Source organism: Amphiura filiformis, chromosome 18 (genome assembly GCF_039555335.1).
Source record: "Amphiura filiformis chromosome 18, Afil_fr2py, whole genome shotgun sequence".
Taxonomy (NCBI): domain Eukaryota; kingdom Metazoa; phylum Echinodermata; class Ophiuroidea; order Amphilepidida; family Amphiuridae; genus Amphiura; species Amphiura filiformis.
This window is the reverse complement of record NC_092645.1, coordinates 21,460,985-21,533,073: the sequence shown is the minus strand read 5'-3', so window position 1 is coordinate 21,533,073 and position 72,089 is coordinate 21,460,985. Positions and strand designations below refer to the sequence as shown.

The following is a 72,089-nucleotide window of genomic DNA, read 5'->3' as shown; positions in this document are numbered from 1 at the left end:
AATCTTCCACAGGGGGAGTATTTATTTCAAATGGAATAGGTCATTACCATGATTAAATGTAAAAAGAAGTTCACATAATCATAAAATGTATAAAACATGTTAATATGTGTATGCATACATTTTTACAAGATTAGTTTAAATTTTGTTTTATTTCGTTTTTACATAATTGGACACCGCAAGGTTGTACGTCAACGGCCATTCAGGGGGAGGGATCGGTGTCAAAAAATTGCCAACAATTTGGTCAAACTCACTTTAAACAAAATCCCTTCGTTTTTAAGGAGGCGGGGGGTATTGTCTCAAAACATGGTAAGCGATTTACATTTCACATGTATTTCAATCGGAAGTTTATTTACGTGTTAGCTCTCTTACCATTGAATAATGTACACGTAAGATTAAGTGTATCCTTGGTGTAAGAGATTCATGAGTTTGACTACAGGTTGTAACAAAAATAATACTGTTAGGCAAACATATCCCTTATTGGATTGTGTTGAATTATTTAGTCGTCAAGGTAATGTCTTAAGCTACTACATAAGCCTTGTTTCAATAAAATCGGTAGTTTACAAGCAAAGATTTAGGTTATTGTGTAAAGTAGTCCTAAAACAGCTTGGACCACTATGGTGTCTTTGTGTAGGCAATGTGACTGAATTGAGTTGAATTATGAACCATCTGGTTTGGTGCTCTTAAGACGGATAATTAAAAAGCAATATTACATTAGAAGTGGTATTTAAATTTATATATTTCAAATAATTATCATATTATTTATTTACCAATGTCAATTAAGTGAAAGAAAAGTATGAGAAACCTTTGCTATTGCTCTGAAATCTGAAATCTCTGAAGGATTACTTCAATACTCTACACATGTCAGTAACCAAGCAGTTGTCCCACTGACACAACAGTAAATTGCACTGACACGGAACAGCTTCCGGGACCACATTCACAGGTGAAAATTTAGAACACAGCAAAGGAAATATGTGAGAATGTGTTCAAGATCCTTACACAGGTGATTATTTCAAAAGAGTAAGTGAAATAGTGTCGAACGGGGCTGCTTCTGCTTTTCACACACTTTCTTCAAGAAACAGGTCTTGTTCCACACTATTCCATTTACTCACAGATCTCTTGTGTTGGGTGCCAATTATTAGGCTGTGGATGTGGTCCAGGAAGCTGTTCTATGTCAGTGCATTTTGCTACTGTGTCAGTTGGACAACTGTTTGGTTACTGATCAGTGTTTAGAGTAGAGCATTGAAGTAATCCTGTGTGCAATTTTTGTTAAATATTTTGGACAGGATTTTAAGATATGACCTTGCGAAAAATTATAAGTTTCTTTTTGAGGCCAGTTTATGTTTCCTCATCAAAATATATTATATCTCGTCGTCAAATAAGACACTACATACACGTGTTCGTATTAGGTCGACTTTGGGTTATAATTTAGTATTTTTGCCGAATATTGGAACTAGTGCACCAAGTGGAAGTTATATAATCTAAATGAAAAATAAATATCTGCCGTGTAAACATTTGGAAAACATGCACCACCTGTGCTTCAAATTTAAAGAGGGGCAAGTGTAATTAGAAACCCAACATTTATCATGAAATCAATATTTTTTTCATTATTAGACACACTGATGTTATGCAAAAATAATAGGATATAACAAGCTTTTACAGCATCATGTCTTTACCATTTTCTTTTTTTTTTCCTTTCTTAACGCGTTTTTACACGTTTCATTTTTTTTTACTAAATGTCGACTTAAGAAAAAATGCAGCTCCATAAATATATACCCCCTATAGGCCTCAAACTTATTATTGTCTTTAGACTATTTCCCAGTGCATGGACCTACAATCAAATTGATCTGGGACATTTATATAAATTGGTCAAATCACAGATATTGCAAATTTTGGTGCACACATTATTACAAAAAAAAAAAAAACATATGGTATACCCAATACACCCCTGATGTTAGCAGAAATTTTGTCCATGCTCTTGATATTTGCAAGAGCTCTAATTTGACTCCTCCTTATTATTTTGTTTTAAGGTATTAGACCTGGGATTGACTTATTTTGGTAACTAAACATCACATCATTGATACATATATGATGATCGTATGGAGAAATACATTTGTGCATAGTTTTATGAATATTAATTAGCTAATTTGCATAATTAATTAGCTGGAAAACCGAGAGCAAGAACTAAACATCCTATGAAGGGCATCACATTAAAGCTCTCAACAAGATCTGTGCAATGGACCTATTTGTACAGACTTAGGGGGTAAGGCTATCAACTGTGTCCAAGAATCATGTCATGTGAAATTTTCGTCATGGGCAACTTTCGTATGGCAGACATTTCACATTGAAGTATATAGTTAACATTTTCAAAAGTAGGCTCAATGCACAGATCAGGGATTGAAGCATATTCAATCCAAATTTCAGGCCAGTAGGGGGTGTAGTTTTGCTTCCACATTTTTTTTGCAATTCCAATATTGGTGAAAATATGAAATACGAGAAAATTGACTTTAAAGTTTACAAACTCAAAATGAATATCAATTAGCTAATTAACATAATTTTGATAATTATAATGGTTATTGTTGTAATTACGTTTTGATATTCAATGCAACAATATGTTTGGTTAACTGGTGCATTTTGGATCCGTAATTAATTTGTATTCAATGATTTCTAAAATGTCACTGCTTGAAAACAATACAATACATAAGAAATAGAATGCATGTATTAATGTAAAGTATTTTCGCATTTTCTGTTGACAGTTTTTCATTTGTAAAATTTGAACGGAACGTTCAATTTTGATCAAATAAAAATTAAAAGAAATCTGAAGTGTGGGGAATGTCATACAAAAACCTCACAAATGACATTTTTATCACCCAATCCCAGGTCTAATACATTATTTTCGCTAATTACAAATGCAAATTTGCTAATTAATATGCATATAATTTGAGTTGAAGCAGTTTTTGTGTATTTCAGTATTAACCTTTTACTTTGTAACAAGTTAGGAATTGTTATAATCTTCGCACAAAAAATGTCAATCAGCCCCTCTCTAAAAGTAAAAAACAGTATTGAACAGTTGCCTTTTCTTGAGAAGTAAAATGTGAATTTTTTTTAAAAAATGTAACATTTGCTCAATTAAAATGGTAATGAAAAACGCATTTATCGGGGTATGGTTTGAATGGTAACGTAATTGTATTTTATTTCAGCGGGTAAAGTAATTTAAAACTCTAATCATAATAGAAATGGAAAATGCATTTATCATGGTACAATTATGAGAATATTAAATTCTCAGAAATCATGTTAATAAGATGATGAGAGATGCAAAGAGAGAATATTCACCATGACATCAAAAGCTCAGCTTGAGATACAATGTGAAAACACTTAAGAATTGCTTCCAAGTTAGAATAGTGTAGTAGTCCTAAAACAGGTTGGACCACCTTTGTGCCTTTGTGTAGCAAAAGTGACTGAATTGAGGTTAATCATGAACTATCTGGGTGGTGCTCTTAAGACGGGTAGTTTTAAACAATGGGCCATTAAAAGTGGTATTATAATTTGAAATAAGTATCATATTATTTATTTCTAATGTCAATTAGGTGAAAGAAAATCATAAAAAAACCCTTTGCTTTTGTTCTGAAATCTTTGAAAATAAGCTCGAAAGTTAATTTACGCGGTACAAACTTGATACGTTTGAAAATGTCAAAAGGTGGTCCAACTGGAGCGATTAAGTAACATCAGGCATATCGTTTGAACCTGCACTAGGAAAGAAAGCGAGTAAAGGTTTTCTTTTAGCTAATTATTAGAGTTAGACATATTTGGTCACATTTACAAAATTTGGTACACACATTACTACAATAAACCCATGTGGTATACCCCTACACCCCAGATGTTAGCAGATATATGTCCATGCTCTTGATATTTGCAAGAGCTCTAATTTGACTCCGCTTAGTGTCTTGATAGGACATTGTATAGCGGAGTCCGTCCAATTTTCTTATTAAATATGCTAATTTGCTAATTGAAATATACATACAATTTGAGTTGAAGCAGTTGTTGTGTATTTCAGTATAAACCTATTACTTTGTACAACGTTAGGAATTGTTAGGATCTTCTCACCAAATTAGCCCAACCTTAATTGGAAAAACAGTATTGAGCACCTGCCTCTTTTGGGATAAGGTTATTGTCTTATTTAATGTGAAAGTTTTTAAAATGTAACATTTGTTTGAGTTCAATTAAAATGGTAATGAAAAACGTATTTATCAGGGTAGGTTTTGTATGGTAACATAATTGTATCTTATTTCAGCGGGTAAAGTAGTTTTAAATTCAAATTATAATAGAAATGGAAAATGCATTTATCAGGGTATATGTTTATGCAGCTGCTACGAGTGAAATGTTTTCAATATGTTTATACTAGCTTAGTATGTTGAAAGGTAAAGTAATTCAGCGGATAACGTATATGTGTAAATGTAGGAGGCTTTAATTACATCGCACACTAGAATACGAGAGTCATTCAATAAGTACCACTCTTATACGTTAGTTTTATAAATGGTAGCTTTTTCAAAATTGACATTTTTACATTGGAATGTTAAAATGTGAAATATTTTGGTTATTACAAATTTTAAGAAAGAACCAGGTGTACAGTTAAGATTGTGTCAATTCTTCGAACTATTTCCAAAGTGGCTGTCATTTAACATTACTGTATTATTTCGACAGATTAAAATAAATGCTTCATATAAATATAAAGTTAGATTTTGTATCTCGTCGCAGGATGAGGATTCGTGGGTAACAGCGTCTGGAAAATAGCAATTCCTATTAATTTTTTTAAATTAAAATAAGAAATACTTTTCCGTATGTCAATAATTCAGGCTGCAATGGCACTAAAATGAATTTTAATCAAAATACAAACTACATGGAATATTTAGAATGGATCATTATGGCATTTTGGGTATAAAAAAATTGAGAATAATGAAGTTGCCAAATTCAAATAGACAGAGCAAACAGTTTTATATTATTATTTTAGTAAAATCATTCCATATTTTCATGCAGCAATATTCTATTAAATCGTGTTTGACAGTTCCTATGTACTAAAACACTATCCATACATTGTTAACTATAATTTAAGTAGATATTCGTGGGTAACAAAAATGTTCGTGGGTAACATATATTTGAAGGTATGTATTGGTAAGCGGCAAAATAGAAAATATTACAGAAGGTTGGAAACCATCATGCGGTTATCTTCCATTGTGTTTCAATGATTCCCGTTTCTCTAACCAATTGCATTGACCCAAAAAATGGTAATTTAGGATAATCAATCAAAACTTTATGATACAGCTTCAGTATACCTCAAGAGGACGCTATTAAACAGGACTGTTTTGGAACCTATTTCCATGTATGTACGTCATGTTAAGATGCATAAGAAACATATAATTTACGAGTAAATCCTTGGATTCGTGGGTAACGCCGAATTCGTGGGTAAAGCTATAAGTACTAATAGTACCGTTTGGGGTTTGCGTTTCTTAGGTGCATAAACTGTAAGTACTGTAAAAATTATAGCATACCCATGGCTTGAATATGTGCTGATTTAAACTTAAAATAAACAATCTCCTTGTTTGTCAAGGTTAGCATCTATTCGGGATTCGTGGGTAACAAAAGTTTAAACCGTCGTAGATTCTTTTTTAAAGCGGTGAACGTATTTTTACGATTTACAATTTTAAGCGCTTGTTAAACTAAATTCAGTGTCCAAAGTCATTAAATGTTAATTTAAGTTATGGAAATTATATTTGCTGGACTCGTGGGTAACAGTTGATACGTGGGTAACGTCAATTTTTTCGATTTTATGGAATTTTATGGGTAAAACGTATTTGCATCAAATAATCACTTGGACCTCAGAATTATAAAACGAAACTTCGTTTCATGATATAGTCATTTATGGCATATTCACTTAACATTTTCAGATCATTTTATTTTTGATACGCTGGTAACAAAATTATTAGCCAAATTGACTTAATGGCCTCTAGAGTCCACACACTTGATGAGAGATCATGCAAACGTCTTTCTAACGGTAATAATTTCATTTTGATTGAAGGACATTCAATGACATATATGGTGCTTTATCTTTGGATTCGTGGGTAAGGCCAATTCATTTAAGCCATCATAACTTGTCCTCTGGTATAACTTGCTAGTAAAGGCCTATATGCACAAAGAGAGCACATTGGACGTGACATGATATGCTCCATCAATAACGTGATTTCCTTTATTAATGACATTTTAAAGTGGAAAGTTAACATAGAGAGAATTTTGTCCCGCTTTCGCTGGAATTGACCATTTCCATATCTGAAGAGCATTGCATCGACCGTTCTTGTTTAATTGTTGGTAGGATTATAATGTGATGTTGATTTTTTTTATTGAGGGATAAAAAATTTGAAGGATATATGGAAGAGCTTGTTATGGATAGTTAATAATAATGAAGCTACATAGGCATTCAATTTATTTTTCTTACTGAGAAAGTAAATTCCACGCAACAAAAATAAAAATATTGAAAGAAAATTATCAAGAGTTCTCATTTAATAACCAGTGATTTTAATAATGATCTTTATTTCGTAAATAAAAATATCAAATATAATATGGGCCTAAAAGTATTTTGATTTTTTTTTGCCCAAATTTCAAATATTTTGGGAAGTTGGTCAAAATTAAAAAACCGCTCCTATATATTTGTATCAAGTTTTTAGAAATTAACAAATATGGTACAACATTAGCAATTTTAGTGTAGAGCAAATTAGATTATGTGTTCTTGAACACACGATGTCAAAATGCGGTCAGCAGTCGGATGTAAACATGACAGACATGACAATGACAGAAAAAGTACCTATCTGACAAGAAATGAAAGAGGAGGACAAAGGAAAAGAAAAGGGGCAAAGAGCCCATTTTCTACCAAAAGTCAGCCCGATATTGGGCCAAAATAGTGTAAAATACTAAAATACAAAATTCTGTAAAGATAAGCCCTTTCCATCCTGATAATTGGCGAAAGTAGTGTGAAATACCATTTTTGCGCGGTACGCTCGCACATTGTAAAGATAAAGCCCTTTTAATCCTGATAATTAGCAAAAATAGTGTAAAATACCCTTTTTTGCGCGCTACGCGGGCTCATCGTCCCGATAAAGCCTAAGTTTTTTGAAACTCGAAGACATACAGTCTCTATGTATTGTATGATGCAACTGCAATTTTTTTTTGCGTGTGTGCCCTGAAACTTTGCCCCCCCTCCCGACCAAAAAAAGCTGGCTATGTTATGCAGAATTCAGCTGTTCTGCTTAATTTGATGGAAATCTATGCTGTGGTATGAACCCTCAATGGCTGCCATGTTGAGAAATGGTGAAAAGCTTACGGGTTATAGGTTGCTAATGTTGTTTTCTAAATACGCGATTCAAGGGGAGAGTAACTACATTTTGTTATTCTAGTATGACCATTTGAGTACATGTTACATTAATATTTATCATTTTGGGGCAGCTATCTTGAAAAAGTATGCCCCACTTTGATTTTGAATTGTGTAACATTATATTTTCTTCTGTTACATATCACCTAAAATGAGTGTCAGTTCTGTTACGGCTAAATATTGCATAATTTCAGATCTCGGGTTGGATTGGTCCAGCAATGTTTGTTATAATTACTGCAGGTAATCGTGAAATTTTATCTAATTATATTCTCCTAAAATTTCCTAGATATCTGCGCAGAGACACAAACAAATCGAGTTTATACCAAGTAGTGTTTTGTGCTATATCTCTCTTACTATATAAAGAACATTTCACTTGAAGAGCCTGGTGCTTTGACATTTTAAAAAGACGATATTTGCATAACCTTTTATTGTCACAAAACAGGGTATTTTGAAGCTGTGTGGTCTTTCCAAGGGGGGGGTCAGTATATGTTCTGTCGATGGTAGCTTCTTCAAACTTGACAAGATTTTAAAATATATTTCCGTAGAGAAGTCCTGTTCAGAGGGCTGAGCTTTCGGAACTCTAGCGAGTGCCATCTTCAGAGCAACTAAATAAATAAGATGATGCACCTTATATACACTAAGGGAACTGTCAATAGGACATGTCAAAGTGATTGACATAAAGTGTCAAAATGTATGGAAATGCTAGTGGTGTATACATCCGCGAAGTCAAAGCTCGGCATATCACAATGTTTGACAAACTTGTTGAGAAGAAGGAATCGATCCTTCACGCAATTCCAGTTATGACCAATTGACTAATGACAGGTGTATACTTAATTTATCTGATCGTGACCTGTCCAATGCAGAAACTCAACTTCTGCAACGTGGCTTGAACTTTATCATTCGCCCTAAGGACATACCGCAACTTCAGATCGTTGCTGCTGGTGAATGGAAATTACAGTATTAAGGTAAAGTGCGTATAATGCTGTCACTTCCATCTTGAAGAATGCTAAGCCCCCTCATCCAATCTAACATTACCTTCGACGAATAACGCGCCCTGTAAGACTTGAAGAAAGATGAATCTGTTCAGATTCTCCCTGCCGACAAGGGACACGCTACCGTGATTCTGACTAAATCTCACACCTCTCAAGCGCAATCCTACAGCTAAACTAGAACGTGAGATCGGACAGTTTCTTAGACGACTTCGCGATTATGACAAGACTATCGATAGTCAAGACTACTGGAGGTTGTTACCCTCCTCTAGTCAAGCTAATCGGTTATATGGGTTACCCAAAATTCACAAACCTGACATACCTTTATGACCCATTGTTTCAGCCGTAGCCAAGGATCTGACTCGCATACTTCGTGGGTAAAGCTATAAGTACTAATAGTACCGTTTGGGGTTTGCGTTTCTTAGGTGCATAAACTGTAAGTACTGTAAAAATTATAGCATACCCATGGCTTGAATATGTGCTGATTTAAACTTAAAATAAACAATCTCCTTGTTTGTCAAGGTTAGCATCTATTCGGGATTCGTGGGTAACAAAAGTTTAAACCGTCGTAGATTCTTTTTAAAGCGGTGAACGTATTTTTACGATTTACAATTTTAAGCGCTTGTTAAACTAAATTCAGTGTCCAAAGTCATTAAATGTTAATTTAAGTTATGGAAATTATATTTGCTGGACTCGTGGGTAACAGTTGATACGTGGGTAACGTCAAATTTGATTTTATGGAATTTTATGGGTAAAACGTATTTGCATCAAATAATCACTTGGACCTCAGAATTATAAAACGAAACTTCGTTTCATGATATAGTCATTTATGGCATATTCACTTAACATTTTTCAGATCATTTTATTTTTGATACGCTGGTAACAAAATTATTAGCCAAATTGACTTAATGACCTCTAGAGTCCACACACTTTGGTGGAATTCAATCGTTTTACATTTGATGAGAGATCATGCAAACGTCTTTCTAACGGTAATAATTTCATTTTGATTGAAGGACATTCAATGACATATATGGTGCTTTATCTTTGGATTCGTGGGTAAGGCCAATTCATTTAAGCCATCATAACTTGTCCTCTGGTATAACTTGCTAGTAAAGGCCTATATGCACAAAGAGAGTACATTGGACGTGACATGATATGCTCCATGAATAACGTGATTTCCTTTATTAATGACATTTTAAAGTGGAAAGTTATCATAGAGAGAATTTTGTCCCGCTTTCGCTGGAATTGACCATTTCCATATCTGAAGAGCATTGCATCGACCGTTCTTGTTTAATTGTTGGTAGGATTATAATGTGATGTTGATTTTTTTTATTGAGGGATAAAAAGGTTGAAGGATATATGGAAGAGCTTGTTATGGATAGTTAATAATAATGAAGCTACATAGGCATTCAATTTATTTTTCTTACTGAGAAAGTAAATTCCACGCAACAAAAATAAAAATATTGAAAGAAAATTATCAAGAGTTCTCATTTAATAACCAGTGATTTTAATAATGATCTTTATTTCGTAAATAAAAATATCAAATATAATATGGGCCTAAAAGTATTTTGATTTTTTTTTTTGCCCAAATTTCAAATATTTTGGGGAAGTTGGTCAAAATTAAAAAAACCGCTCCTATATATTTGTATCAAGTTTTTAGAAATTAACAAATATGGTACAACATTAGCAATTTTAGTGTAGAGCAAATTAGATTATGTGTTCTTGAACACACGATGTCAAAATGCGGTCAGCAGTCGGATGTAAACATGACAGACATGACAATGACAGAAAAAGTACCTATCTGACAAGAAATGAAAGAGGAGGACAAAGGAAAAGAAAAGGGCAAAGAGCCCATTTTCTACCAAAAGTCAGCCCGATATTGGGCCAAAATAGTGTAAAATACTAAAATACAAAATTCTGTAAAGATAAGCCCTTTCCATCCTGATAATTGGCGAAAGTAGTGTGAAATACCATTTTTGCGCGGTACGCTCGCACATTGTAAAGATAAAGCCCTTTTCATCCTGATAATTAGCAAAAATAGTGTAAAATACCCTTTTTTGCGCGCTACGCGGGCTCATCGTCCCGATAAAGCCTAAGTTTTTTGAAACTCGAAGACATACAGTCTCTATGTATTGTATGATGCAACTGCAATTTTTTTGCGTGTGTGCCCCGAAACTTTGCCCCCCCCCCCTCCCGACCAAAAAAAGCTGGCTATGTTATGCAGAATTCAGCTGTTCTGCTTAATTTGATGGAAATCTATGCTGTGGTATGAACCCTCAATGGCTGCCATGTTGAGAAATGGTGAAAAGCTTACGGGTTATAGGTTGCTAATGTTGTTTTCTAAATACGCGATTCAAGGGGAGAGTAACTACATTTTGTTATTCTAGTATGACCATTTGAGTACATGTTACATTAATATTTATCATTTTGGGGCAGCTATCTTGAAAAAGTATGCCCCACTTTGATTTTGAATTGTGTAACATTATATTTTCTTCTGTTACATATGACCTAAAATGAGTGTCAGTTCTGTTACGGCTAAATATTGCATAATTTCAGATCTCGGGTTGGATTGGTCCAGCAATGTTTGTTATAATTACTGCAGGTAATCGTGAAATTTTATCTAATTATATTCTCCTAAAATTTCCTAGATATCTGCGCAGAGACACAAACAAATCGAGTTTATACCAAGTAGTGTTTTGTGCTATATCTCTCTTACTATATAAAGAACATTTCACTTGAAGAGCCTGGTGCTTTGACATTTTAAAAAGACGATATTTGCATAACCTTTTATTGTCACAAAACAGGGTATTTTGAAGCTGTGTGGTCTTTCCAAGGGGGGGGGGGGTCAGTATATGTTCTGTCGATGGTAGCTTCTTCAAACTTGACAAGATTTTAAAATATATTTCCGTAGAGAAGTCCTGTTCAGAGGGCTGAGCTTTCGGAACTCTAGCGAGTGCCATCTTCAGAGCAACTAAATAAATAAGATGATGCACCTTATATACACTAAGGGAACTGTCAATAGGACATGTCAAAGTGATTGACATAAAGTGTCAAAATGTATGGAAATGCTAGTGGTGTATACATCCGCGAAGTCAAAGCTCGGCATATCACAATGTTTGACAAACTTGTTGAGAAGAAGGAATCGATCCTTCACGCAATTCCAGTTATGACCAATTGACTAATGACAGGTGTATACTTAATTTATCTGATCGTGACCTGTCCAATGCAGAAAATCAACTTCTGCAACGTGGCTTGAACTTTATCATTCGCCCTAAGGACATACCGCAACTTCAGATCGTTGCTGCTGGTGAATGGAAATTACAGTATTAAGGTAAAGTGCGTATAATGCTGTCACTTCCATCTTGAAGAATGCTAAGCCCCCTCATCCAATCTAACATTACCTTCGACGAATAACGCGCCCTGTAAGACTTGAAGAAAGATGAATCTGTTCAGATTCTCCCTGCCGACAAGGGACACGCTACCGTGATTCTGACTAAATCTCACACCTCTCAAGCGCAATCCTACAGCTAAACTAGAACGTGAGATCGGACAGTTTCTTAGACGACTTCGCGATTATGACAAGACTATCGATAGTCAAGACTACTGGAGGTTGTTACCCTCCTCTAGTCAAGCTAATCGGTTATATGGGTTACCCAAAATTCACAAACCTGACATACCTTTATGACCCATTGTTTCAGCCGTAGCCAAGGATCTGACTCGCATACTTCAACCTCTGACTGGCAAGACTAGACATCATGTTAAAGACTCGCGATATTTTGATTGTTTTATTTCGACTGTGACCCTCAAAGACACTGAGATGCTTGTATCTTTTGATATAGAATCCCATACTGCAGTTACTGTCCGTTTTCCTATACACAATACACAGTGCTCTCACCATTGACGCGTGACCCCTACAAATGATGTATGTTGGGAGAATGGACACTTGCCTAGTTAACATCACTGTGTGAAAAATAACCAGCCAATATTTTATTTATTCTCCAAAACTTCTAGCAAATATATTTCTCTAACATGACCTAAAATTACAGCTAGGTTAGATGTTCAGAAATGGTCGCACTTTTGTAAAATATGAGTGAGGGCAAGGCATAGCTAGCCAACTCCCCGTGTTATTTGAATGGAGATTTGACCGAAAATATTGGTATCGGACCGCTCACTTCTGAAGGATGCCACAAAAAAACCGGTAAAAGCTACATTTAAATTATTCTAAATAGGTTCTAGAAAATAAAGTTTTGTAACATGTCCTAAATTTTTAGCTAATTTAGGTGTTTGGAGAGGGTCGTACTTTTGTGTTTTAGGAAGGACATGTAAACGACAGATAACACCAAAAATATGAAGAAATTATTTCTAAACCGTGTTAAGTCAAAAATCATTATGTTGCTCATTTTCAAGAATGCTGGTTTACAAAAAGAACGACATTGTCTGATTTCGTGAACAAAGCCACACATAACATTGTTTCCTTTCGTTTCCTTTATAATCGGTTACCCAACTGAAGCTATGAATACCAGCTTTATTGCGATATCGCACATGAAAACAGTCACTTGTGCACAACCAGAGAAGATCCGATTTAATCAGTTGAGCTGTTTCAATGAGTGTTATCTTGGTTTAATAGCTTTTAATGGGGTTAAGTCCTGCAAAGGTCGAGATGAATTCTACTGTAGACATGACTGCATCATGCTTATTCACGTCAATTCCTGTGAATGAAGCTATTAGAGTATCACCATGGACCGACTAAAAGATGACCAGCTTTAGTTGACAGGACATCACTCCACGTTCCTGACATTATGTTGGAGTTTTGTTTGAACAATGCTTACTTCAAGTTTGAAGAAGACCTATACCTTTAAACTGATGGCCTGACGATGGAATCCCCCATCTCCCCACCGATGGCTGACCTGTTTATGGAGTCTTTTGAACGGGAAGCTCTTCTGACCGCTCCTAATTTACCTCGGATTTGGAAACGCTTTGTTGATGACATATTCTGTGTTATCGAACGTGAACATTTAGTGTCCTTTCTGATCCACCTCAACAATCTTCGTAAGGATGTTATCAAATTCCCTTATGAGGAGTAGACCAATGACCAGTTTGCTTTCCTTGACATCTTCGTTAAGAGAAAGCCTGACCTTTCACTTCATACTACAGTCTACAGGAAGAAAATTCACACTGACCAGTATATTAACTTTGACTCGCACCATCCATAATCAGCCAAACGTTCAGTGCTGCGAATACTGTTCAAAAGAGCTGACAATGTTTCGTCAAACATTGAGTAGAAATTACACGAGAAGACTATAGGGATTACCTGACCCGCAGTTATTCTCCACATATACGAAGTTGTAATATCAAAGGCCGTTATATCATTGATCTGAACCCATTCTGCGTTGTTTCCTATGTAACGGCTCATCCAACACAATGCAAACTCAAACATAATGATTGTTAGGAACTTTTTAGACCATTTTGATTAAAATTAACATTTAACCTTTTTGCCTATAACATGAGAACTGTACATGGGAGATAGGTCAACACTTTACTTGTTCTGAAAGCTGTGAGACCGTCTGGTGAGAAGAATGCATTGATATTTTAACCATATACAAAAAGTGTGTGATTCATGGAATATATTTGACTGGGCATTTAATTACGTGACGCATGTAAAGCGTTGGCGTCATCAAATGGATGCCTTGTGGTGTTACGTGGCTTAGATTCTTTAGCTATTGTTGCATTTTTTTTGCCAATTAAAACGACCAACGGTTCATTCATGATAAGCTCAACGTGCCTGCCTGCCTTTTGGTGTATTTTTGAGGGCAAAGTATCGCTCCAGTCGCCCTCAGTGTCGAGAGTGAGGTATTTCGCATACTTAGCTTTGTGATAGCCTACTTACGCCATGTATAACGCACGTTGAAAAGTCTCAAATAGCAGCTATTAGTGTTATGTGCTTTGCGCATGAGTAGCGTTCGTAGCAACGAATCATCTTGTCATAATCGTCATTTTAGTTGTATTAAATTACACTTGGCGATTGAAAACCTCCTTTACGTCTGAATTTTAGGATTTTAACCAATTCACCCGGAATAGCTTAAGGAAATTGTAAGTTTATCGTGAGTTATAATAATTGCATCCATTGTATGTACACGTTAGAATCCAGAGAAACAGTTACAGTAATTATTGTTTATCTATAGATTTGGAATTTGTTCTAGACATTGTACTTAGTTACCAATAATGAAAATGTTGTAAAGACACGAGCGTTGAAGTTAATTTAATTTTTCTGATAACATTTATGTCGTTTAAATTTTATTTTCTTGTTTTATTTGTACCATACTTAAAATGTTGTCCAATCAACATTCTCATCCGCACTTTTTCGCCATGAAACTAGACTGTGAGAAATTGGTATTAGTCGATTCCGCAATCATATTTCTCATTTAAACTGTGTTTTGTTTAGATTTGGGAAGCCAGGTTTGTCGGAAGTGTGTGCTATAGGTTTTAGGATAGCATGAAACCAATAAGGTTAGGAGATGGGGTATAGGGCATACATAACTTTTTAATATAGTCATGTGAGTAGATCCTGATATAATTATTCCAATTTATCATATGTTGGCAAATAAGAAGCAGTCTCGGTACGGAATATAAATCGTTTTAAAGATGACATTGTATTTGAGTTACAAAGAATACCTTTTACATACTAATATTTTACATTTTAACAACGTTTTTACATTTTTAACAACGTCATAATTGGTTATACTTAAATAAAGTATATAAGACATTAAATACAACTAATTACATGTAGAAAAATAAATCATGAGCTATGTGTCGGTGTGTTTCAATGTATAAGACGAGTTCGTGACTTGTATGATTAATCTCATATTAATGTGGTGCCATTGTTGGCGATGTTACTATCTTGTTGCCCTAAATCAAAACCTGACACAAAATCTCAAACCTAAAATTGTATGTTAACCGAACCCTTAAATATAGGGTGCGGATATTTTGATGTGCTTTGATGTTTCTATTTGATTGCAAAACGCAACATATCAACAGTAATGAAAGGAGCAACCAACATAGCTGTTTATTCTACTTGTTATTGTCGGCTTGTTTGTGTTCGTTATTTTCACAAATGCTACTGTTACCACTCTTGTTTGTCTTGTTGTTATTAAATTATTGCCAATTTTGTTTGAGAATGTTGGCCTGAATTATTATCAGCATTTTTTTTTATGATTGTTGACCTCTTCAATTCATTTGATCAAGTTACTAAAATAATTAATCACATTTTATATTTCAGTCTAACATCATGTGGGTGTCCCACATGGTGAACCAGTATAACTTGGTACTGATGCTACAGATCCTGTGTATTCTGCCAGGTATGTAGATCTACACCTTACAAACACACCCCGCAATCACCAACGAAAACGAAACCCACATATATTCACACGTCCGTAAAATACACCCACACATATACGAATACACGAAATAGCCATACCAACAAACAAACACATACACCACAAGCTATCTGTCGTTTTTGCACCAGGGTTAATCAACAAACATTGCAGAAAAGTATCGGGAAAATTTAACATTATTTTACTTTTTGCAACAAAATATTTCTCATTTTAAAAAACAAAGCGTTTTTAACAAAGCCTTTTGACTTATTTTGTGCATTGATAACTGTCACTACGGAAGAATTTTATGCTTTGGGGTCTTTGGAGTGATGCGCTGTTTTTATTTTATTAATGAGTTTGTTTCTATGCATGTTTAGTGTTTTAGAACATATGAAAATATACAATTTGGTCTTTGGGAGATGAGGTTAGTTAATTAAAAATGTAGAAACTTGAGGTTGATATGCATGAGCAAAATATGCATTAAGAAGTATATGCTAAAATAGAATTTCATTAGCCTTAAAAGCTTTTTTAAATTTTTATTGCTTCAGTCAGTGCAACGGTTGCTATATCAACTGGCTTTCAGCGTGTATTATTTTTAAAGGGACCCTTAAACAAGATAAATATTACGAGTGGATATTCATACGTAGTGGTAGATAAAATGATTAAAGAGTTTAACTAGTGAAAACGTTCCAGGTGAGCGAAAAATCTTTTCCAGTATGTTTTAAAGCTAACTTAATTCTTTTGTCGTAACTGACGAGCGATAAATCTACTCCTCAAAGTAATGAATCGTTCTCTTCAAACTATTCAAATACCTCTCCCCTATTTCCTCCAATCACTTGTTGGATAACGCATAAGGGTGCACACCAGTAAATAGCCTCCATTGCCTTTCTGTACAAACAGGGTCTGGGAAAACGTCTTGACTTCAGAGCGACTCAGCTCTTAAAGCTTACACTTTCTGCAAGTTGAAGGTCAGCTGAAGTCCAGAGAAATCATACGGAGTCCAGCGTTTTTTTGTTGTTGAAAATTGCCGACTAGATCACCCTATATAATAAACAACTTACGGCGACTCACAAATAGCTTGTTGTTTCTGAAATGTAATACATTTTGAAAGCTTAGCCAAATCTTCATACAAGGTCGGATCCTGCTCATTTTTCACAGGCAATCTATTCTCCAGGTACTAATAATAATAACACATCTTCTAATCCTACGATCATTTTTTTATTGTCGTTTCTAGAAAGCATGATTCATGTCCGATCCCAAAACATTTGTGAAGTTGGTCATCAAGAGAAGGACGGCAAACGTTGGCGATGGGTTCTTTCATACAAAGATCCGTGCCGATGTACCAAGATCAGGTTAGGAGGTTCGAATGCATACACACCTAAACGGCCGATTGATCCGGTATACATTGATGGTGATAATGTGAAAAAGATTAGGGAACATTATGGTTTTGATTGCACTGGTAAGTTTAGGTCATAGACCCAGACAATGAGTCTGGGAAAGACCCTAAAAGTAGCTCAATTTGTCATTTTTGAAATCTTATCTTACCTGACTCGAGAAATTCGACTGCTCAGTACCAGAATTGGGTAAATGCAATAGCTGCCATGTGTAGCTGACATGTGTAGATGAGTACAATATACTGTGTGTAAATTGGCAAGTGTTCACGGGACATCTATTTCACTTACCCACTTCTGGCACTGAGCCGTCGAATTGTGCGAAGTAACAAAATACGCATTTCCCCATACATGATTTTTCATTATTTTGTTGGTTCAATATTAAGAAATAGCCCTCTCATATAGGTGTAACAATAAATTTTGCGTATTATAATATTTTCATTGCAGTATAGTTTGATTGCATTGTTAAAATCCTTAGCAACATGAACATGATTTATGCGTTCGTTTTGGCAAAATTTATTTGAATAGAGTGGAACCCGTGAAGCAGATTATGAAAGACGTGATATAAACATTTTTAAACAAAAACAAAGATGCTTTTCAATGCTTTAATGATGTCTTGGATCAAGAAACTAAACAATTTTAGTATTGCTTGCTGGCAAAACATTCCACTTTACTATGTCAACAAGTTTTGTATGAGACAAACAGCGAGTACCATAGTTTTAGGCTCAATGACATTTCATGTTTTACGGACTGCGACGTGGGTATGCTGCTATCGCTACCAATATCATTTGTTTTATATCCCGTATTTATATTCACCAATATTCTGGCAAGAAATGCAGTTTCTTGAGTCCATTAAAAACACAAACAAAAACAACAACTGAACTTCACACATTTTTGTATAGATAATGATGAATGTACTGCGACTGCTGATAATTGTGGCCCAAATGCTGAATGCACCAATACCGCTGGTCCCTTTTCATGTGCATGCAATACCGGTTACAGTGGAGATGGATCAACATGTACAGGTTAGTGTATTCTGTATCATATCTAATAATGTGTTTACAATAAGGCAATAGTTTGGAATTATGTGATTTGATCTGTGACAATCCTTCTATTATGGTGACACTTTAAATTTTTGAGTTTTGAAAACATGTCATTATTTTGTACCTGTGATTTCAACATAAAAAAAATGGAAAAAAGGCTTGAAAAATAGTTAAGCGTTTGCCTTTATTATCTTTATAAAACAAAATAGGACAAGTGAAGGGTTTTCACAGATCGCATCACACATAAGTCGCATGTTTGCAATGACATTGCTCAATAATAACTCTCATAAACATGTCAAATTTATCTGGAGAAGGAAATGAGTTGATGATTAATTATACAAGAAAGTACCTGGATGTTTAAAAAACAAAAATGTAACAAAACACCTTGTACTATTTTTACAATAAATGTCATTTAAGGCCTCGATCACCTTTGTGCAGTATTTTTTGTGGGACCTGGGAGCACATAATTTGCCACACAGTTTGTATTATATCGCGAATTTAGAAAAAAAAAACAATTGTGCAAAGGTGGGTGAAAGAGCCGTTAAGAAATTGCTGTCATCCCAGTACCCATATGTCTTAATAGACGATTACCAACTTTAAACAAATTTATAAAAATATAGTTGCTCCTATCTTTAAATATGGTCATAACGATATTATGAACATGGCAGTTTTACTATACACAACATTTGATTGCTTACTGAGAGGGGAAGCTCTCATCCAGCCCCAATATCTGACACGTCGGGACACTGTTTAGCTATTCCGAACCATTAGACGGTGACAGTCAATTCAGAAGTAACTTCTATCGTTGGCAGAAACTACCCTGATTAATGTAGCGCATGAACACACATTACTGACAATGTTTCAAAATATATCCCATGATACGTCATTTATGAAGAAATGCAATTTTCGTAGTCACATATGTGAAAAAAATCTTAACTCTAACATTGATGTACAGTCATTAATTGATGAATGCACTGCGATATACCTGCTCGAAACTTAAATATAATATCATTTGAGTACACATAAGTTGGATGTGATCATCAGAAATGATACATTTTGTAATTTGTTGGTGAATTGGGCATATTGTATGTTTGAGCGATCAATTATACATATATCTTGCTGGACATTCGCTATATCCATATTGGACATAAACTTGAATTATTTTGATGTGTACACTAAGGTTCTTCTAAAGTAATTTAATAGATGAAATAAGACTATAATTCTTTTTTAAACGAATAATTATCCATAATTTTATACATATTTTGCAGATGTTGATGAATGTACCATGAATACAAATAATTGTGACCCAAACGCCGAATGCACCAATACGGCTGGTTCCTTCACATGTGCATGCAATACCGGTTATAGTAAAGATGGAACGACGTGCACAGGTTAGTATATGTTACATCATATACACGAGTCAAACGACTTCCTTTGTTTAGATACGCATTCCTATATTTCAACTATGACATTTCCTACTATCAGCTATAAAATTTCAGAACAAATTCGTTTGAATACCAATATTGTTAAGTGACCATTAAAATGTTAAACATACATGATGCAGTCATGTCTACAGTAGAATTCATTTCGACCTTTGCAGGACTTAAACCCCACTAAAAGCTATTAAACCAAGATAACACTCATTGAAGCAGCTCAACTGATTAAATCGGATCTTCTCTGGTTGTGCACAAGTGTCTGTTTTCAATGTGCGACATCACAATAAAGCTGGTATTATAGCTTCAGTTTGGTAACCGATTATAAAGGAAACGAAAGGAAACAATGGTATGTGTACTTTTGTTCACGAAATGAGACAAAGACCTGCTTTTTTGTTAACCAGCATTCTTCAAAATGAGCAACATAATGATTGTTGACTTAACACGGTTTGGAAATAATTTCTTCATATTTTGGTGTTATCTGTCGTTTACATATCCTTCCTAAAACACAAAAGTGCGACCCTCTCCAAACATCTAAATTAGCTAAAAATTAGGGACATGTTACAAAACTATATTTTCTAGAACCTATTTAGAATAGTTAGAATGTAGCTTATACCCTTTTTTAGTGGCATCCTTCAGAAGTGAGCGGTCCGATACTAATATTTTCGGTCAAATCTCCATTCAATTAACACGGGGAGTTGGCTAGCTATGCCTTGCCCTCACTCATATTTTACAAAAGTGCGACTATTTCTGAACATCTAACCTCGCTGTAATTTTAGGTCATGTTAGAGAAATATATTTGCTAGAAGTTTGGAGAATAGCTAAAATATTGGCTGGTTATTTTTTACACAGTGATGTTAACTAGGCATGTTCCCATTCTTTCAACGTACATCATTTGTAGAGTTCACGCGTCAATGGTGAGAGCACTGTGTATTGTGTATAGGAAAACGGATAGTAACTGCAGTATGATACGTTGTCATTTGTAGGGCAATGGGTGTGTAAGTTGCGGGATTGAACAGACAGTTATATCGTAAACTCAACAGCGTCTTCCAAAAAACACCGGTTTTTTTTCATTATTTTGGTCTAACATTGTTCCAGCCTTGACAATAAACGCCCGTTGTCTTATATATGTACACAGAATGTTTACCAAAAGGGCCAATAAAGCCAACAAAAATAAAATGAATAAAATAAAATGAACCAAAACAAAATGGAATTAAGGGGGTTTTCATGTTTTAAATTTTTTAATTTTTAACCATGCATCTCATACATTTTTGTACAGATATTAATGAATGTACCACAAATCATGATAACTGTGACTCAAATGCTGCTTGCACAAATACCGTTGGTTCCTTCACATGTGAATGTAATACAGGTTATAGTGGAGATGGAATAATATGCACAGGTTGGTATAATTGTGTATAATATCGCCATTTTATTATATATTATGCAATCCTATTGTAAACGTGTACACAAAATATGTAACAAAAATGGCAATAAAGCCAACAAATAATAAATGAATAAAATAAATTAAACCAAAACAAAATGGAAATAAAGGGGTTGTCATATTATTCGGAACGGGGTGGGGGTGGTGGTGGGTTGCCATGAATATACTGGGGGAGGGGGTCATGGAATTTTTAGATCAGAAATAGGGAGTCATAAATATTTGCGCGATCCGCATGCCTTCTTTACACTCCGCGCATTTTCTTTTGTACGTGCTGCGCGTCTTAGTTCCGGCAGTGAATACGTTGTCTTCAGTCTGTTAAGGCGGAAAGGGGGGGCAATAAGGGGGATCATAAAACATGACTCCGGTCACCGACATATTCATGACCCCTTCCGCTTCCGAAGAAAATGACATCCCCCTAAGACTGTCAAAGGTTAGTTGATAAGCGAATTTTTAACCATGCATTTCATACATTTTTGTACAGATATTAATGAATGTACTACAAATCCTGGTAACTGTGACCCAAATGCTGATTGCACAAATACCGCTGGTTCCTTCACATGTGAATGTAATACAGGTTATAGTGGAGATGGAACAATATGCACAGGTTGGTATAATTGTGTATGATATCACCATTTTATTATATTTCAATTAATGACACGTTTTTGGATATTGTGCAATCCTATTGGATTTTTCCACGATGATGTTTTCAAAACAAATTCGCTTCAATACCAATATTTGTGATGTGATCATCAAAATAAGTGATGTTGTTATTCATAGGTGCGTGAATTTGATATCGGGGTCCTGACTGTTTATGTGATTATGTGAAGTCATTTACATGAACCGGTTTAATTACGCAGAAGAGCGTTCGACACCGTAAATCATGATATTTTGCTAAGAAAGCTCCACGATATTGGAGCATCTGAAGATACAGTTAAATGGTTTGCTTCGTATGTGTCATGTAGAAAGCAAAGAGTTACTTTTAAGGGTGTTCCCGAAGGCAGTATATTAGGCCAATTATTATTTCTCATTTTTATCAATGATATGCCAAATGTAGTATCACATGGGAAACTATCCATGTACGCAGATGATACCTGTAAATGGTACTGATACTGAAATTATTTCTAAAAAGCTCACTGAAGATCTTTCTGCAATTAAGGCGTGGTTAAATGTTAACAGGTTGTTTTTTAATACTGAAGCGCATAATTGGTCTGGAATTTCCAAAATGGAGACCATTTCCCAGTCAGGTACATGCAATGACTTCTGGGAGCTATTTCGAATAAGTTAACTGAAAAGTGGATCCGAGATGGGTTCATGCCATGAACATGTGAAGACATTCCGATTCTTTTGTTTTGTAAGTGGCACGGGCATGCCAAAAAACCATCTATCAAGGATTCATGGGCATATTAACTTATTATAGGTGAATTTGTTAACCCGTGCAAAATATAACTGACGCCTTCGAATAAGGAATTCATGGGCATGAAAGTTGAGAGAATTTAACATTGACCACGATTCATTACCTTAGGTTATCCATGATAAAGGAATACATGGGCATGGAAGTGGAAAGAATTTGACATCGACCGCGATTCATGCCCATGATGAACATACCCTGAACATGTCAAGGTTTTGACAAAACGCAGAGCACAAAAAACCATGTAAATGCATGAATATTCACGTGTGAGCTTGAACAACCCTTCAAAAATTCCCAAAGTCATGAAAATTCATGCCAGTTGCTAACGAAATTTGGGGGGGGGGCGTGGCTACGTACCTGTTTACTAGTTTGTAAGTGTCATTGTCAACTCCTTCCCTATATCGCCAAGATTACCAATTGTGGATAACGCTTTCCTTAACAATTATGAAAGCAGCCAACGTACCTTTTCTTTTCCAGCACTTCAAGATTGTTATGAGATCATGACCACAAATGGAAAAAATGTGAGTGGTATTAATTTGATTTCTCCCATTGTAATTGGTACCTCTACGCCAACACAAATGCAAGTATGGTGTGACATGGAGACAGATGGGGGAGGCTGGACGGTGAGTAAATGTTCTTGATTTTGTTTCTACTTTATTAACCAAAATGGCGTTTCAATTGGTTATGGTTCTGGTTGGGTACGATTCAACACTCCTAGTGGAGATAGACGAATCGGGGTATGGTGTGCGCAAGTTCTGCTTAAATTGTGAAGTGGTATTTTAGCTGGTTCTTGAATGCTTTTGGTTCTTCGACGTTGGTTATTTCTTGGGGTAGATTATTCCAGTCTATGACGGTTCTTGGGATGAATGAGTATTTGTAGCAGTCTTTTGTGGGTTGAAGTTCTATGAATAAGTGTGAGTGTGATCTACTAGTGGAGCTCTGTACCAGGCGCAGTAGTGTTCGTACTGGTATGGAAAGGTAACCCTGAAGTGACTTTTGAAATAAGGCTAGACGGGTGATGTTCCTCCTCCTGGCAAGTGTTCCCCATTGAAGGTCTTGAATCATGGTGGTAACACTGCTGTATCTGCCATAGTCGTTCTTAACAAATCGGGCTGCTCTTCTTTGTACTGCTTCGACCTGATGTATGTGTTCTGTGGTGTACGGGTCCCAGACCGCTGCCCAATATTCCAATGATGGTCTAACTAGCGAGCGGTCAATACTATGCCCACCATGACAAATTGGCATAACTGAATATTAATATTTTCGAGATAATTGATTAAAACTGTGCTAGCCTTGCATTGACTTGTACATGGCAACTCGTCATAATTTGTTTATTTATAAGAGTTAGTGGGTTAGAATAGAAGTGTTTTAAATTTTTCAATGGTAGATGGCATACCCATTGAACTGACATTTTTTGAGAACTTTTTGAGAACAGTTATACCCGTTTGTCATGGTAAGGCAGTATATTTCTCTGAAAGAAAGAAAGAAAGAAAGAAAGAAAGCAGAAAGAAAGAAAGAAAGAAAGAAAGAAAGAAAGAAAGAAAGAAAGAAAGAAAGAAAGAAAGAAAGAAAGAAAGAAAGAAAGAAAGAAAGAAAGGAAGGAAGGAAGAAAGAAAGAAAGAAAGAAAGAAAGAAAGAAAGAAAGAAAGAAAGAAAGAAAGAAAGAAAGAAAGAAAGAAAGAAAGAAAGAAAGAAAGAAAGAAAGAAAGAAGAAAGAAAGAAAGAAAGAAAGAAAGAAAGAAAGAAAGAAAGAAAGAAAGAAAGAAAGAAAGAAAGAAAGAAAGAAAGAAAGAAAGAAAGAAAGAAAGAAAAAGAAAGAAAGAAAGAAAGAAAGAAAGAAAGAAAGAAAGAAAGAAAGAAGAAAGAAAGAAAGAAAGAAAGAAAACGTAATTACATAAACTTGCAGGTTATTGCAGAGCGTTGTTGATTAGCCACTGTTTTGACTTTACATTTAACCACAATGGCTTCGGAATGCATCTATTCTTATTCAGGTTCAAACAGCACGTCTTGACCATAGAACATTTGTTCAACATAATAAGGCAGGGGCCACACTAGTGACACAGGCCCCCAAATCCCCCACTTCACTGAAAGTCCTCCTAATTTCGTCGCATTAATACGACCGTATAATTATAATGTAATTTGTTTTGGGTATAGTGGGTGGAGGTGTGTGTTCCTGTATCATGCAGAAGTTATGCTATCTTAACAGATGCGACTACGTGTGTGCATGTGAGATTTTAAAACGGATGGTAGCACCCCAGCAAACACAAAAACGTTATAAAAACGTTTAAAATAAGTTATATTTTGGCTTTTGGTTTAGGGAAAAACGTTTTAATAACATTAAAATGTTGGGTTATATAAAGGTCATGATAACGTTTTGTATGAAAACACACTACAACAATATTTTTAAATGTTTTCAAAAAATGTTATTGCAAACTATTTTTACAAACATTTTGCCAAATATTGTGTCAATACTTAAATAACATTATGTTAAAATGTTTGAACCCAGCAAACACAGAAATGTTCTTAAAATGTTCTTTTCAAAACCTTTTAATAATATGTAAATGTCGGGTTATATAAAGGTAATGAAAACGTTTTTAAAACGACATTGAGAATATTTTGGGCAAACAAAATAACATTATGTTTAGAATGTTTTGTATCAAGTTTTCAAGAATGTTTTTGGAATGTTATTAAAACGTTTTATACCTTTATATAACCCGACATTCAAACGTTTTCTGTGAAACATTTTTGTTTGCTGAGCAGTAGATCATCAAAAAATGTTTTTTAAGGTTATGAAAACGTTTTATACTCTTTAATATACCCTTTATATAACCCGACATTTAAACGTTTTCTGACAACCTTTTTTAACCTTTTGCGAATGATGTCGAAAACGTTTTGTGTTTGCTGGGCATTTGACCAAACTTAATGACTGTAAAAAGGTGCAAATAACGAACCAACAAACTTTCATACCTCAAATACTATTATTATAACAACATGCAAATTTGCCGTTATTCATCTGCAGTTGTAGTTAGTCACGTTAATATTTATGTTTATTATCCACAGCGGGCGATTCATTAACTTATCATAATAACCAGGCATTCACAACACGTGACGCAGATAATGATAAATGGGATGATGACGGAAATTATGATGAGTGGGATTTCAATTGTGCCACTAAATACAAAAGTGGTTGGTGGTACAATAACTGTCATCACTCCAATTTGAATGGACCCTACCTTAATGGACCTCATTCTACTTATGCCGATGGTATTAACTATTGGTCATGGAAGGGTTATTATTATTCATTAGCTGCAACGGAGATGAAGGTGCGCCCGCATCATCCTTAATCATATGACTTAAATGGCATATATATTGCTCGGACAACATCATATCATTGGCAAGCTAATATTATGAGGACAATGAATATGACTCCTTTTTTGAGAAAATAAGACGTTTAAATTTGATATTCCGCAAAAACCAACTGTAAGCGGTGAGTTTCTTCGAACGAGACAGATTAAACCTAGAAAAAGGTTTGACGTCATGAAATGAAATGTGCCCGCTTTGAAAGAATGGACTGTAAACACTCTCAATGCACATAAGGTATAATGTTAGTGTTCTCAGAAAAAACTCTGAAATTTAATGGTTTTTAAACATATGTAAAATTAGTAAATTGTGATATTACAACTCATATGTATATCAACATCATGAGAAATATTTGGACTAAAAAAATAAAAACTATTTTGAGCTTAGAATTTGAGCGTGATCAATATTGTATTTATTATGAAAATAAACAATTTCAATGGGCCGGTAGCTAACCTTTTGTGGACCATTAAAGGCCGCGCATTTATACATGAATGAACATGTAAAGAGCTCTTGGCTCATGCTTTATCGTGAACATAGGGGGACGGCGGGTAATCCCATTCTTGATATTGGTATGGTTTATTTTATCTTACGTTGTTTTAATGTGTAGTAATAGGCTTAAATGAAAAGATGTTCGGGATTACCCTACTCTCCCCTATAGTGTCCGCTTCATTTATTTACGTCATTCAGCCCTCTGCCTTGAAAATTAATTTCGCTTCGAACGGGAGAAGGACCTGTACTGTACGAGCCCGAACTTTACCAACATAATTTCTCTTTTTTCAGGAGAAATACGCATTAAAAAATTGCAACGAGTGTCCACTTGTAATGTAATAAATTATTCTCTTCGAATGGAGTTAAACTTGTTTTTGCAATAGATATGCCCTTTAACGACCATAAATGGAATAACGGTAATGTAGTTCTAATATTAGGTCCCAAGATAGTATGTCTCAAAGCAGCCGCGCGCATTTGCTTTGCTGCGCGCATTTGACTATTTGTCACCCCCCCAGTCTGTTTACCAAAATATCGAAAAAGATCAATAGAAAATGTTTAAAAGCATTTGTTGGTAGAAGAGTGGAAATGTTTCATTTTGTGTATACGAATGTGACTTTAAAAATAGGGTTGAGGCTAACAATAAAGGGAAAACGAATTCCGCATTGCATTTTAAAACCTTTATGATAGTCCGATTTGCCCAAAGCAGCAGATCGATGGTCAAGATTAATTCAAGTCAACTCAGGAGCGGCGCTGCGCTGACGTATGAGAACAGGAAACGATTTTGGGGTGCTGAGCGGCAACATTGGCTTTCATAGTTGTGACCACGGAGCTATCATATTCGTGGAGGCGCATTAGATTACATAATGCATTATAACTTTGTGCGGATTTCAATTTCCGCCAAGCTATTCATCGAGAGGTACCTTTTGTTCAGGACAAAGGAGCTCCGCCATTAAATCGGTAACTAACCTGACAGCGTATTAACGCTTTACCAGGCAGGCTACTGTCAATAAGTGATCAAAAGAATGTCATGTGAAAGCGCCCACTTGAGTGAGAGGTACCTATTGTGTTCATTCAACCCAAGGGTGTGACTGAGTGTTCGCCAGCACACAAAATCACACTTTACCGTCGAAGTACAATTATTTACCACCCACCTTTATTTAGGCGCCTCGTTTAAGGGATCTAAAATGAGCGTTTATTGTGTTTCGACAGTATTTTTTGTGGGACATGAGAGCACCTCAGACCTATCGAATTGCATTCTGAATACGAAGCATGTCTTTCTGATATCAAATAATTTTCATTTTTTGAAAATTACAATATAATACAAATTTTATGACAAATTATAAAAATTTGATATTTTTCAAATTTTTGATATATAACAGTCCTCGAAGTAAATTATATAAATCTAATGATATATTCTTAAAGTGTATGTAGCAGGAAGGAAAAGCCGACGGTCAATTGAAAATTTTGACCTTTCATATTGAAGATATGGATTTTTTCCCAAAAGACCTCATTTTTTTTTGTGTTTGGGAAAAAAATCCATATCTTCAATACGAAAGGTCAAAATTTTCAATTGATCGTCGGATTTTATCCCACCTACATACACTTTAAGTATAAATCATCAGATTTATAAAGTTTACTTCAAATACTGTTAAATATCAAAATATCAATTTTAATGATTTGCCATAAAATGTGTATTAAATTGCGAATTTCAAAAAATCAAAATTATTTGATATCAGAATGACATTCTTCATATTCAGAATGCAATTCGATATGTCTGATGTGCTCTAATGTCCCAAAATAAATACTGTCCAAACGTTCATACCCCAGCCCTTAAATCAATTCAATAGAGTTGCTGATCGATTACCCGTAACACCGTGCCATGGCTGCTGTGTATATAGGTCTATATGTGTTACTTTCTATAATTAACTCCTTCGCAGTAGGCCTATATGTTGTTATCATGGTTATAGGCCTGTCCAATAAAATCAAACGGCTTTCTTAATATCACGAATATCCATTTTAAAACCCAGTAAAGGGTGAAACCCAGAGGGGTGAAAAGAGGAGAAGCGGATGGGTGATCGGGATTGTAGGGAGGGGAGGAAGACAAAAAGAAAAAGAAAGGAAGAGGGGGAGGAGGAGAGAGAGAGAGAGGGAGAAGGAGAGCGATGGGGTGACAGGTCCCTAAAGTAGGCTTATAGATCCGGGGGGATAAATCCCCCAATACTTTGCGAGGGGGATGGTCCATACAATCACCCCCCCATGTTGACGCCTGTGTATGGTTTCTATTGAAATCAACCTCATATTTGACCATGTTAGCCACAAAAATGTCAATTTCTTAGTGTTTCGCGCGAATTTATTCCACTTTTGTCCCATATTTCACCAGTTAAGTTTCAATAGGCCTATGGTAAAATTTTTCGCGCGCATTAATTTGTACCATAAGTTACAGGTACTGGATTCACTATACCGGGTAGGCCTACAAAAAAATCCCACCCCATGTCAAAAAGAAATCTACGCCACTGCTAAATAAATGATGCCAAAACCTTTATGCGTAAATGTAATTGAAACACCCAGTCAGATGTATTTCACACCTGCCAAACACAAGTCACCCAATTTCGATAACTGGACGTTGAATGTACACTCTCATGAATATTGATTGGCAACATTTTCCAATAATGTCAGCGCTCTAATCGGAAACAATAGAACAATAGACCCTGCAGAGCGTTGGTCGTGATACTGCCGTACAAGTACAAAAGTACAAGCGATATGATGATGTATCACGTCGCTCGGAAGCAAAGCATGAAACCAACATAAGTGCATGGCACATTGTCGCCGCGAGAATTTGAACCCACGACCTGGAGCTATCACGCAATAATTAGTCAAAGTCTGAGACCACTGTGCTTACGGCTGTTTCTTAAAAAACATTACACAATTTTTAAATCTAGATCTTTACAATACCAACAGCTATCACACTATGATACATATATATTTTTGGCTATTCTTAACTTAGATTTTCTTCTTTTATGTGATCAAATTTTTTATCCTTTTCTGCCTTTTGTGGTATTTGTGTGTAACAGTTGGTCAAATCTGCTTATAAATTAAACCATACCAATGTTTTACACTCATCCACTACCTAGACCTACAATATGGGAACTTTTGAGGGATTTATTAACCCAGTGTTTTTCGTAACTTCGTAACTTTACTGTATTTCACGGGCCGTGCGGGCCCACAGGATGTTGTGTCAGCAGGCACACAGCTTGTAATTTGGTGGTATTTGTGTGTAAATTGAGGGCGCTATTTACATATATTTTATCATTTTTGGGCAATAATATTAATTATTTTTTTCATTTCATGATAAAAAGTAGTTTGAAAATTTCCATGATGCAGTCATGTCTACAGTAGAATTCACCTCGACCTTTGCAGGACAATTAAACCCCATTAAAAGCTATTCAACCAAGATAACACTCATTGAAAACAGCTCAACTGATTAAATCATATCTTCTCTGGTTAAATACACACAACATATGTTTCTGCTTTACACGTACAGTGGAGCAATGCGCTGGGATTATAGTTTCAGTTGGGTGAACGATTATAAAGCGGGCGCTAGAGAACAATTCTGTGTGGTCTTTGTATACGAAATGAGACAATACGTGCATATTGTTAACCAGCGTTCTTGAAAATGAGAAGCATGGTGGTTTGCAGACTTAACACGGTTTGGAAATAATTTCTTCATATTTTTGGTGTTATCTGTCGTTTACATATCCTTCCTAAAACACCAAAGTACGCATATTTCCAAACATCTAAATTAGCTAAAAATTTAGGACATGTTACAAAACTATATTTTCTAGAATTTTAGAAGAGTACTTTTAATATTGGCCGGTTATTTTTCACACAGCGAGGTTAACTAGGCAATGTACTATTACCTATAACATACACTAAAACACCAAAGTACGCATATTTCCAAACATCTAAATTAGCTAAAAATTTAGGACATGTTACAAAACTATATTTTCTAGAACTTTAGAAGAGTACTTTTAATATTGGCCGGTTATTTTTCACACAGCGACGTTAACTAGGCAAATCCCCATACTTTTAACGTAGGCTATTTGTAGAGGTCACGCGTCAATGGTAAGAGCACTGTGTATTGTGTATAGAAAAACGGACAGTAACTGCAGTATGCCTGGCTATATGTTATTGATTTTATGCTGTTTTAATGCCATTACAAAAGTGTCTAACCCTTGTAAATAATCAAACAAGAAAGATAAATAGTGCCATCGGTGTATAACTTTCCTAAAAATGAACACAATTCTACATGCCATCAAACAAACGTGTGTTAATCTCAGTACGAAATGTTATGAAGCCCATCTAGCTGAGACTTTTATTAGAATTAAACCAATGAAAGTCGAATTATGGACCATGTCAAACTGCAGTAACATCTTGTAAAATCTACAAGATTCACGAGTTTATAGAGAACCTAATATAAGACGTTGACAGAAAGATTACTTTTGTTCTATCAACCCGGTGTATGAGATAAATCACACAATGAATTTTTCAACATTTTGTCATTTAGCCACATGGAAGTTACCTTAAAGTGTTTGTCAAACATAAATTCCTTATTGTTTTGCATGGTAGAAGAACAGAGTACTTAGAGCCTATGACCTTTTTTGGACAGTTGTTTGTATCAGTTTTATTTTTAATTTCTTTTTCTCAGATTACAATTTATGAGACTTCTAGTAGAAAAGTGAGTGTGGTATTTAGCTCCGATTCCAGCTATACGTATTCTGAATTGTTACTGTCCTACAAGACGGTGGTCTAGCTAACCCCACTGTAAAATGGAAAGCTATTTGTGCACAGTTTTCTGAGACCTATTTCTTGAGCATGTGTAGGGCACATTATTGGGGTGATATTTTCTAAAGTGGGGCGTCATATCATTGATACTTACTCAACTTCATGAACAAAATGTGGATGAAAATGAAAAAGAGAATTGTAATGCAGCAGATTAGTAAAATGTCATTTCCCCAGTACTACCGAGCCATATTTTGTAACACGGAATACGAACGGGGGAGGGGGTTGCACCCCTTAATTTTCAATTACAAACGTCATACCGTTATATTTGGTACCAATGTATAGCAATGTGTCTCTTTTATTACGTGATACCAATATAAATACCAAACATTCACTACATAATGTCGCTATGACGTCATAGTGTGAGGGCGCCAATGCAAATTTGGAAGATTCCTGCTATGTATAAAAGTATTGGCATAATTGATTTTCTGCTAAAAATTCTAATTGTTGACGAAAATTTCAACCTAACTAGCAAGTAAAAAGTCAGTAGCTCTTGGAATAATTTTGAACTAATATTGTGGGTCACACCAACTCCCCCTCTATGGTCATCTTGGACGGCCGGCCTACCCCTACGGGTAAGGTGCTGGGGTAAATATTTATCACTAAATTGAGCGTAAAGGATGGATCTACGTTTGGGTGTAAATGCGTGCGTGTTTTTTTTATGACCGATAAAATAATCTTGGGGGACATCCCAACCCGCTTTCGTAGTTCTAGGGTTAAGGGACCAACCAAGCCTCTAAAAAAATTAAACCATACAAATGATACACTAACATATTTGAAAAGTCGTTTTAGGTGAATTTGAGAGTATTTACTTAAGGGACCCAAAGGTGAAGTGTATTAGCGGGTCGATCGTCATACAAAAGATACACTAAACGATCTGAGATGTGTTGTAGATGTTTTTACGGTGCTAAGCTCCAAGCCGTTGTATGTAGCATTATTAATGGAGGGGGTGGGGCAATTCTCAGTTTAAAGGGACGGCATATAAATATAACCAGTGTATAGTTCAATCATATCACAAATGTATATACTCGATTAAGCATAATACACCTGTATAAATCAAGCATATCAGAAGTGTATGAAGTAGATTAAACATAGCACGATTGTATAATAGATTAAGCATATCACATCTGTATAGAAAAAAATCCATAACCCAAGTGTATAGATTAAGCATATCACAAATGTATAGATTGGATTAAGCATAACATAATATAGATTAAACATATCACATGTGTATAAATTAGGTTATGCTTATATATCAAGCATATCGCAACTGCTAGCCAATCGCAGGCCACGATTAAGGCATGGTATTTTGGAGTTTTATAGTATATCATTGATCTGAACCTACTCTGTGTAGTTTCCTATGAAACAGCTCATCCGACACAATGCAAACTCGAACATATTGATTGTTAGGAATTGTTATACCATTTTGATTAAATTTACCATTTAACCTCTTGCCTATATCTCGAGAACTGTACATGGGAGATAGTTCAAAACTTTACTTGTTCTGAATGTTGTGAATCCTGGTGAGAAGAATGCATTGATATTTCTATCCATATACGAAAAGTGTGTGATTCGTGGAATATATTTGACTGTGCATTTAATTACGTGACGCATATAAAGCGCTGGCTTCAGCAAATGGATGCCTTGTGGTGTTACGTGGCTTCGATTCTTTATATTAATTAATTATTTAATTAATTAATTAATTAATTAATTAATTAATTAATTAATTTAATTAATTAATTAATTAATTAATTAATTAATTAATTAATTATTTATTTAATTAATTAATTAATTAATTAATTAATTAATTAATTAATTAATTAATTAATTATTTAATTAATTTATGTATTTATATATTTATTCGTGTGTTTATCTTTTTATGACCTCCTTTTTAACTTATCAAAGAAAACCAACGGTTCATTCAAGATAAGCTCAACGCGCTTGCCTGCCTATTGGTGTATTGTTTTGGATAAAATCTTGTCCCAGTTGCCCTCAGTGACGAGCGTGAGGTATTTCTCTTCTTTTTGATAGCCTACTACCATTTATGCCAAGTATACCACAGGTTGATAACGATCGATTAGCAGCTAATGGGATTCTGGTTGTAGTTTTTGGTTATGCGCTTTCCGCATGCGTACCGTTCATAGCAACGAAACATCTTGTCAAAAGCGTCATTTTAGTTGTGCTTAGTTACACTTCAAGATTGAAAAATTCCTTTAAGTCTAATTTTTTAGAAGGCGGATTTCGTCCTATTTACACGGAATAGCTTAAGGAAATTGTAAGTATATCGTTATAGCTATAATAATAGTATCCATTATATTTACGTTAGAATGCAGAAAAAACAGTTGTAATTGTTTATCTATATAGATTTGGAAATTGTTTTTGACACTGTACTAAGTTAACAAAAATAATGTGTTGTAAAGACACGAGCGTTGAAATTAATTAAGTTTTTTTTAAATTTAATTTTCTTGTTTGATTTTATTTTACCATATTTCAAGGATTATCCTATTAAAATCCTCATCCCCAGTGTTTCTCCGTGAAACTAGACCGTACAAAATTAGCATCAGTGGATTACATAATTATGTTTTTCATTGACTCAGTGAAAATTAAACTTGAAAGATGTTTTGTTTGGATTTAGTAAGCCATAATTTATCTGAAGTGGGTGATTCGGATTTTGGAATACTATCATGAAACTAATAATGCTATGAGATAGGATCTAGGGTAGATATAACATTTGATGATATCGAAACATCCTTTTTAATATAGTCATGTGAGTAGGTTCTGATATAATTCCAATTTATCATATAGCAATTAAGAAGCAGTCTCGGTACGGAATATAAATCGTTCTTAAGATGACATTGTATTTGGGCTATAAAGAATACCTTTTATAATTATATTAATATTTCACACTTTGTCCGGATTGTTATACTTAATGTAGTTTCATACACACCTGTATCAAAGCAGCCAATCAGAAAAGCGGTTAGAAAAATATGCGGAGTGCATTGATTGTGTATAATGACATTCCGTATACTACGCGCAGTGCTTTTGCACGCGTTCGCGTCGCTCGCGTATGATTGACTCATTTTTCTCATTTATCTGCCTGTATTTTCAGCTGTTTAGCGACAGTTTGCGATAAAAATAAACAGTTATGGATTTTTGTCTCGCGTTAATAAATGCGTATCACTTCTTGCTCGAAATGAAATGTTGATGCGTCTAATGCACGAACCCCGTGCCTGAATTATTATGAGCATTCTTTTCATGATTCTTGTGTTTCTCAATTTATATGATTACATTTTATATTTCAGCCCACATCATGTGGGTGGCCCACATAACGAACCAGTATAACTTGGTACTGATGCTACAGCTTCTGTGTGTTTTGCCAGGTAAGCAGAGCTATGTCCATCGTACAAACACATCACCGCACCCATCCACCCACCCTACACCCACACAACCGAAACCCCATATAAACACATGTATAATATAAATAAAATACAACCACTATTCGCATACACAAATTATCTACATCAGCGAACAAAAACAGACACCACACGAAATGAATATAACTTGCACTTTCATCTGTCGTTTTTGAACCATCGTTAATTTACAAAGAATATTGTAGAAAGGTATTGGAAAAATTCAAGATTATTTTACTTTTAGCAATATATTAATTCTCAGTTTCAAAAACAAAGCGTTTTTAGCAAAGCCTTTTGCCTTATTTTGTGATTCTTTTCAATGCTAAATTGCTAATTGACAGGCACTTTGTAGTGGACGCTTTCAGCTGTCAGTACGGACGAATGTGAATGAGGAATAATGATTTCTGGCTTTGCGTTTTTGGGAGTGATGAGTTGTTTTTATTTTATCAATGAGTGTTTTTCTATGCATGTTGAGTGTTTTAGAACATGTAAAAATACACAATTTGGTCTTTGGACGATGCATGATGTTAATCAATTTAAAATATAGAAATTAGCGTTTGATATGCATGAGCAAAATATGCATTAAGAAATATAATTATGCTAAAATAAAATTAGCCTTAAAGCTTTTTTCTACATTTGCCACTTTTTATAGCTTCAGTCAGTGTAGCGGTTGCTATATCAACCGGCTTTCAGCTTTTATTATTTTGAAAAGGATCATCAAACAAGATAAATATTTTGTACATCAGAACAATCTTTTACAGTATGTTTAAGTGTGATGGATACTCGTTAGTGACTAAAACTAATAACTGGTTACAATTCCATTGTTAGTTAACGTAAAAGCCATAAAAACTAGAGGTTTGTAATATAATTATCTTTATTTAGTTTAAACTGGGCATTTGCTCTTGTAATATTAGTATCGATAATAAACGAAAACAACGATACGCTCTTAAAACTTTCAGAATCGGTTGAAAAGTGATGCATAAACTGTCAAAAGGCGATCAGAAGCTATTGATGGTGACGTCACTGTCAAAACGATCAAATAAGTTTTCATCATAATTACGGGCAAAGGACATTAGTTTACATTAACAAATTATGTGCTAACATGTGCTAACATTTCCACGAACATGTAATTTTCGCCGAATTTACTAATTTTAACCTTACCACTTTATAGTGTATGTCCCTTAATTATCACAAGAGCAAAACAAAAATTACGGATTTTACTGTAGAAAATAAACATATCATGAGCTTCCCAACTCCTAATGACCAATTCACGCCCCACCCGGTATGGTGTTGCATGGGCTAACATTGTTGTCACATTTAAAATGATGGATCTGCGATTAGTATATGTCATTTGGCAGTAAAAACTCATAAGATCGGTACAAATCCCCCTCCCTTAGAAAGACTAGGATAGAACTCATCTTTGTGGAAGAGTAAATTTGTTATTCCAGTTGAAATCCATATAGCCATATTGCAGACATGTAGATTTCAAATGGAGTCACGCATTCAGCTAACCCCATTTGAAATGCACACTCCCTATGTGGAAGATTGAGGTTTTGTTTCCGTAGGTGGTGCATGTATTTAAAGATTTAAACTGGAATATAGCCCAAGTATTTTTTTCTGGTTTTGTTCTTCTTGTTAGCTAATATTTCTATTTTTTAATTGTTGGACAACGCATAATAGTTCAAGTTCAAGATTTACGTTCTTTATTTGGGGAGTGACATGTATATTGCAACTGTACACGCTTCAATATAATCAAACGTTTCGACGTTGACGCTTTGGACACCTGTGCAATGCTCGTCACCTCAATCTATTGCCTTTCATGTATGTACCAGCCAATGCTGTGCAGAAAGGCTGAAATCCGGAGCTGAAACAGGTGTTTTTGTGCGGTAGGATGGCGGTGAAGAACGATAGCAAGTATTAGTGAATAGTCGGGTTGAAATGCTGAGGCATTTATGGGTACACCGGTTTGGTGATTTTGGCAATGTAATCAGAATAATAACACACCTTCTAATCCTAAGAACATTTTCTTTCTTTGTCATTGCTAGAAGGCATGATGCATGTCCGATCCCAATACGTTTGTGAAGTTGGTCAAGAACAGAAGGACGGCAAACGTTGGCGATGGGTTCTGTCACATAAAGATCCGTGCCGATGTACCAAGATCAGGTTTGGAGGTTCGAATGCATACACACCAATACGGCCGATTGACCCGGTGTACGGTGACAATCCATTGCGTGGCGATGATACCGAAAAGATCATGGAGCATTATGCCCTGGATTGCGCTGGTAAGTTTAGCCCTCTTCCCTAGTAAAAGTGGCACAATTGTGATTTTACCCTTTCGTTGTTAACTTAACATATCTCGAGATGAAAACAAGCAAATTGAACAGAACAAACAGCTAAGACTATGCCCTTGACGTGGATGTAAGCATCATGTCACAACGTTATTTTCTAATTGCCAAAGAGGACGCTTTTCACTTGCACACTTTTTTTGAGACAGGCTGTATAGGCATGTATGAAATGGTAATATTAACCCGCATATATTGACTATGTTCCTTATCAGTATCTATATCATATGTTATATCTCGTAATATCTAATTTGTTTCTTCCCCAAAAAGTGCTAATTTCCGGGGGAGGGGTCTTTCTTCGACAAGTTTTGTACGGGGGAGTGCCACGCAGACTTTCGGATGCTATACCAACTTTATGCCATTTTTGCAATCCATCGGTATACCAATTTTTCACAAAAACACCCAAACTTCATGCATTAATACCTCTGCTTCCTTAATAGGTATGTCACACTACACCGAATAGGTCTTCCGTACAAGAAACGGATGGCATTTTAGTAAATCCGTTGTTGTTCGTCAATGATCGTTTTATGTTCTTTTTATGTCCTGCTATCATCCGCCAAATGCGTTTCGTGTTAGGTGATGTTCGGTACACTCCGTTTCAAGTTTGTGAATGCACAAAACTTGAAACGGAGTGTACCGAATACACATGTTCGGTATTTATCCGATGTGTGTTCGCATGGTGCTGCATATTGCCGGAGTTTGTTCGCTCTCCTTTCGTTCATGTTCGTTCTTTGTTCGTTGCACTCGGCCCGTGTTCGTTGCAAATACGTTCCTGTGAGGCCTTCACCACCGGATAGCATATTTTTGCATTCGGTGATGTACGTTGACCCAGACCGTCTTAGTGTCACACTACACCGGATCGGTCTTCCGTATAAGAAACGGATGGTATTTTAGCAAATCCGTTAGTGTTCGTCAATGTTCGTTTTATGTTCTTCATATGTCCTGTTATTATCCGCCAAATGCGTTTCGTGTTAGGTGATGTTTGTTAAGTCCGTCGACAATACGTTTCAAGTTTTGTGCATGCACAAAACTTGAAACGGAGTGTGCTGAATACACATGTTCGGAAGTTGTCCGATGTGTGTTCGTACTGTTCTGTATATATACCCTGGGTTTGTTCGTTATTCTTTCGTTTATATACCGCAGGTGTTTGCAAGGTTTCGCAGGCGCTTGTGCCGGATGTAGGCCTATGGCGAACATGTGCAGCGATCCGGGTGGGGGGGGGCTTTCTGAAGGGCGTGTGACGCAATATCATATTTCCCCCAGTACTTTAGTGACTGACAAGTAGAAAAAAGGGGGAAAGGAGAGAAAAAAGAAAAGAAAGTGAAAAAAATTGAAGAGAGAAGAGAAGAGAAAAAGTTAAATTGCACGTAATTTAGTAGTAGGCCTATGCATGTAAGTAGTATTGAGGGCGGGGCACTTTCTGAAGGGTAGAGGACGCAATATCAAATTCCTACCAGTTTTAGTGATTCACAAGAAAGAAAAAAGAAGAGAAAACATGGAAAAGGTTAAATTGTAGGCCTATACGTTATTGAGTAGGCCCAGGATAGTAGTACTAGTAAGCCTAAGTATAGGCCTGTGATTATTATAGACAGTGCTTAAATGTGATTCCTTGGCCCAAAAGCCTGTGAAAATTACTGCCGGCCAGTCCATATGCAGGGCCCGTGATATTTTGTCACCAAAGTCAGTATTTAAGACGGACTTATAGGTCTATTCCTGACTTTAACATATCAATCCATGCATGCTTTACATGACATTACGAATCTGAAGTCTTATATCGAAGTGTCAGTGGATCAGTGTAACATTTTAAATTTTGCAAATTCAAATCGGGTCTTCTTTGTTTTTTGTTTAAGGCAATAATAGTGTAAAAATGATGCACCAAAAACAATTTTCCAAATTTTCCATTTTTAAAACTAAATTTATACACAATAGGCCTAGGCCTAATAATGTAAACAGGCCCCACAGTCCCCATGCAAATGGCTTCATTTGGACCTTCATTTTCAAAAATGGACAAGTCTTCCTTTTTGCTTCTGCTATGGACATCCACGTGTTATTTTTAAAACAATTGTTTATATTATACAATAATAGTGAACACTTTTTAATGGCTTCAATTAGGCTTTCGTTTCACCAATTTGCGGCTGTTTCAAACTAAAATAGTTATTTGTACCCAATAATAGTGCTAAAATTGATCCAAAAAATGACAAATGGCTTCAATTGGGCCTTCATTGTCCAAATGTTTCTCACCTCTATTGCCCCCGGACGCTGGTTGCCCTGATATATCAGATTTGTAGCCCTTTTGTACTTATTAGCCAATATTTGACCATTTGATGGAGCAACATGCACAGGCTGGTGTATTTTGTACCATACTGCCATTCTTTTTACAATCGCAAATTTCCAATTTGCGATTGTACTGTTTTTGGTCAGTTCTTAGTCTAGCCGAGCGGCGGCTACACTATTGTTTTTCAGAAGTTTCTTCTTCTTCTTCTTCTTCTAGTGTGCGATGCGTAATTATCCTTTCCCCTGTATATTGATATATTAAGGACAACGATTAAGCATCATTAATTTGATCTCGGGCACTAGTTTGTAATGTTTAAATGTTTCCATGTTCAAGCGTATGATGCGTAAGCCTATTCCCTTGTTTGTATGATTATATTAGGCTGGCGGGTAAGCATCATTAATTGATCTCGTACACTGGTATGTAATGTGTTGTTTGTATTGTTTACCCCGTATGACTGCTCATATCCATAAGTACCAGACTTGAGTCCTGTTTATCAGGGACAGCCTGTGTACCTCAGTGGTAGAGTGCTCGCCCGCAAGCGAGAGGTTTGGGGTTCAAGTCCTCGCATAGGCAGGTATGTCCGGAGTTTTTTCTCTGGTATATCTGCCTATGCATGTTATATTTCCATTTGTAATTTCACGTTTAATTGTGCTATTGTACGATGCGTAATTCGTCTTCTCAATGTATACTTATATTTGGTTAAATTAATCATAAATAAATAGTATTACTGACAATATATTTCAAAAAATCTAACAAAAAAATATATTTGATAGTCTATATTGAAAACATATCTAATGTCACACAACATTTTTGTACAGGCATTGATTAATGTACTATAGGTAGCAACCAGAACGACCGTGAGGCAAATACTGCTTGCGCCTACACGGTTTTAATATCAAAATGTATACATAACTAATTTCATACATTTTTCTACAGATGTTGATGAATGTACTATGGGTAGCAATAACTGTGACGAAAATGCTGCTTGCGTCAATACTGTTGGTTCCTTCACATGCACATGTAACACTGGGTACAGTGGAGATGGAGTAACATGCACAGGTATGTTTTTTTTTTTACATATCGCCATTTTAATTAATACCAAAAATTGTCTCCTATACGGTAATCAAACTATACCTTATGAAAATGTTGTATTCATGCCGCATTGGCGGTATGGGTGACGCGGTATGGGTGACGAGGTATCATGCCACGCGTGTGTATGGCGCATGCAGTATTAACAATAAATCATTGATTCTATCCTGATTAATTTCACGCACTTAAATTTATCATCAATAAATGTTATTACTGATAATATTTCCGAAAACATATCACTATCAGTATAATTTTTCCTATTGCACAGACGATAATGAATGCACTCTGGATAGCGATAACTGTGACGAAAATGCTGCTTGTGCTAATGCAGTTGGTTCCTTTACATGTACATGTAACACCGGGTACGATGGAGATGGAGTAACATGCACAGGTTAGTCTATTTTAAAACATAACGTCATTTAAATGAATTCAAATGATTGTCACCCATACGGTAATCAAACTACAAACTTGGTAAGCATGTATTTCACCTGTTTATATATATTTGTGTAGATATCAATGAATGTATTATAATTTGGATTGTCGTTTTATTCAAACTAAGAAAAGAATCCGGTATTCCAATAAAGTCACTTTTAACACTAAAACATGTTTATGAAAGTTCATCTCTATTGGTAGTAAACATAATTTAGTGGTTTAAACCTTTGATCACAACACAAAATTTGCGTACCTGGAATTTTCAGTCGACACATCGACTTTCATCAGCAGACTGGCAACCCAATTCAGAGGGCAGCGACCTTTCGGACACTTGACCCCAAAATCGGGATTTCGCGGATTGCATTAAGGATGAACGCGTAGAGGAGGATGAGGAATTAAGATCCTACGATGTTACGGCATTATTCACCTCGGTACCTGTAGCAAAAGCACTGACTATTATACAAGCACGGTTTGAAAGCGATAACACGTTTAGTGAAAGAACTCGCCTGTCAGCTACACAAGTCACTAAGCTTCTGGACGTGTGTTTACCTTACACTTATTTTGTGCATAATAATGGAGTGTTCTATCAACAAATCCACGGGGCGGCGATGGGGTCCCCAGTTCTTGAACAACAAGCAATAAAATCAGCACCCACCCGCCGTTGTGGTGGTATCGTTATGTGGATGATACGCACACAAAATTAAAGAAGCAATACACCCAGGAGTTCACGGACCATCTCTTTGGGACACTGATATCAAGTTCACGACAGAAGGTTAAGAAGATGGCGCCCTCGCGTTCTTAGACACCCACACTGTGATCAAATAAGACGGGATTCTTAATATTAAGATTTACCGTAAACCCACTCATGCGGACCAATATTTGAATTTTCAATCTAATCACCATTTCCAACACAAGCTTGCTGTCATTCAAACTTTATATCACCGGGCTGATTGCATCGTCACAAATCCTGAGGACAAGGAGGAGCAGAAGTCGCATATCAACGCTGCGCTTGAAAATTGCGGCTATCCCAATTGGGCTTTTGACAGAGCTGTTAAACCAAACAAAGACAAGAAAGACACAGAAAAAATCAATCGTGAGACTAACACTGAGACAAAGGGACAAGTGGTTTTGCCTTATATAAAGGGTATATCCGAGGCGATTTACTTTGGTGATTTAGTTTAGATTTAATTTGGTGACCACTCTCTGGCTAGTAAGGTTTGACGATTGATTCAACTTCTATGGACCATTTAGAAAAAAATAGCCCCCATGTCCCTCGCGAGAACCCCGGCATTTCTCGCTAGAGACCAAAATCCAAAATGGCCGCCGACACCATTTTGAAAATTTTAGTTTTGAACCAGAGCACCTATAATCATGCACAAAGACACTTTTTCGGATATTCCGATATGTCGAGTACAAGGATTTTAAATTTGACATTACTTTGACATTACGACCTCATTTTACCCAGAAATCCAAGATGGTGGCCGCCGGCGTCATCTTGAAAAAATAAGTTTTGAACCAGAGTACCTAAAATCGTGTAAAAAGACACTTTTTCCGGTAAGTCGACTCCAAGAAATCCGAATCTGACATGAATTTGACGTTATAACATGATTTTTGCCCATAAATCCAAAATGGCCCACATTTGGTAGAGCGTAAATGTGATTTTTGAATGAGAGCAGAAGCATAAGTGTGCCATTTCCGCCTTATCTGGGGTTCATGTCCCTTGCATGGGGTTTAAACTGCCTTATCTTGAGTTTACATCCCCTATCGAGGGATAAGGCGCCTTATCTGTGGTTTAGACGGCCTTATCCTGGGTTTACGTTCCTTACCTGTGGCTAAGATGCCTTAACCTTAGCATATCGCAGTCTAAACCCAGATAAGGCATCTAAACCCCAGATAATGCGCCGTAACCCCACATAAGGGACGTAGACCCCCGATAAAGCAGTCCAAACCCCAAATAAGGCACCTTAACCCTAAATAAGGAACATAAATCTCAGATAAGGCATCTAAACCCAAGATAAGACGCCCAGATAGGAGACGTAAACTCAGATATGGCAGTCTAAACCCCAGATAAGGCGCCGTAATCCCAGATAAGGTACGTACACCTCAGATAAACCAGTCCCAACCACAAATAAGGCGCCTTAACCCTAAATAAGGAAAATAAACCTAAGATAAGAGAAGTAAACCCCAAACCTGGCAGTCTAAACCCCAGATAAGGCGCCTTAACCCCAGATAAGGAACGTAAACCCCAGATAAGGCATCTAAACCCCAGATAAGGCACCTTAACTTCAGATGAGGGACATAAACCTAGGATAACACAGTCTAAACCCCAAATAAGGCATCTAAACCCCATATACGGCGCCTTAACCCCAGCTAAGAGACGTAAGCCCAGATAAGGCAGTCTAACCCCAAGATAAGGCGCCTTCCATCAGATAAGGAGCGTAAACCCCAGATAAGGCAGCTAAACCCCAGATAAGGTGCCTTATCCATAGATAAGGGACGTAAACCGCAGATAAGGGACGTAAACCGATAGAGCAATCTAAACCCCAGATAAGGGACGTAAACCCCAGATACAGCTGAAATGACACACATATGCTTCCATATCCATTACTATTTTATAATTAGCAAAAAAAAGGGAATTAATTCATGATTCTAGGTGCTCCCATTCATAAATTACATTTATGCTCTACCAAATGGGGCCATCTTGGATTTCTGGGCAAAAATTATGTTATAACGTCAAATTAATGTCAGATTCGGATTTCTTGGGGTCGACTTACCCGAAAAAGTGTCTTTGTACACGATTTTAGTTACTCTGGATGAGGTCGTAATGTCAAAGTAAATGTCAAATTCGAAATGCTTGTGGTCGACTTATGCAAAACAGTGTATTTGTACACGATTTTAGGTCCTCTGGTTCAAAACTCAATTTTATATAATTTCTCCTATTGTACAGACGTTAATGAATGCGCTATGAATAACTGTGACCCAAATGCTACTTGCGCCAATACCGTTGGTTCCTTCACATGTACATGTAATGCCGGATACACTGAAGATGGAATAACATGCACAGGTCAGTTTATTTTTAAAACAATTTCGCCATTTAAATTAATTAAAATAATTGTCACCTATACGGTAATCAAATGGTATAGTGTGGAAGTTAAATTTTTTACAGACATTGATGAATGTGCCATATGTAGCGACGACCGTGAGGCAAATACTGCTTTCGCCAATACCGTTTATTTATACCATATCTAATTTTATACATATCTAAATTCATACATATTTGTACAGACGTTGATGAATGTACTATGGATAGCGATAACTGTGACGAAAATGCTGCTTGTGCCAATACCGTCGGTTTCTTCACATGTACATGTAATGCCGGATACACTGGAGATGGAGTAACATGCACAGGTCAGGCTATTTGTTTCATATCTCTATTCCGTTTATTTCAAATAATTATTCCCTATACACGGGGAAAAAACTTTTTGGAAATGGTGTATTCCTATGGAAATTGTCTATTATGACTGTTTTACGTTTTCTAAACAAATATGTTACATGGCCAATGTTTGTGAGGCAATCAATTAAAAATTAAAGTTAAATTACGCTGTCAGACAATCTTAATATATTCAAGCGCTATTGCGTTTTAATTGTATTATGTTTCAGAGTACAAGGAACATTTTTACTTCTCTGTTGACCATACCTCAATTTGTTTATAACCCCCAAAAAATTATGAATCGGGATTTAATAATTATGAATGATTTGTAGTCGTTAGTTGGATTTTGAGTGTTCAAAATAATTTAGTTCCACGACCAAATTGTTATGGGATCAATCTAAAATGAAACATTTATTCAAGCGCATTTAAAGTTTTAATTGCATCATAGTTTAGAGTATAATGAGAATAATTATTTTAACTTCTCTTATGACCATACCTAAGAAATATGTCTTTTACCTAACAATTTATGACTTATGTTGAATGATTACATGCCGCTATTTAAATTCTTTATTGAAACTTACGAACGAATCTTCTATTCAAATAAGGTTACTTCTAACACGTGTCAAGTTACCGTTTGTCAAGTTAAGGCTGGTTCAAAGTGAATATTCGAAGGCGAATATTCGGCTTCGAATACGTTTTGGGCGTCAAAATATATGCGGCTTCGAATATAAAACTATGAACCGGAGAAAGATATATTTCTACAATTCACAGCGTTGCCCGACTGTTAACAAGTATTGCCCGTTGACCAAGGTAAGCAAAATTTAGAGAATTTCTTTAACGAAGTTAATAAAATCATAATAGGTAAACTCCATTTAACTATTGTCATGATTTAATTTCTGTATAAATGGGTCTAAATAGGAGCAGTGGCGTAGCCTAACCAGTGGGGACCGGGGGTGCAAGCTGCCCCGGACACAAAAACCCTGGAAGAAGAGTCAAAAATTGGGAAGGGGGAAAGGGGGAAAGAGAAAGGGGAAAGAAGAGAAAAAAGGGGAAGGGAGAAGAGAAAAAAGGGAAAGAAAGAGGGAAGAGAAAGGGAAAGAAGAAAAGAAAAAGAGGGAAGAAAAGGGGAAGGAGAAGAGAAAAGGAAGGGACTCAAGGGAGAAGAGAAAAGGGAAAGAAAGAGAGAAGAAGATCTATAGGCCTACTACTTTCATTGTGAAATTTGTTCTCTGAAACACTGATATTTTCTAATATGCCAAAAACCAGGAGCTTCATGGCGCTCAGCCCCCTTGACCCCGCCTGGGCTTTGCCCCTGGACCCCACCGATTCCACCCGTTTAACGCTTCGCGGCAAGCGAGCTTTCTCTTGAACATAAATACTAAAACTTTTGATCAGAAATTTTTCAATCTTGCCCCCCCGGAAGGTCAGGTCTGGTTACGCCCCTGAGAGTCAAAAAGATTTGCTTTTCGGGGCATTTACGACCTGCCTGTAACCGGCGCGGAGGTTGACCCATACCGTCTTGCAGGTTTCAACTGCAATGCAAATCAAGAAATGAATGAGGCTAATAAATAAATAAAAAATAAATAAATAAGTCAATAAATACATAAATAAATAAATAAATAAATAAATAAATAAATAAATAAATAAATAAATAAATAAATAAATAAATAAATAAATATCATAAGATATGATTGAAGCGACGACAAATATGACAGCCCTCACAAGTGTTATATATGAGACCACCAACGGTGACCCACCAAATATATATCTATCGAGTTCAACAAAATTCAACTCCCACAAATATATTTCCGGTAAATACTTTTTCATTGGCTGATATCCACTTGAGATCGGTATCATCAAAGTAGTATTGCTCTCATTTCATGATTCATTGAGCAATCAATTTTGGCATTCGACCGAAATACGCGTCAAAAGATAAAAAGTCTCGTTCCGAACTTGTGTAGGCCTACATTGCTAGTGTGTTTTAATGCCTGATTCACAAATTATAGAAATAAACAAGAATTTTTTTTAAAGAACACACAATGATAGGGTACCAACGCTCGTGGTTTTGGTTGTTCTGCATAGTTTATGGAGATATTCATTGCAAAGCGCTATATATCCATTCCTACATGTTACTTATTTTGCCCTCTTAATTATTAATTATAATTATGAATTTGACTGAACGCATTACATCTTTATTCCGCCCAAAATAACATCGTTTATAGGTGCCCAAAAACGTCAAGAATTCCGCTAGTGCGGAAAAGATGACAAAAATGGGAGAACCTCCGTGGCAAAGGCATTTTTATATCAATAACCAATGATTTACCACCCCCAGACCCTCACACATCCTCTGCCAGGGGCAGATGCATATGGGGACCTAGAACTGGGGCCAAACATTATTTATGTAAAACCGGGGTCAGAGGATGATTTAAGGAAGTCCCATCATGCACTGCAAACGTGTTATCATTATAGAGTTTCAACTGCCACTTTACTTTTCAAATCCCATTGAATTCTGTGCAAAAGATGTTGTTTAAGAATATTGTGCGTGTGTCATTATTACTTGGTCGATTTCAGAACAAAAGTGATGTATGCATAAAGGATAATTCACCTTCTGTAGGTAACATAAAATGTGAAATCGGCTAGCATTATTGTAAATAATATCAGTCCAAATTCAAATTTAACCATGGCCGTCAATGCAATGTGCGAGCAGTGGTGTCATGTTCACTCACAAAGCTGTGCTAACCGCAAGTCAACACAGTGGCGTGGTGGGAAGTGCTTAAATCATCCTCTGAACCGGGGTGGAGGCATAAATCTGAATTTGGAGTTATTTTTTCCTGCATCAGTCGATTTAAATAGAGCTACGTTAATATGGAAACATTCACTTGTACATTTAGGTTATGTTTTGTAAGCCTAAATATCATAATTTACTTTATACATGTACCATCACTACAGCATTGGAATGCTATTGCCTCATGCCAGGCATTTTCCTTTTCCTGGACGTCTTAATAGTCCCTTACTTTCATATCATATAAAAATGGGTACGCTTTTACCGCACTAATAAGGGGCACACCACTAAATCAATGCGCCATTTGTTCCGGTAAAATACAGAAACTATTTGAGGTATTTTGGGCTGGTCTTTAGACTTATTAATCAGAAAGAGTGGCGAATTAAATAGCTTATTAAAATAAAAGTGGAAAGCCTATACATAAATTCGTCGCATTTTACAAAAAAAGTCGCATTTTATAATTATTGAGAAAATAGGTCCGCGAATTAAAAAATGGCAGAATCGGGTTTGCAGTCTTGAGAGCATGTCAAAATCATTGGGGATTTTTGAAATCATCGTTCGTCGAACGATATTCAGGTGACCTCGAGCCTTTCATATAAATCAATAGTATCTCGCTATCAGTTGAGCGATATTTAATCCGACCCAACTCATATTTTATTCGTTGCCGTATATATTTTGACGTCACAAAAAGTATTCGAAGCCGAATATTCGCCTTCGAATATTCACTATGAACCGACCCTTACACTAGAGAGCTTGCGATTTCCAAACGTAGATATCGGACGTACGTTGATCTATTCAAAACCACTCTCCTGTATCGAAGCGAGGTCACGTATTTAGCTATTTTTGAAGATATTCCACGTGCGAAATCGACGTAGATACATCGTTGAAAATGCACAAAATTTGTCCATTTCACAATATTTTAAAGACAGTCAAAGATAATGAACATACGAAGGAAAGTCTAATTATTATTATGATCCTTTTTGTTTGTAACAAATCATTATAATAAAGGTACAGCGATGTGTTAAAAATGGACCAAATTTAAACGCAATATTCATACGCAGAGATTGTCTATTGAAATGTGTGTGATACTTTGCGTATAAAAATTTAACTTGCGATTTGACATTTTAGACTTAACGTAGCATTAAAACGTACGTTCCACCATGGTTCCACGTGGAAATAGGCTGATTTTACCTCGAGTCTAGGTAAAGGAAACGTAGAGAACGAGTGTTTCTCTACTAATGTTATAGTCAAAATATCATGTGTTTTTTGTACAGCTGAGGGGTGGTGCAATAACTTTGTGTATCCCCGAGATGGTGAAGCATTATAGGGGGTGGGGGAGGCAAAGATTGGTTGGCAGGTCAAAAAAAGGGGGGGCAAGCATTTTTTGCAGGTCGAAAGTTGGGTGGGGGAGGGCAAGGAAATTTTGGCTCAGATATTTTAGGAACATTAGGAACACGTTCAAATATGCACAATTCCTGATCGGTTATTTATTTATTTATTTATTTATTTATTTATTTATTTATTTATTTATTTATTTATTTATTTATTTATTTATTTATTTATTTATTTATTTATTTACACACAAATTCAAAGTAGGGCCTATAGACCTCTGGCAAGCCAACGGTTCACTCGCACCTATAAGATTAGTATTTTTGAAAAGAGCTGTATTGTATTCAATCTATGTTTACAGACATACACAGGTGATTAGTGCAATCTGCTTATATTAGCATGGTTGGGCGATCTATTCAAACATTGTATTAATCTATTGCGATTATTACGTCACTTCTTAACTTATAGATGCCCTGCATTCTTTTATCGATTGGCTCCAAACAAGGGATTTGAACCGCTGTCCTTCGCCGTAGTTATGGCGGAGTGCAGTTCAACAAAAGCATGATTGCAATCTACCACGACATTTCGGCTCACACACATAAGAAATGCACTACGATAAAATAGGTTGATGAAAACAGTGCAACAGAGCATTAATGCCCAAAATTGAAAAGCTGTATAATTTATAAACATTATACACTACACATAAAAAATACTACTAAGGGATTTTCAACATATAAGAATCCAAACAATCAAGTACCAACATGCAGAGTTTTGTCCTTATATCACTTTTGGGTTTATAACAAAATGTTTTCAAGCCTCTATCGTGATTGGCAGCTGCATAAGACATCTCTTTGATAGCTGATAATGCCCATCTATTCACCAAGTGGCTATTAACTGATGAGTACTGTCATTATGCTAAAATGAAATCATTGTTTAGCAACAAAGGCGAGGACTCGTCTGTCGATATGCTCAAACAAACCGCTACACTGTTCAATGGCTTTCTTGTACTATATGAAATATGGTGGGCGATTTGAAATGCACGTGCCCTGAGCAAACTACGATGCGTACGCACACTGCAGGGCAAAGAAAAATGGAAATTGTCATAATTCGCGCGCATACTGCCGGGCAATGACGTCACATGTCAAGTGGTCTATACCCGATCAATGTTGGAGTTGCCTATAGCCTATATGTTTAAAATTCAATATGGCTACCGAACTGTCATGTGGTCCAGTGGATTAGTGCGCTGGACTTCTGTATTCTGTATGTAGCAGCGGCGTGGGTTCGAGGCCCACCTGTGCCGAACTGAAATTCCATTTTTTTTAAAATTTAATATTAGAAAAATGAGACTGGGCGAATTTATGTATGACGTAGAGAGGATTAAGATCCCTTTATTGATCCCTGACCCCACCGACTACCCCCGGGCTGATTTCATTCAAAACAAATCACCAGATGACTGACTATAGGACATAGCGCCACACGAGCGTTGGTAAAGTATGTGGCTTCACTGCAATACATAGCTACGTAAAAACGTACGTGTTAACGTACGTAAAAACGTACGTCCTACGTCTACGTTTGGAAAATCGCAATCTCTCTACTGTCTCTGTATTCGTGTTGGGGTGTGTTTGTGACGATGCATCATGCCACACTTGTATATGGCGCGTGGAGTATTAACAATTATATCATTGATTCTACCCTGATTAATTTAACGCACTTAAATTTATCATAAATAAATGTTATTAAATAAATAAATAAATAAATAAATGTAGATATTTATATAGCGCTTTATGCGCTATATAAACCTGTAAAGTGTGCTGAGGTCTGTGGATCAACGTCTAGGCGTTGTGCCTATGCGTAGCGCACTATAAATCACTGCGCTTTTTTTTCTTTTTCTTTTTTTATGCCGTAAACAGCCTCAAAGCGCTTTACATTTATTCCGCCGTTATTAGAATATGTCGGAACCACGTTTGCTGCCTACAAATGGCGCAGGGTTCATCAGTACAACAACTGTGACTACCCCTTACAGCTTCCCATTGCACCTGGGTGGGGTGAGGCAAGCGTGACAAAGCGTCTTGCCCAAGGGCGCAACACGGTGGCGGGACGGGGACTCGAACCCACGCACGTCAAGCAAGCTCTCAGATTATGAGTCCAAGGCCGTAACCACTGAGCCACCGTGCCCTCTAATTACTGACAATGTTTCCAAAAACATATAACTATCAGTATAATTTCTCCTATTGTACAGACGTTAATGAATGCGCTATGAATAACTGTGACCCAAATGCTACTTGCGCCAATACCGTTGGTTCCTTCACATGTACATGTAATGCCGGATACACTGAAGATGGAGTAACATGCACAGGTCAGTCTATTTTTAAAACAATTTCGCCATTTAAATTAATTAAAATAATTGTCACCTATACGGTAATCAAATATTATAGTGGTGAAGTTAAAATTGTATTTCATGATATTTAATGATCTATATATATTGAAAACACGTCATTCATTTTTGTACATTGATGAATGTGCCATGTGTAGCGACGACCGTGAGGCAAATACTGCTTGCGCAAATACCGTTTATTTATAACATATCTAATTTCATACATTTTTGTACAGACGTTAATGAATGTACTATGGGTAGCGTTAACTGTGACGAAAATGCTGCTTGTGCCAATACCGTTGGTTCCTTCACATGCACATGTAATGCCGGATACACTGGAGATGGAGTAACATGCACAGGTCAGTCTATTTGATTCATATCTCTATTCCATATATTTCAAATAATTATCCCATATACACGAGACAAAACAAATTGGACTATTATAGAGTAAAAGGAAAAATTTTACTTCTCTTTTGACCATACCTCATTTTTTTACCCAACAAATTATGAATCAGATTTTAATATGAATGATTTGTAGTCGTTAGTTGGATTTTGATAGTTTTCAAAATAATTTTGTTTCACGACCCATTTGTTATAGGATCAATCTAAAATGATACATTTATTCAAGTTTTTTTTAAAAAGTTTTAATTGTATCATCATTTAGAGTATAAGAAAAATTTTAACTTCTCTTATGACTATACCTAAAAAACGTGTCTTTTACCTAACAATTTATGACTTAGGTTTTGATGTTGAATGATTACAAACCGCTATTTGGATTGTTTTATTGAAACTATGAAGCGAATCCTCTATTCCAATAAGGTCACTTCCAACATTAGAGCATGTCAAGTAACAGCGTCTCTATATTCAATGTATATTATGTCACGTGTGAGTATGGCGCGTGGAGTATTAACAATATTATATTGATTCTACCCTGATTAATTTAACACCCTTAAATTTATCAGAAATTACTGACAATGTTTCCAAAAACATATCACTATCAGTATAATTTCTTCTATTGTACAGACGTTAATGAATGCACTATGGATAGCGCTAACTGTGACGAAAATGCTCCTTGCGCCAATACCGTTGGTTCCTTTACATGTACATGTAACACCGGGTACAATGGAGATGGAGTAACATGCACAGGTTAGTCTATCCAGTGGTGTAGATTTCTTTTTGACATTGGGGGAGGGGGTGTGATTGGAAAAAAGTCTTGAAATTTAGTGAATCTGGCGAGAGAATAAGTTCATTTTGAAGCTAAACTAATGAAATATAGTTCAAAAGTGGAAAAAGTTGGGCTTTGGGGGCTAAAATGGACATATGTGAGGTTAATTTGGTCAGAAACCTACATACATTCGTCAACATGGGTGGGGGATGATTGTATGGACCATCCCCCTGGCAAAATATTGGGGGGGGGTTGTTCCCTATGGGATCTACGACTATGAGTCTCAACACATCGCCATTTGAATTAATTCAAATAATTGTCACCAATACGGTAACCAAACTACCTTTCGGAAATGCTGTATTCCTTTCGATATCATGATTGCTTTAACATTTGAAAACAAATACGATTTCATACCAATATTTATGAAGTGATATATCAAAAATGATACATTATGTTGAAAAGTAAAGATTTAGATTTTAATTAACGTTTTTTAATTAGGAAACGAACCCTCTTTTCACTTCTAACATGTCTAACACTAAAACATGTTAAGTTACAGTGTCTCTGCGTTCTCGGTACGGTAGGTGGTGATTTTGATGATGTATCATGTCACGCGTGTGTATCACCAGATAACGTTTTGGATGAGAAAATGGTCATTTTAATGGGAAACGGCCAAAATGAAAAGAATTTAAATTTGTATCCTTGTTTTGAATAAGAAAAAAAAAAGGTTGGTTTTGAACTTACCGGGATTACCAATTACCAACAGTTTCAATAAGACAGTAAAGATTTACACACGCATCACGAAGTTTCTCATCTAAAAGAATTATCAAATTTTGTAGCATATCGCCAATATATTTATTTCAAATTATTGTCGCCTAAGTACCATTTGGATAATGTGCATTCCTATTGAATTTTATAATTATTATTATATTTTTTTATTAACGTCATCTTTATAGAGGGTAGCCCAGATCAGTGAACAAAGTACTGCTTTCCACTGGGGCCCTCTTTACATATTAAAATACAAAGTTATAAAAAATAATATACAAAAATTGACAAATAAAATGTCCTTAATCTTAAATTACAAAGCACTTAAAATTCCAAGAAAAAATGTATAAATTGCACTTTGGTAAATTGCATGCATATCAATAAAATAAAGTCTGCACAAAAAGCAACGCAGCTGCCACAACTTTTCCACTATGGCGTCAATTTTTTGTGATGTGATTATCGCAATTGATATACGCATTATGTTGTAATTAATAGGTGTATGGGTATGTATTAAAATTACATGATCGAGCTAATAATTATAAGTCCTTGCAACGTGTTTTTCTATAAAATATCGTTTTGTTCATATCGGGTCATATTTCTTCAGTTTTGCCCATACACTCGACTCTTTTTCTGAGCATAACGTGTACATAAACCTTCAAAATATTATTCTAAAAAAGCAACAGAAATAAGATATGGAAATAACAGTATAAAGTTTTGATAAGCATATACTTCATCTGTTTATATATAATTTAATTTGTATAGATAATTTGGAGATTGAGATAAAGGTTTTATTAAAACTAAAAAACGAATCCGCTGTTTCAGTAAAGTGACTTCTAACATTATAAAACATGTTAAGTAACAGCGTATCTGCATTTGCGGTAGGGTTTTTTGTGTGACGAGGTATCATGCTACCTGTGTGTATGGCACCTGGAGTATTAACGCTACTATTATTGTTTCTTTATCATAAATAAATGTTATTACTGACAATTACTGACAATGTTTCCGAAAACACATCACTATCAGAATAATTTCTCCTATTGCACAGACGTTAATGAATGCACAATTCGCTACTTGCACGGTTCCGCCATTATGCACTATGTGCGGGAGAGCCTCGAACTGGCAGCATACATGAAAGGAAGAATTATGTAACCTTACACAGAACGTTATGACTAGTTCAATTCCCATTCATGTATGCTGCCAGTTCGAGGCTCTCCCCGCACATAGTGCATAATGGCGGAACCGTGCAAGTAGCGAATGGATAGCGATAACTGTGACGAAAATGCTGCTTGCGCCAATACCGTTGGTTCCTTTACATGTACATGTAACACTGGGTACAATGGAGATGGAGTAACATGCACAGGTTAGTATATTTTAAAACACAACGTCATTTAAATTAATTCAAATAACTGTCACCTATATGGTAATCAAACTAGCTTTCGGAAATGTTGTATTCCTTTCGATATCATCTTCAAGATTGCTTTAATTTGTCAATACAAATAAAATAATGTTATTACTGACCATATTTCCGAAAACACATCACTATCAGTATAATTTCTCCTATTGTACAGACGTTAATGAATGCACTATGGATAGCGATAACTGTGACGATAATGCTGCTTGCGCCAATACCGTTGGTTCCTTTACATGTACATGTAACACCGGGTACAATGGAGATGGAGTAACATGCACAGGTTAGTCTATTTTATAACATAACGTCATTGAAATCAATTCAAATAATTTTCGCTTTTACGGGAATCAAACTACCTTTCGAAAAAGTTTGTATTCCTTTCGTTATTATGTACAACGAATGATTTAATTTTTTAATATAAATTTGATTTCATACCAATATTTATAAAGTGATATATCAAAAATGATACATTATGTTGTCAAACAATGTCAAGTAAAGATTTCAATTTGGATGTTTTATTGAAACTATGAAACGAATCATTTTTCCAATAATGTCACTTCTAACATATCTAACACTAAAACATGGTAAGCTACAGTATCTCTGCATTCGCGGTAGGAGCGCTGTTTCAATAAAGTCCCCTCTAACACTAAAACATGTTAAGTGACAGTGTCTCTGTATAAGCGGTAGGGGGTGTTTGTGACGATGTATCATGCCATACGTGTGTATGGCGGGTGGAGTGTTAACAATAATTGTATTGATTCTACCCTAATTAATTTAACGCACTTAAATTTATCATAAATAAATGTTATTACTGACAATGTTTCCGAAAACATATCACTATCAGTATACTTTTTCCTACTGTACAGACGTTGATGAATGCACGGTGGATAGCGATAACTGTGATGAAAATGCTGCTTGCGCCAATACCGTTGGTTCCTTTACATGTTCATGTAACACCGGGTACAATGAAGTAGGAATAACATGCATAGGTTAGTCTATTTTAATACATAACGTTATTTAAATTAATTCAAATCATTGTCACCTATGACCCCCTTTTTCATTGGACATATTTCAACACTGAAAAAGAATGTCGACCATGACGTTCGAAACTGTCAGGTTAGTGAACAAATCTACTTGGTTTTGAAAAATGAACTTTGTAAACTGATTTTCTGCATACCTGATGAATGTATTTACGGAGAGTATAAACGTTTGACAAACCAGTATTTTACCTGTTCATAATATTTGTATAGATATTGATGAATGTAATATGAATCCTGATCACTGTGACCCAAATACGGCTTGCACCAATACCGCTGGTTCCTTCACATGTGCGTGTAATACAGGTTACAATGGAGATGGAGTAACATGTACAGGTTGGTATATTTTGTGGCATGTCACCATTATACTTATTTCAAATAAATTGTCGCATATACAATAATGAACATTGTGTATTCCTATTGAAATATTCTACTTCAACGTTCGCGAAACAAATTCGTTTTAGTGCCAATGGCGTGTTGTGATCAACAAAATTATACTAGGAGCATGGATGTGTAAATTCGACGATTGAGCAGATAATTGTATCGTTTCATTATCATTGAGGTATAGGACTTTTTTTTTTTTTTTTTGGAGAAGAGCAGGTAGGGCAACTACTTGATTATATTTCTACATGTTCATACTACATACTCTGAAAATTTTAGAAAATTCGCACGAGTCCGTTTTTTTTAAATCACAGTTTTGTTCCTAAAATGTGGGTTATAGCGCCCTCAACGGACACTCTCTCCATAGGGCTACATGTAAAGACCAGTTATAGACAAATCGCCCTAAAATAAAACGGACTCGTGCGAATTTCCTCAAATTTTGCATATGATGTAGATTTAACATCTGGAATGTAATGCAAGTGATGTCACTGCTGCTCTTCTAAATTCATTTTTAAAATGTCCGCCCCAGAGGTGCACGTTACCACAACGTGTTTTTGCTAAACAGATCGTTTGATTCATATTCATGCAACATTTTTCTAGCCTTCGAAATGATATGTTAATAAAGCAACATAAATAAGAGATGAATATATGAGTATTAATGTTTAATAATCATGTATTTCATTTACTTGTATAGATATCGATGAATGTATTATGAATACTGATAACTGTCACTTAAAAGCTGGTTGCACCAATACCGCTGGTTCCTTCACATGTGCGTGTAATACAGGTTACAACGGAGATGGAGTACAATGCACAGGTTAGTCAAATAATTGACACCAAAAACATGCTTCAAACTACATTTAGAGAATAAACGATAGGAATTTTTATTTTGCCTATCCTCTACCGTGTGATAGACGACAGGCAGGTCCAATATTTTGAGTAGTGGATGCCGGCCTACGATAAAAATATTGGACCTGCATGTCGTCTATCATAGGTAGAGGATAGGCAAAATAAAAATTCCTATCGTGTATTCTCATTCTTAGTCAGTTAAATATTATTTTAATAACTGTAAATTATTTTTTTAAAGCAAAAACTAAGTTACCGTCATAAAAACTCCCCTCATTATAAAATGAACGAAACTTGTTTACAACTTCACGTATTCTGTTGCGCGTACTGCTAGCGCGTTCGCGTATCCCGCACTAGTCTACGCATCCAGCGCGATACATACTCGCACCTCTACACGCGTGTTACGCATTATCAAGACGCATGATGACGTGGGGTCGTCTACGGCCTGATAGACGGCACCCGAAATCATGCGATTGTCCAATCAGAAATGTGTCTACGAACTAGACCACTCCCACTGACTAAGAATTGGAAATAAAGCACCCCTAGCGATAGTTTCTACTATAAATTTTCAAAACTGTTTCGTTTCAGTATTAGTATTATGGGATTACATTTTCAAAAACTCTTCTTGTACCTCTTTAAAGACGTTGTTAATCGGTGTTGAACCCGCACTTTTACAGTAGCGTATACGCGAACGAAGATAACGAAAGCTCACATATGCATTACGCCTTTGCGCGTAATATTCTTCATGCCCATGCCTAGAATTGTGCGCGTACACTCTTCCATGCCTTTTTGAATTCATTATTTTGGACGAAGCGGCTAAACATCTATCCTGTAGTTTTATTGATATCAAGAAATGAGTTATCGTTCTTGTACTGTTGAGTAGCAATGACATTCCTAATGAACAAATCATGTGACGAGCTTTAGCTTGTTTTCGTTGCTGGAAGGGATTTAATCATATTTCACTGTTGTTCATCACCGTTTAGCTACTCACGTCCGGCGCATCTGCGTGGATTACGTCGCCCAGGCAGCTTTACAAAGTAACCTACGCACACGATTTAATCCCTAAATCAATTTATTCAAGCGTTATTGAGTTTCAAGTGAATCATGGTTCAGCTAGAGTACAAAGAAATTGTAACTTTTTCTAGTTCATGAATATTATTGTATGAATGTACTTTCTGATATAACTTGGGAATATGTACCTTTTTCCTAATGTGTAATTTTTTGTTGTTGTTTTTATTATGTTTTTCATATGTTTTTTGTTTTGGAGCAAATGCGCTGTGTTATTTGTAGAGCGCTATAGAAATGTTCTTTAATAATAAATAATAATAATAATTAGTTGATCAGTTTAAATGGAGAATACCTCTACCGCGGCCTGAGAACAAGTAAATTCAAATTGCCCGCCATGGCAATCTTTGATTGGATAAAAGTATTATAGATACGTTACAAAACCTAATGACGCACACGACTAACAATGTGATTGGTCAAAGTGGGTGGCACTTTTGAATAAGTAATTATGAGCTATGATGCCTGTTGCATAAATTAGAAACAGGCGATTTGATCAAAGATGAAGGCGGCATCATTACATGCACAACTTCACATCCCCTAACTAACAAAGGATTATATAAGTCCTAGCTTATATGTGATGGAACAAAGCATACTTCAAATATCTTTCACAGAAATTTAAATTGTTTCATGAATGAAAATTATAACTATTTTCTAACTTTTCAAAATCTTTTAATTTGGAAGCATTGATCATAAGCAATTATTTCTAAGCCTCGGGACGAAAGTAATACAAAAGACATATCGTGAGTCCTTTTAATTGGAGCACATTAGCTAGGCGACTTTTATGAGCAATGATAGTTTTATGTTATACCCCTCCCCCACCTGGTTGATGTATTGTAAACCGACCTACCGCCCATAAAAAATGATATATATATATATATATATGCCACTAGGTGGATCCGTGCGGCGACACACTTGGGTCCTGTTAGGACCAGGCTTAAACAAAATTCTCATCGACAAGCTGGGCTGAAAAATCTACTAGTATTCTGGCAAGAGAGAAAAATACCGTATTCGAAGATAAAGATCTCTCAAGAATAGAAAGCCACTAACAAACAAAACGAATTTGAATAGTTTATCAGTCTCAGGGTCAAGATTATTATATTCGTAATACATCTCTTAAAAAGCATTTTAATATGATTAATATGATTAACTGATTTGCATCATAGGGCAAAATATTTCTTAACTGATATCACAAATGTCATCTGAAAGGCAACTGTACACCCTCAAACAACCCATGCCGACACGCCAGCTAAAATATCAAACGCGCAGCTAATTTCGTGCACTTGCAGCGCGTTCGTACGGAATTTCCAATGTGGCCCTTTCGCAGTGATTCCCACACACCAACGTACATGCAAATTAATTGACTTTGGGTAATATCGATATGCTTAACATAAAAACTTACCTGTACATTGATGTATAAGTTTCTTTATGTCGTCAAGAGTGTAAAAAATGCTAAGGTACCTTTTCTTTTTTCTTCCAGCACCCCAAGATTGTAATGAGATCTTGACCACAAATGGAGGAACTGCGAGTGGTATTTATTTGATCTCTCCCGTTGTAAGCGGTACCACTACACCAAAACATATGCTCGTATGGTGTGACATGGTCACAGACGGGGGAGGCTGGACGGTGAGTAAATGTTTTTGTTTTCTTTATACTTTATTAATCAAAATTGCATTTCAATTGATGAATACTATGTCTCGCAAGTTTCAATATTACACTTTTAACATAACGCAATATATATTTGTGACGTGGTATATCGAAAGCAGACACATTTGGGCAGGATCGTAAATGGAGAAAGAGCAAAAAATCTGCAAATTTGTCTTGTAGTTTCAGAGCGGAATATAACTGGCATCTTGTATTTTTTCAGACATTTTTTTAAGGTTATTCCTACATGTACTCCCAAAATTGTCAACAAGGCCGACATCTCAATTTACAATATTATAATACCATAAAGTACGAACTCAATATATTCGTTTAGGAATGTCCGATATATATGGGAAAAGCGGCGTTTTAGAGCAAAATATCTCTATATTTAAGATATGTAAAAATCGTAAAATTGATAACCTGCCCAAAAGTGTCTGTTTTTGACATGACACGTCACATTTATTGCAGATAAAGAAGGAAGGGCTTTTAGAATGAGTGAATTTAAACGGCATATTATTAGTTAATCCCTGTTTGTTCACGAAATACGGGAAAATAATGGGTGCCGTATTCCATGAAGCCGAAGGCTGAATTAAATACGGCAGCAGACCGTTGACATTTTTCCGTATTTCGTAAGAACAAACAGGGGTAACGATTTTATCCTTTAGTGAACACTAATTCTGAATTATCATCCTAAACTATGCTGAAGGAATTTAGCTTGATAATATTACTGAAAAGTATGTCAGCAGTCATGCCGCGCGTGAAGTATGCAGGCCCTATATATGCACAAAAGTACTCCAATCTCGGGTAAAATGCTATGAATGTAAACATTGACATTTGCAGTACATGTTTTAACAAGAAAATATCTGGTAAGCACGAAATAGCTAGAAAAGCCTCCATGAAGAATATCAGATCCATGGAATTCAATGTCTGTTTCGGGTGGAATTTTCTCATATTCAGAACTCTCACAGTTAAATGCCACTAATATTCTATGTTTTTAGTACAAAGCGTTCCCAGACCCCGAGCACAGTTGACGTTGGCATAGATCATTAACATTACAAGGCAGGAGGTACACCGGTGACACAGATCACATCCCTGCTACAATTCCCCACTTCACTTCAAACCTCATACTTTGTGGTATTTTCATCTTATTAATATAAATGCAAGGTGTTTCAGCGACGTGTTGATGGTTCAGAGGATTTCTACCGTGGATGGGTAGATTATAAGGCTGGATTTGGTAACCTTGCAGTAGAATATTGGCTTGGTAATGACAACATCTATGCCCTAGTTAACAATGGCAAGACCTACGAGTTGAGGTTAGACTTAAATGACGGCTTTGAATGGAGGTACGAGTTGTATGCGTCTTTTGGCATCAGTGACGAGGCCAGTGATTACACATTGACGATTGGAGCATATATTGACGGAGGAGGTAAGAACAAGATAATATTGTATGAGTTTGGTAGGTTAAGCATGGGGTGTGTTTTTTGTGGATAATGACATTGCAAGGTATATTGCGGGTTTATGTCTTTTTCTTGTTAATATGTGTTTGTGATGGCGAAAAGAACGCGCGTGTTTGGCGTGTCTGTACGTCTGAGATTTGAAATAATCATGATGATAGCAAATTCAATTTTTATTTTTGTATTTTTTTTTATCTATTGGACAACAGACCTTAAAATCTACAATAGACTCCCCAAAACAGCCAAGATTAGCCCAGTGGGGTCCCTTTTATTTACCTCTTATATCACCTTAAAATGGTCTGAAAATCTGTATTAAAATATTATTTTGTAACGTTCGACAAAAAAATACATTTCAAGTTGACCGAAATCGCATACTATGGCTTTATAAGAATCTTAATGTTAAGAATAAAATAGCAGAATTAAAACCCAGAAAAGTTCACATCTCCTTTAGTTTATACATACAGACATCTGTAATTACTCACATTATTACTCTATTTTTACCCAGCGGGCGATTCATTAACTTATCATAATAGCATGGCATTTACTACACGTGACGTAGATAATGATGTGTGGAATAATGGAAATTGTGCCAAATGCAAAGGCGGTTGGTGGTACAAGAACTGTCATGAGGCCAACTTGAATGGACTCTACATTAACGGCAGTTATACCAATGCGGATTATGTAAATCGTGAGGGTATGGAATATCTGTCATGGAAGGGTAATCGTTATTCATTGACTGCAACACAGATGAAGGTTCGCCCAGCTCCTTAAATGCATCACTTCATGAAAAATAGACATGGCAAATGGGGCAGGGATACGGGTACTGGTAGTTCTGATATGAACGAAGCAATCATGTCACGGCAATAGGTCGAATAATTGACAATGCGTATTCTCCACTTAGATTAGAGGGCTAGGTGGGTTATCTATTAAGCTCAGAAATTGTGTTACTGGGTTTCGGTTTGGGGGGGGCAATGATACCTTCCAGTTAAGGTATGCATCTCTGGTAAGAGTGCAGCTTTACATCTTAGGGGGCACCCTATCGGGGCTCATACCGTGAAAACGTTATAGTACGCTATAGTTATAGTACGTTATAGTACACCTTACGCGTAAGGTGATTATTTATTGGTAGTACTTGGCCCCGCCAGAACTCTGGAAATTGTGCCAAATGCAAAGGCGGTTGGTGGTACAAGAACTGTCATGAGGCCAACTTGAATGGACTCTACATTAACGGCAGTTATACCAATGCGGATTATGTAAATCGTGAGGGTATGGAATATCTGTCATGGAAGGGTAATCGTTATTCATTGACTGCAACACAGATGAAGGTTCGCCCAGCTCCTTAAATGCATCACTTCATGAAAAATAGACATGGCAAATGGGGCAGGGATACGGGTACTGGTAGTTCTGATATGAACGAAGCAATCATGTCACGGCAATAGGTCGAATAATTGACAATGCGTATTCTCCACTTAGATTAGAGGGCTAGGTGGGTTATCTATTAAGCTCAGAAATTGTGTTACTGGGTTTCGGTTTGGGGGGGGCAATGATACCTTCCAGTTAAGGTATGCATCTCTGGTAAGAGTGCAGCTTTACATCTTAGGGGCACCCTATCGGGGCTCATACCGTGAAAACGTTATAGTACGCTATAGTTATAGTACGTTATAGTACACCTTACGCGTAAGGTGATTATTTATTGGTAGTACTTGGCCCCGCCAGAACTCTGGAAATTGTGCCAAATGCAAAGGCGGTTGGTGGTACAAGAACTGTCATGAGGCCAACTTGAATGGACTCTACATTAACGGCAGTTATACCAATGCGGATTATGTAAATCGTGAGGGTATGGAATATCTGTCATGGAAGGGTAATCGTTATTCATTGACTGCAACACAGATGAAGGTTCGCCCAGCTCCTTAAATGCATCACTTCATGAAAAATAGACATGGCAAATGGGGCAGGGATACGGGTACTGGTAGTTCTGATATGAAAGAAGCAATCATGTCACGGCAATAGGTCGAATAATTGACAATGCGTATTCTCCACTTAGATTAGAGGGCTAGGTGGGTTATCTATTTAGCTCAGAAATTGTGTTACTGGGTTTCGGTTTGGGGGGGCAATGCTACCTTCCAGTTAAGGTATGCATCTCTGGTAAGAGTGCAGCTTTACATCTTAGGGGGCACCCTATCGGGGCTCATACCGTGAAAACGTTATAGTAAGCACATGTGCTTACTATCGAACGCTTTTAAAATATGCAAACATGAAGAGCCCCATCCACAAAAGAGTATAAGGGTTTTGAGCAAATCATGGATACCCTGCAAATGCGTGTCTCAAGCCCATTAGCTCAGTTGGTAAAGCGCCGGACATTGGTACTATTTTATGTTTTCAAAAGCGCTCGATTGTGAGCACATATGCTAAGTATTGAGTTTTACGCGTAAGGTGATTATTTATTGGTAGTACTTGGCCCCGCCAGAACTCTGGAAATTGTGCCAAATGCAAAGGCGGTTGGTGGTACAAGAACTGTCATGAGGCCAACTTGAATGGACTCTACATTAACGGCAGTTATACCAATGCGGATTATGTAAATCGTGAGGGTATGGAATATCTGTCATGGAAGGGTAATCGTTATTCATTGACTGCAACACAGATGAAGGTTCGCCCAGCTCCTTAAATGCATCACTTCATGAAAAATAGACATGGCAAATAGGGCAAGGATACGGGTACTGGTAGTTCTGATATGAAAGAAGCAATCATGCCACGGCAATAGGTCGAATAATTGACAATGCGTATTCTCCACTTAGATTAGAGGGCTAGGTGGGTTATCTATTTAGCTCAGAAATTGTGTTACTGGGTTTCGGTTTTTTTTTTGGGGGGGGCAATGCTACCTTCCAGTTAAGGTATGCATCTCTGGTAAGAGTGCAGCTTTACATCTTAGGAGGCACCCTATCGGGGCTCATACCGTGAAAACGTTATAGTAAGCACATGTGCTTACTATCGAACGCTTTTAAAATATGCAAACATGAAGAGCCCCACCCACAAAAGAGTATAAGGGTTTTGAGCAAATCATGGATACCCTGCAAATGCGTGTCTCAAGCCCATTAGCTCAGTTGGTAAAGCGCCGGACATTGGTACTATTTTATGTTTTCAAAAGCGCTCGATTGTGAGCACATATGCTAAGTATCGAGTTTTACGCGTAAGGTGATTATTTATTGGTAGTACTTGGCCCCGCCAGAACTCTATGTAAGAAATAAGATTATAAAAATCACAGTTGTGGAAACTATCCAATGGCAGCTTCGCACTTTCAAAAAGTGAATAACCAGTTCTCCTGCTCTTTGTCACCGATTCCTGTTCAAGCTTCACGTTGATATCATTTTAAAGCTGGTCGTAAACTCCTAGATTCCAACGGCGAATTTTTATGACGCTAAAGACGCATTTTACGATTCAAACGATGCATATGGAAGTTCTCATTTACTAATTGAAAGAGTCGGGAAAATTTCATATCACTGACTGAACTACTGTCAGACGCTCTCCCAACTAAACTACTGTATACAGGGATATGCAAATCTAAGTCCCACTTAATGAATCGGAGAGCAACGTTTGCATAGTAATTTTATGGAACCTGAGAGCACATCACACGTATCAAAATGAATTCTAAAATGTCCTTCTGATATCAGATCATTTTGATTTTTTTGAAATTTGAGATATAATACAAATTTTATGGCAAATTATGGCATATTAAAAATTCTCAAAAAAAAACAACAACCAAAAAACAAAACATTATAAACCTAATGATATGTACCTAAAGTATATGTAGCTGGGATGAAACGCATTTCATATTGAAGATATACATTTTCCCCCAAAAGACCTACTTTTTTTTTTTTGTTTGGGGAGAAATCTATATCTTCATTACCAAAGGTCAAAATTTTCATATGATGGACGGTGTTTATCCCCATTGCATACACTTAAGTACATCATTAGATACAATTTACTTCGAGTACTGTTAAATTTCAAAAATATAAATTTGTAATTATTATATCGCAAATTTCAAGAACTCAAATGTATTTGATATTAGCAGGACATTCCCTGTATTCAAAATGCTTTTCGATTTCTGATGTGCTCCCAAGACCCACAAAAATACGTGAAAACGTCCCTATTCCAGCACTGAATATAATTTTTGTGTTTCTATTAAAAGTTAGAAAAACAAATTGTTAAAATGGGAATAAGTTAAATAAATATTTTAAGTCGTTTTCATGTACATTTCATGTACATTAAAATGTATAACTATTTTTGGTATATATTACTCTGTACTAACACAGCCTTTGTATATAGTTGTAATTTTTAGTTGATATTAATATATAATCAGTGAAACAAACCAAACTATACCCCCTAAAATGTTGTGTCATTTACCGGAACATACTGTATAAAAGGCAGTAACATTATAAATATAACATTGTTTTTAGTGTATATAAAATAGAAATATGCCAACTTGTAAATAAATGTTAAAAATATATACGTGGAGAATATAACATACTTTTCTTGTGCCTGCTTTATCTATAATCTGGGTAAGCCTAGAGATTAATAATGTTAAACCTAGTTTGAAACGTCCTACTTGTGGTGTTACTAATATTCTATGCAGCATAATTGTTTAATAATTATAAATAAAATATTAAACCGATAGCGGTGCTGTATATATTTTAAACCATTTTATGTGGTAATTCTCAAAATGAGTGGGGGGGAGGGATAGTATTAATCTGCAGCTATTGACCTTGACCTATTTTGCAGTGTTTCATATTTACCAAGCAACCAAAATTGATTGTTAATCAATAACCAGATACAACACTTGCATAATCGATCAAATTAGGCCCTTTTCCTAACGGGGATATTTTAGGACGTTTTAGTATGCTGCTCATAGAAATGCTTTTGTAAAAAAATCGCGAATCGTTTGAACTTGATGGTAAAATTAGATAGATTGCCTGAATTAACAACCAACTTCCAGTTTGGGAAAAGTGCGAACCTTCATTGCTTGTCAGTAAATCAAATTGGCTTCAAAACAACAATGCGCTATGACATTTATTGCTATACATGCTTATACAAGTTCCTTTGGTACCATGATTTATGAGGTGGAGGTTGTTAATTTGATTATTTTATCCTAAATGAGCGCGATGGAACAATTGCTATAAACATGATATGGGTTAGATGTTATAATCAAGGAGGATAGATAGAAAGGAGAAGAAATAGATTACGTAATGCTTTGTTCCTTTGATGCCGATTAGAGATTGCGACAGGCTATTCATAAAAGTGGTACCATTGTTTCGAACAAAGGGCAGTGAATGGGTTCCGCCATTAAATTGGTCACTGATCCGGCATCGTATTGACGCTTTACCCAACAGGCGAGTATAAATAAGTGACCACAATACAGTCATGTGTAAGGGCAGTCATGTGTAAAGTGGTACCATTGTACTCACGTATCCCAAATGAAGTCTATAATGGGGGCTTTAGTTGTCGATATAATCTTTTTTATCACCCACCTGACTTTAGACGCTTCATTTAAATAAATTGAATGCCCCTGCTGATCGACTACACATCAGAATGTATTAGCTGCCAGGTTCACATTTCTATAGTATTCTATAATGGTAATCGCTGCGTATACATGTACGTATAAGTATACGCCTATAAAGGTTTTTTTTTTCACAAATGTCCATTTATCTTTTATTTTAAGAAGGAGATTGGCATAGAAATAGCGGCGGTGGAATGGGGTGGGGGAAGATTCGCCCCTGTGAGAAGTCTTGAGAGGGGATATGAGGGAGGAAAAGGGAGGAGGGATATGGAGAATGAGGGGGCCTACAGGAAGGGAGAAAAAGGACAAATGAAGAGAAAGAAATAATAGAAAGATAAGGACATATTTATATTGGAATGACAGGGAGAGTGAGAGAGGACAAAAAGAAACTAGATGCCACAGTAATGTGTTTTACCAAACACGAATATCTATGCCCGTGACCACACCTAACCCCCTTCCCCTATGTACAAACGAAAACTTGGTGAACACCATGTGAAAGCACTTGTTTTAAGCTTTCATTTGATATACATGTAATGCTCATAACACTGGACTGGCCCACACTCTCTCTAATACCCTACCAAGCCTTCACTCTTTTTTTATACCCTCATCAGACCATCACTCTCTCTAAAACACCACCAGACTGGACCACACTCTCTCTCATACCCAATCAGACCCTCACTCTCTCTTATACTCTACCAGACCATCACTCTCTCTCTGAAACACCACAAGACTGGACCACACTCTCACTAATACCCCACCAGACCCTCACTCTCTCTAATACCCCACCAGACCCCCACTCTCTCTTATACTCCATCAGACACTCACTCGCTCTAAAACATCACCAGACTGACCAATACTCTCTCTAATACCCCACCAAGCCTTCACTCTCTCTTATACTCAATCAGACACTCACTCGCTCTAAAACATCACCAGACTGACTAAATACTCTCTCTAATACCCCACCAAGCCTTCACTCTCTCTTATACTCCACTATACACACACTCTCTGAATGGTTTCAGGGTAGGCCGAACAACAGTAAGCCACATACTGGCCCTAAGGAGGATCATTGAAGGAGTGAAGGCCAAAAATCTGCCTGCAATAATAACTTTCATAGACTTCAGGAAAGCCTTTGATACCATTCATAGAGGAAAGATGCTGCAAATTCTCAAAGCCTATGGAATCCCTAATCAACTTGTGGAAGGTATAGCAAGAATGTATGAAGATACCAAGGCAAAAGTAGTTTCTCCAGATGGAGAAACTGATCTGTTTGATATACTTGCTGGTGTACTGCAAGGAGACACCCTTGCCCCATACCTCTTTGTGGTGGTTTTGGACTACGCATTGAGGGAGGCAGTCGAAGGCAGAGAAGAGCAGCTTGGATTCCAGCTGGAAAAGAGAAGAAGCAGACGAATAGGACCTGAAGTGCTAACAGATTTAGACTTTGCAGACGACATAGCCCTACTTTCAGAGGAAATCCACCAAGCACAAGAGCTACTGCAAAGGGTTGAATCATCTGTTGGAAAAGTTGGCCTCAAAATGAATGCTTCAAAAACAAAGTTCATGTCTTTCAACCATAGTCAAGAGATATCTATGCAGACAAACAATGGCGACTTCAAGTATCTGGGTGCATGGATGGCTAGCACGGAAAAAGACGTAAAAACACGCAAAGCAGCTGCATGGAGAGCATGCAACAGCCTCAACAAAATCTGGAGGTCAACTCTCCCAAGGAAATTCAAGACTCGTTTATTTTCTGCTACCGTCGAATCTGTACTAACCTATGGATGTGAAGCATGGACCATGTCTCCCAAATTATGTAAAGAACTTGATGGTTGCTACACAAGAATGCTTAGAGCAGTTTACAACATCAATTGGAAGCAGCACATCACAAACAAAGAGCTGTATGGGGACCTACCGAAACTTTCACAGAATATCAGAGAGAGGAGGACACGTTTCGCTGGGCATGCATACAGACAAAAAATGAGCCTGTAGCCAAGCTGATCCATTGGACACCAAAATATGGAAACAGAAAACCTGGCAGACCCCCTCTAACATACGTGGATGTATTGAAACAGGACACTGGACTGGATGTTGTGGATTTGGGAACGGCCATGCAGGACAGAAGGGTTTGGCGTGCTGTTGTAGTTCGAGGACACCACTCATCTTAAGCAAGCAAGTAAGCAAACACAACAAATACAATATCTATGCCCCGTTGCACGAGCATAGATAAAGAAAGAGGGGGGAGAAGGCAAGAGAGAAAAGGATAGCGAGCGAGTGATAAAGTTAGTGTAGGCCTAGGAAAGAATAAATACAGAGAAAGAAAATAAATGAAAATAAATGTAATAATAATTATTATAAAACTTAACACATAACAGCACTAAGCAGCCATTCGATGACATCACTGCCGTTGTACGTTACGTAATTAATGAGCCCAGTCAGGTGTATTTCGCACCTGCCAAGCACAAGTCACCCAATTTCGAAAACTGGACGTTGAATGTACACTCTCATGAATATTGATTGGCAACATTTTCCAATATGTCAGCGCTCTAATCGGAAACAATAGAACAAATGACCCTGCAGAGCGTTGGTTATAATAGCCATGCATGGTTAAGCGGGATGTCGTAAATCACACCACTCTTCGCCATACATAAATTCGCCCAGTCCCATTCCCAAATATAAATTTTAAAAGTGAATTTCAGTTTGGCAGAGGCGGGCCTCGAACCCACGCCGCAGCTGCATACAGACTCTCCAAATCCAGCGCGCTAATCCATTGGACCACATGAGTTGTTGGTAGCCAGATTGAATTTTAAACATATAGGTTATAGGCAACTCCAACATTTCTCGGGTATAGCATAGAAATACAACAATACGTGTATTGTGCTGCACACAATACATAATATCGATTTTGACTGTATCGTACATGGCATGGAGCTATTAACAATGTAAAAGCAATTGATTATGTAACGCATTGTTCACCTCTGCCGATTTGAAATCTGACAAGCTATTCATCGAAATGTGTGTTCGGGTCATTAAATCGGTAAGCTGACCTGGCAGTGTTATAAATCGGTAAGCTGACCTGACAGTGTATTAACGCTTTACCTAGCAGGCTACTGTCAATAAGTGATCAAACAAAAGTCGCGTGAAAACGCCTACTGGAACGAAAAGTACCTTTTGTTACCATAAAACCCAAGGGTGTGATTGAGTAGCCGTAAGCACAAAAGGCACACATTAGCCGCTGATGTACAGTTCGTTGTCACGCCACTGACTTTAGGTGCTTCATTTAAATAAATTGAATGCGCTTGCTGAATGATTACACATCAGAATGTATTAAAGGCTGCCATAGCCGCATGTCTATAGTACTGTATAATGGTAATAGCTACGTATACATGTAACATATAATAAGTACCGGTATAGGCCTATATAAAAGTTGTTTCACAAATTGACATTTTATTTTAAGAAGGAGATTGGCATAAACAGTGGCGTACCGAGGGGGGGGGGGCAGCTCTTCTGTGAGAGGTCTTGGGAGGGGATGAGGGAGGGATGAGGGAGGAAGAGGTGGAGGAGGGGATTTGAAGAATGAGAGGGGACTGAAGTAAATAAATAGAAAGGTAAGGAAAATGATAGGAATGAGAGGGACAAAAAGTAAGAGGGGATGGAGAAGGGAAGGGAGAAAAGAAGAGGGAGTGATACTTTAGAAAGGAAAGAATAAGTACAGGGAAAGGAAAAGTAAGGAATGACTAATAAATGTGACCCGTTACAGCAAAAGGTACCTTAAGTCGGAAGCTACATATGCCTTATTTTGCTAGTAACAAATGCATTCTAAACCAATCATTAATCCTATTGTTGTAGAGGATAATAAGCTTGTACCTGTCTATAGAACTGTTTGTTATACAGCCCTAGTCTTTATTTGATATGGCTTATCCCTGTTCAAGTGGCGTGAGTGGGGGGTTACAAAAGCATTGTATTGTATTTGTATAGGTATGTAGCCACCCACTAACAAGGAGAGGACATTCCTGAACCTCGTTGACTTGTAGATGATTTGAAATGACCGCCACTTCAGATTGTCATTATTGTTTGATATTTTCTGCCAACATTGGGGAAAAAGAGACACTTGTAGCAGCCGACATAAGGTACCTTTCGCTGTAACGGGTCACAAATGTAGGCCTTATAATAATTATTATAGAAACTAACCACAGCCCCCCCCCCCCACATAGGCCTAACACTAACAGCACTATAGGCAGCCATTCGATGATGTCAATGCCTTTATGCGTTACGTAATTAAAACACCCAGTCAGATGTATTTCACACCTGCCAGGCACAAGTCATCAAATTACGAAAATATGAATATTGATTGGCAACATTTTCCAATATGTCAGCGCTCAAATCGGATACAATAGAACAATAGACCATTCAGTGCGTTGGTGCATGGTATATCGGTCCGTGGAATGTATTGGGCAGTCTGCCATTTTTTTGTAGGCCTATAGTCCCCGGAGTATAGACGTTGGGTCCCCCCCAGTTTATTCAAGATTTTCACATAGAACCCCCAAGATGTTTTTAGAAAATGGAAGATTAGATTACCATAAAAACGATACAGTAATCTTTATCGGGGTTCTATGTAAAAATTACATAGATTTTTCATCATTTTTTGAGCGTTAATTTTCAGTAAATTCAAAAAATATTTTGACGTATATAAAATTGAAATAAAATTCACCCCCTCTTAAACAACACCAACTGTATCACTATTGGGTATCACGAATCGTTCTACATGTTGTGCAGTTAATATTCATATATTCCTTTAAACATAGAATACTTCAATTTTTACACAACTGGGAAGTCATTGGCCGTGTGCCCAGTATGTAAAGCATGTCAACACTCTTAACGAGTAATCTCCTATCATGAAAGTCGACCCCCCCCTGTTAAGGCCCCGAGTCCCGGTGGCTGCTCGTCGGCAACAGAGTGGCAGGGGTGCTAAGAATCCGCCGGATGATTGGTTGCCATCTCCACAGGTACAACCAGAGGAAGAAACAAGGAAGACAACCAGGATCAGCGTAAGTAGCCGGAAGTCGACAAAGTGCCAAAATGTGACAAAAGCCACAGCTGAGCAGGCCTCAAATACAAGGAGCCGCACTGTGACAAATAAGCCAATAGTGACAAAACAGCCAACTCTAACAAAGACTGCTGTAGAGGAACCTTCAAAGAAAAGGAGCTCCAGTGGTATTAATATAGGAACCTGGAATGTCAGGACGCTTAGGACGGAAGGTCACTGGGAAATCCTCCTTGATGAGGTTAGAAGATTTGGTCTTGACATCCTTGGACTCTGCGAAACACATCTGACAGAATCCGATACACTCATTAACGAAGATGAATACACCATCCTTCTAGCAGGTAGGAAAGATGGCATTGGAAGAGAAGGTGTAGGGCTTCTAATATCACAGCCACTTCTTGAATGCCTTGTCAGCTATGAATCCGTCTCTTCTAGAATCCTAACAGCAAAGTTCAAAATGAAGGATGGAATACTCAACATCATTAATGTTTACGCCCCCACCACTACGCACAGTGATGAAGAGAGTGATGAATTTTATGATGGGCTACAACATCACCTTCAGAAAGTCAATAAGAAGGAGAAACTCATCCTGATGGGGGATTTCAACGCCAAAATAGGCTCTGACAGTAAAGCTTGGACCCCCGCAATGGACAAGTATGGTATTGGTAAGATCAACAGCAGAGGGGAGAAACTGTTGGAATTCTGCATGCTCCACAAGTTGACAGTTTGTAATACCCACTTCCAGCACAAAGCCTGTAGAAAGGTAACATGGACTTCACCTTGTGGGAAATACAAAAATATGATTGACTTTGTCATAACTCAACAGGAGAACCTAAGTACCATCCAGAATTGCCGATCATACTGCTAAGCTGATGTGGGCTCAGATGACAATCTAGTGATCGCTAAAGTGGTGTCAGCACCAGTCAGATTGCAGAAGAGTTCAGAGCCAAGATTGGTGGTACTTTTGAACCCCTGCTTCAACTGAAGGATATTGATGTAGAAGACCTGTGGGCCAAGTTCAGAGACACCACAAACAAAATTACTGAAGAATCAGTTGGTATTAGGAGGGCTCGCCAAGTGAAGGGATTACCTGAA

At 36.6% G+C, this 72,089-nt stretch overlaps 2 protein-coding genes and 1 long non-coding RNA gene across 3 annotated transcripts; all 3 read left to right on the top strand.

Annotated features, from left to right (window-relative positions):
• Window positions 1–17,006: 17,006 nt before the first annotated feature.
• On the top strand, window positions 17,007–31,151 carry LOC140139034 (uncharacterized). The gene is made up of 7 exons (XM_072160816.1): window positions 17,007–17,232; window positions 18,067–18,189; window positions 19,476–19,598; window positions 20,920–21,042; window positions 21,566–21,688; window positions 22,970–23,115; window positions 31,047–31,151. Exons 1-7 carry the CDS (start codon window positions 17,013–17,015, stop codon window positions 31,149–31,151), a joined length of 963 nt encoding a protein of 320 aa, XP_072016917.1. The 5' UTR covers window positions 17,007–17,012.
• Window positions 31,152–50,530: 19,379 nt separating this feature from the next.
• LOC140139438 (uncharacterized) lies at window positions 50,531–51,783 on the top strand. Its single transcript, XR_011857120.1, has 3 exons — window positions 50,531–50,625; window positions 50,880–51,002; window positions 51,667–51,783. It is a non-coding gene; the product is annotated as an uncharacterized lncRNA (long non-coding RNA).
• Window positions 51,784–54,528: 2,745 nt separating this feature from the next.
• LOC140139033 (microfibril-associated glycoprotein 4-like) lies at window positions 54,529–61,226 on the top strand. Its single transcript, XM_072160815.1, has 7 exons — window positions 54,529–54,562; window positions 54,845–54,967; window positions 55,229–55,351; window positions 56,091–56,213; window positions 58,785–58,930; window positions 60,113–60,374; window positions 60,908–61,226. Exons 1-7 carry the CDS (start codon window positions 54,529–54,531, stop codon window positions 61,171–61,173), a joined length of 1,077 nt encoding a protein of 358 aa, XP_072016916.1. The 3' UTR covers window positions 61,174–61,226.
• The last annotated feature ends 10,863 nt before the right edge of the window (window positions 61,227–72,089 follow it).

Bases quoted from the DNA above. Each gene is read 5' to 3' on its own strand.
- LOC140139034 (XM_072160816.1), top strand. From the start codon at position 17,013: ATGATTCATGTCCGATCCCAAAACATTTGTGAAGTTGGTCATCAAGAG. The intron at 17,233-18,066 runs GTAAGTTTAGGT...ATTTTTGTATAG, and splicing joins TTATGGTTTTGATTGCACTG to ATAATGATGAATGTACTGCG. The intron at 21,689-22,969 runs GTTGGTATAATT...TTTCTTTTCCAG, and splicing joins AGATGGAACAATATGCACAG to CACTTCAAGATTGTTATGAG.
- LOC140139033 (XM_072160815.1), top strand. From the start codon at position 54,529: ATGTCACTTCTAACATATCTAACACTAAAACATG. The intron at 54,563-54,844 runs GTAAGCTACAGT...CCTACTGTACAG, and splicing joins ATATCTAACACTAAAACATG to ACGTTGATGAATGCACGGTG. The intron at 54,968-55,228 runs GTTAGTCTATTT...ATATTTGTATAG, and splicing joins AGTAGGAATAACATGCATAG to ATATTGATGAATGTAATATG.